This window comes from Eleutherodactylus coqui, chromosome 2, assembly GCF_035609145.1.
Source record: "Eleutherodactylus coqui strain aEleCoq1 chromosome 2, aEleCoq1.hap1, whole genome shotgun sequence".
In the NCBI taxonomy this organism is placed as follows: Eukaryota; Metazoa; Chordata; class Amphibia; order Anura; family Eleutherodactylidae; genus Eleutherodactylus; species Eleutherodactylus coqui.
In genome coordinates this window covers 89,996,138-90,068,226 of record NC_089838.1, presented here as the reverse complement: position 1 = coordinate 90,068,226, position 72,089 = coordinate 89,996,138, and the positions used below count along the sequence as shown (strand labels likewise).

The 72,089-nt window shown below is 45.2% G+C and overlaps 1 protein-coding gene across 1 annotated transcript; it reads left to right on the top strand.

Annotated features, from left to right (window-relative positions):
* Positions 1-37,522: 37,522 nt before the first annotated feature.
* LOC136611527 (uncharacterized) lies at positions 37,523-66,933 on the top strand. Its single transcript, XM_066591199.1, has 10 exons — positions 37,523-37,618; positions 40,319-40,368; positions 50,314-50,379; positions 53,304-53,369; positions 55,472-55,525; positions 56,973-57,005; positions 57,426-57,500; positions 60,495-60,560; positions 64,631-64,789; positions 66,773-66,933. Exons 1-9 carry the CDS (start codon positions 37,570-37,572, stop codon positions 64,781-64,783), a joined length of 612 nt encoding a protein of 203 aa, XP_066447296.1. The 5' UTR covers positions 37,523-37,569; the 3' UTR covers positions 64,784-64,789; positions 66,773-66,933.
* Positions 66,934-72,089: the final 5,156 nt, after the last annotated feature.

Genomic DNA, 72,089 nt, shown 5'->3' with positions numbered 1-72,089 from the left:
ATGGGGAGATGAAACTTTAATTTTTTAAACTTATTTTTTTTTTCCTTTTTAACTTTGTATGATTACCGTTATCCGATGGATAACGGTGATCATGTGATTGGGAACCGCATACAGCAGTCCCATGTCATATCTCTCTGAATTTGGCTCTCTGTGACAGCCCGCTGCAAGGAGGTTTTTTAATTTGCTGGGCTCACCGACCTTCTGCGCATGTGCGCCACATCAGTGCATGCGCAGAAGCCAGCGGTGGGTCCCGAGAGCGGCAGGAGGACATGGAGGAAGGGAGGTGAGTATTTTCACCTTCTCTCATGGATCCAATTCTTGAGGAAAGGTGGAACTTTGACTTTTTGAAAACTGTTTTTCACTTTTCTGCGATCCCCGTTAATCGCGGTACCAGGGACCGCTCTCCACAGTCCCCGCTGACATCTACTGCCCAGCTACCTACTGGAGCCGGGAGACAAGAATTTTTTAAATTTCCCATGGCACTGGGCCTTCTGCACATGTGGCTGATGTAGTGCCGCCTGCCGCGCATGCACGGAAGGCCGACTTTAGGGCCCAGAGAACCAGGACAGCGGGAAGCAGTGCGGCAGACGGGGTGAGTAATCTCAGCTGCCCCCTTGCATCTGATCCATGAGGCAGCTGAATCTTTAACTTTTTAAAAACTTTTTTGAACTTTTATGCGATCGGCACAATCCATTGGATAGCGCCGATCGCATTGCCAGGGGGGACTGCCCCGGATGACAGCTCCATGCTGTTGGCTACCTGCAGGCACCAACAGCATGGAGCTGTCATGTTCAGAGCCCACATGGTATTAATCCCTGCAGGACACATGTTTTTATGTCCTCATGGATTTAGGCCCACTTAGGCAGGACATAAAAACACTATGGGCTGGTCACTAAGATGTTAATAAAGGGACTTGAACTAGCAATCATTTGATTGCTTATATAATCCACTGCAACACCTCACTATTGCAGAACATTGTATTTTGATGAGTGTTATATTAGCAGAGACAGTCCTTAACCCCTTAGTGATGGCCCCTTTGCCTTTTTTACATCCTAGCTAAGCGGGCTTTAATCCTAGAGGACGTAAAAACCTGCATCCTTTTAGGATTAAAGCCTTGTTGGCTGAGGATGTGACAGCTTCATGCTATCGGTTCTCGGAGGTAGACGACAGCCTGGAGTTGTCATCCAGGGCTGCAGGAAACCCCTTCCCCCAGCAATGCGATCAGCGCTATCCAACGCGCTGGACACAGTAAAGTGAATAAAAAGTTTTAAAGAAGTTAAAAAATTCAGCTTCCCTGATAGATCGATTCGATGGGGACAGCTGAGATTACTCACCCACCTTCTCTGTAGTGTCCAGCAGTAAACTGGTCCTCCAGGACCCATTTCCTCTGTTCAGCGCGTGCGTGTCAGGCGTGTGAAGTCACGTGCACGCGCAGAAGGCTGAAGGTAGCCAGGAGATGTCACATGGGACTGCAGTGACCAGTCCCATGGCAGGTGATCACCGCTATTCAATGGATAGCGGCAATCACGAAAAAGTTTAAAAAAGTAAAAAAGTTAAAGTTTAACTTCCCATCATGGATCAGATCCATAAGGGGAGGTGAAAATATTCACCCCGGATCCTCCGCGATGTCCCGGTCTCCTGGGACCTGAAGTACCCTTCTGTGCATGAATGAAATCAGGCGCATGCACAGAGGAGCTCGAGCTCCGGGAAAATTTAAATACCTCTGCTCCTCCCATGTGTAGCCAGGAGCAGAGAGATGTCACCAGGGACTGCTGTATGCAGTTCCAATGGATAACAGTGATCATGTAAAGTAAAGAAATTAAAGTTATGGGATCAGATCAGTGAGGGAGGATAAAATTACGTATCTAAGGCCCCCGGATTTATCCGCGGACCTTATCCCAGCTTCTGCACACATGCCTGTTGCCAAGATGGCAGACACATGTGCAAAAGCCGTGGATTGCAAGGGTAATTTAAAATTTCCCTGCTCCTGGCTACAAAACTTAGCTGAGAGCCTGGAGAAGTCATGGGAGCTGTGATGAGCAGTTTCTGGTCACGTGATCGCTGTTATCCAATGGATAATGGTGACCAAGTAAAAGTAAAAAATAGTTGGTTTCATCTCTCTTCCCCCTTCCGATCGGTGAGAGGAGATGAAACTTTTTACTGGAGGCCTCCGTATTTGAACCCCGACTCAATCATCCTGTGCATGACTGCCTGTGTGAGTAGGCAGTTATGTGCAGTACATTACGCAGCCATAGAGCAGCGGCACAGCCAGGCTTACAGCTGGGATCCACTGCGGGCCTCCACAAGCGGATTTCACATCTGGCCATGTGAGCCCGGCGTTATTCAGATCACTCCCTGTAATACGTAATTTACAAGAAGCCCCAGGAACGTTCTTTTTGCTGTTCCAGGAGCAGCTTGTTGAGCGCCTTCTGTATGAGACCGCTGTGCCGGAGCAAGCTTATGAGCGCCACTTTTTACACTCCATCCCTGCCACTGAGGTAAAAAAATACCCCCAAAAAAGCACGAGAGGACGGGGGATACCCGATTTTATTGCCCTATGTACCCATCCCAACCAGCCCCCGTGATTATCCCTGTCTTCGGTAATATCACACAGTTTACATTATTAATTTTATCTAAGATTTGAGGAATACCAAAAAGGGGGCAGCACTGTCACTCTCCCTGCGAGGAGTAAAGAATCCCCTGCCACAGCTGTGGCAGAGGATCATGATGTTCCCCCATTGCATTCAATGAGGCCACCGCTGCTGAATTCACAGAATGGCCAAGTGCTTCCTGAGTGCTGTGACCAATCACAGGCAGCGCTCAGCTGTCATTCAATGAATGGCTGAGCACTGCCTATGATTGGCTGAGCACTCAGCCAATCAGATACGGCCTATTCAGCAGGCGGGGATTTTAAAGAACTTCACTATACTGCCGGGGACCAAGCAAAGAAGACGTGTCTGAGCCCCAACAGCAGCGGAGGTAAATATATGTTTTTTTTATTATTTTTTACACAAACCAGGAATGATTTTTCAGGGATCAGCTTATATTTAAAGCCCTTCCATGAAAATCACTGCATGGGTTGCGGGTCACTTATTGCTTTCAATGGTGCCACTGGCAGCAGCGGCGGCCCATTTCAGGCAATGTGCATGGGCCTTTGTTCACATGTGTTTTTGCACGTACGTGGGTGCACGGTTTTGTGTGCACCTAAGTAAGCACATAAACACGCTTGTGAGAACGAGGCCTTACCAACAGGTAGAAGACTTATCCTTTCATTTACTCTACATAGTGAACTCCATTACTGCAAATTATAATTTAATAAAATCTCAGTTCTGTAGCTAAAGAATTGCAGATTGCTTGAACTTTATAACAGACATCTTACTGGCTGCCGGACAAAAACATTTCTCAGAAGAATTACGTGGAACATCAGATATTTACTTATTTCATCAGGAGGTCTCATTGTACAGCCAAAACAGACAAGGAAATCTTCCTCTTCTATGCACCTGTAGCCTTCAGGCAGAAACGGCTATGAAGTTCTGATGCTGATGCAAGAGGCATTCAGCAACGCCTAGCAGAATGCTAGATTACTGGGTTATACTATCACTGAGCAAAACAAATGAGGTTTCTGAAGACACATCAGTCCAATGTAGATTAGCTAAAAATGTATTCTTTAAAAAAATGCCAGAAAATTACAATTTGTTCAGTTGATGATGACTAGTCTTCTGAAACACAATAAGAAGTGTCTTATATGTAAGTCCATCATTGTGAGTGATAAGTTCAGCAACAACTAGTAGAAAACATGCTACTTGTTGCATGTTACTCCAAAAGGAATCTGTTAACCTGCTAATTCATGAATGGATGAGAGCTGCCTCTGATTGGCTGAGAGCAAGGACCAATCAGAGGCAGCTCTCAGTTATCATTCAATAGCTGAGAGCTGCCTCTGATTGGTCACAGGGCTCAGCCAATCAGAGGCAGCCCATTCAGCAGGTGGGGATTTTAAATCCCCGCTTGCTAAATACTCCTCTGAGCAGTGCAGGAGAAGAGCCAGCTGGAGCTTTTTATATGTAAAGCTCTTCCCTGAAAAACAATTCAGGGGTGCCGGCAGACCATTGTCTTCAATGGAGCCGCCGACAGCAGCTGTGGCTCTATTGAAGACAATGCGTGCATTCCCTATGGTGCACGCATATTTTATCTTTACAGGCACGCACCTGTAAAACACAGATATGTGAGCACACCATAAGACATGCAACGTTTCTAATAGAAGCATGTTTTTGTGCATGCGTATGCACGCACAAACACACGCTTGTGTGAAGCCACCCTTAGTGCTGAGGTAAAATGAAACCTGTTTCTATGGGCACCAAAAAGTGTTTTTTTTCTGTTTGTTGATTTACTGTTAGACAGTTTTGATAAATGAGGGCCGATTTTCATAAATTTGCTTCATGTATTCCTCTCTGGGGACAAACTGTTATCCACACGGACATCCAAGGCAGATTTAGGAAAGACAAAATGGGCAAATGATTGGTGGTCTCCACCACGATTAGGGCGGAAGTGTTGCAGAAATTGATAGTATGCCTCCTGGATACAGTGATGAGCCCCTGGTTATGTGATCCCCGACTTTACCCACACAGGTGATGACATAATGGTGGCATCATTACAGGTTCTGGTAGTTTCTGTTGGCTTATTCATAGTATGCATAATAACAATTTCTGTAACAGCTCAGCCTAACAACCAATCAGGTTGATTCAGCCAACCCAAGAACCCAATCAGATTGCTGGAATTGTGAATCAGAACCAATGAGGTTGCTGGGATTGCTGAATACGGCTGAGCTGTTACAGAAATTGCTAATATGCATCCAGTGTAAAGTACTATCAAACTCCAGAATGGCTCCTAGCACAGCAGTGACGTCACCACAAGTCCTTCAGCCTTCCAGATCTCTGTGGTGGCATCTCCTGACAGGACTGCTGAATTGTGTCATAATAATAGCTTAGTTGTATTCTCATTGTGTTAGGACCAGATATGACGGTGGGGGTGGCGCAACTATGATGGAACCAGTGGCGGAGCTATGACATAAACAGGGGCAGAAATATTACATCATCAGGAGGAGCTATGATGTCACCAAGGGGTGGGGCTATGACATCACATGGGACAGAGAATGAGAATCTCTGACTCACATACATACATGCTAATGGACTAGTGGTTGTTAGCAGTTTGATAATACAGTAACACACAAAAAACTTGTCATATATCATGAATAGAGATGAGCGAACGTACTCGTCCGAGCTTGATACTCGTTCGAGTATTAGCGTGTTCGAGATGCTCGTTACTCGTAACGAGTACCATGCGATGTTCGGGTTGCTTTCACTTTCCTCTCTCAGACGTTAGCGCGCTTTTCTGGCCAATTGAAAGACAGGGAAGGCATTACAACTTCCCCCTGCGACGTTCAAGCCCTATACCACCCCCCTGCAGTGAGTGGCTGGGGAGATCAGGTGTCACCCGAGTATAAAAATCGACCCCTCCCACGGCTCGCCTCAGATGCGTTGTGAGATAGCTGAGGGACAGTGGTATCGTGTTGGGGCTGCTGTAGGGAGAGTGTTAGGAGTTAGTGTAGGCTTCAAGAACCCCAACGGTCCTTCTTAGGGCCACATCTAACCGTGTGCAGTACTGTGCAGGCTGCTTTTAGCAGTGTTGCATTTTTTTTTTTTTTTTTTTGCCATATCGGCCGTGCAGAGCATTGCGCCCTGTAGTAATACTCCAGGGATAGAATTGTGTAGGCAGGGCCAGAAGACATATATATAGATTGAATATACGCAGGGGTCCTTTTGAAAAAAATATTTGAAAAAAATCTATTTGACCTGCCTGTCACTCTGCTCAGTGTTCTGGGTCCGTGTCTGCTGGGGGTAGTATTTCTCCAAATAAATACGCAGCCAGCTAAGTGTTACAGCAGGCGTGCGCCAAATTATTTCCTGGCTCTGAAATCACCGGTCTGTTGCAGTTAATAACAGTACAACACTGCAGTTCCGTGACACACACATCAGGGACAGAATTGTGTAGGCAGGGCCAGAAGACATATTATAGATTGAATATACGCAGTGATCTTTTTGAAAAAAATAATTGGAAAAAATCCATTTGGCCTGCCTGTCACTCTGCTCAGTGTTCTGGGTCCGTGTCTGCTGGGGGTAGTAGTTCTCCAAATAAATACGCAGCCAGCTAAGTGTTACAGCAGGCTTGCGCCAAATTATTTCCTGGCGTTCCGTAAGCGAACTCAGCCTCCAACCACAGGCCAATAAGCGGCACATTTAATTACAGTGTTGTGTTTCTGCATTCCTGGTAATACAGCATGCTGAGGGGTAGGGGTAGGCCTAGAGGACGTGGGCGCGGCCGAGGACGCGGAGGCCCTAGTCCGGGTGTGGGCACAGGCCGAGCTCCTGATCCAGGTGTATCGCAGCCGACTGCTGCGGGATTAGGAGAGAGGCACGTTTCTGGCGTCCCCACATTCATCGCACAATTAATGGGTCCACGCGGTAGACCTTTATTAGAAAATGAGCAGTGTGAGCAGGTCCTGTCGTGGATGGCAGAAAGTGTTTCCAGCAACCTATCGTCCACCCACAGTTCTGCGCCGTCCACTGCTGCAACTCAGAATCCTCTGGCTGCTGCTCCTCCTTCCTCCCAGCCTCCTCACTCCATGAAAATGAGACATTCTGAGGAGCGGGCAGACTCCCAGGAACTGTTTTCGGGCCCCTGCTCAGATTGGGCAGCAGTGGTTCCTCTCCCACCAGAGGAGTTTATCGTGACTGATGCCCAACCATTGCAAAGTTCCCGGGGTCCGGGGGATGAGGCTGGGGACTTCCAGCAACTGTCTCAAGACCTTTCAGTGGGTGAGGAGGACGATGACGATGAGACACAGTTGTCTATCAGTGAGGTAGTAGTAAGGGCATTAAGTCCGAGGGAGGAGCGCACCGAGGATTCTGAGGAAGAGCAGCAGGACAATGAGGTGACTGACCCCACCTGGTTTGCTACGCCTACTGAGGACAGGTTTTCAGAGGGGGAGGCAAGGGCAGCAGCAGGGCAGGTTGGAAGAGGCAGTGCGGTGGCCAGGGGTAGAGGCAGGGCCAGACCGAATAATCCACCAACTGTTTCCCAAAGCGCCCCCTCGCGCCATGCCACCCAGCAGAGGCCGAGGTGCTCAAAAGGTCTGGCAGTTTTTCACTGAGAGTGCAGACGATCGACGAACAGTGGTGTGCAAACTTTGTCGCTCCAAGATGAGCCGGGGAGCCACCACCAACAGCCTCACCACCACCAGCATGCGCAGACATATGATGGCCAAGCACCCCACAAGGTGGGACGAAGGCCGTTCACCGCCTCCGGTTTGCACCGCTGCCTCTCCCCCTGTGCCCCAACCTGAGATCCAACCCCCCTCTGAGGACACAGGCACTACCGTCTCCTGGCCTGCACCCACACCCTCACCTCCGCTGTCCTCGGCCCCATCCAGCAATGTCTGTCAGCGCAGCGTCCAGCCGTCGCTAGCGCAAGTGTTTGAGCGCAAGCGCAAGTACGCCGCCATGCACCCGCACGCTCAAGCGTTAAATGTGCACGTAGCCAAATTTATCAGCCGGGAGATGCTGCCGTATAGGGTTGTGGAAACGGAGTCCTTCAAAAGTATGATGGCGGCGGCGGCCCCGCGCTACTCAGTTCCCAGTCGCCACTAATTTTCCCGATGTGCCGTCCCAGCCCTGCACGACCATGTCTCCCGCAACATTGTACGCTCCCTCACCAACGCGGTTACTGCCAAGGTCCAGTTAACAACGGACACGTGGACAAGCACAAGCGGCCAGGGCCACTATATCTCCCTGACTGCACATTGGGTGAATTTAGTGGAGGCTGGGACAGAGTCAGAGCCTGGGACCGCTCACGTCCTACCCACCCCCAGAATTGCGGGCCACAGCTCGGTGGTGGTATCTGCGGCGGTGTATGCTTCCTCCACTAAACCACCCTCCTCCTCCTCCTCCTCCAACGCAACCTCTGTCTCGCAATCAAGATGTGTCAGCAGCAGCAGCACGTCGGCAGCAGTCGGTGTCGGGCGTCGTGGCAGCACCGCGGTGGGCAAGCGTCAGCAGGCCGTGCTGAAACTACTCAGCTTAGGAGATAGGAGGCACACGGCCCACGAACTGCTGCAAGGTCTGACAGAGCAGACCGACCGCTGGCTGGCGCCGCTGAGCCTCCAACCTGGCATGGTCGTGTGTGACAACGACCGTAACCTGGTGGTGGCTCTGCAGCTCGGCAGCCTCACGCACTTGCCATGCCTGGCCCACGTCTTTAATTTGGTGGTTCAGCGCTTTCTGAAAAGCTACCCACGCTTGTCAGACCTGCTCGGAAAGGTGCGCCGGCTCTGCGCACATTTCCGCAAGTCCCACACGGACGCTGCCACCCTGCGCACCCTGCAACATCGGTTTAATCTGCCAGTGCACCGACTGCTGTGCGACATGCCCACACGGTGGAACTCTACGCTCCACATGTTGGCCAGGCTCTATGAGCAGCGTAGAGCTATAGTGGAATACCAACTCCAACATGGGCGGCGCAGTGGGAGTCAGCCTCCTCAATTATTTTCAGAAGAGTGGGCCTGGTTGGCAGACATCTGCCAGGTCCTTCGAAACTTTGAGGAGTCTACCCAGGTGGTGAGCGGCGATGCTGAATGAATGAATCATTAGCGTCACCATTCCGCTGCTATGCCTCTTGAGAAGTTCCCTGCAAAGTATAAAGGCAGACGCTTTGCGCTCGGAAACAAAGGCGGGGGAAGACAGTATGTCGCTGGATAGTCAGAGCACCCTCCTGTCTATATCTCAGCACGGTGAGGAGGAGGAGGAGGAAGATGAGGAGGAGGGGGAAGACACAGCTTAGCCCACTGGTGAGGGTACACATGCTGCTGGCCTGTCATCCTTTCAGCGTGTATGGCCTGAGGAGGAGGAGGAGGAGGAGGAGGAGGAGGATCCTAAAAGTGATCTTCCTAGTGAGGACAGCCAAGTGTTGCGTACAGGTACCCTGGCACACATGGCTGACTTCATGTTAGGATGCCTTTCTCGTGACCCTCGCGTTACACGCATTCTGGCCACTACGGATTACTGGGTGTACACACTGCTCGACCCACAGTATAAGGAGAACCTTTCCACTCTCAATCCCAAAGAGGAAAGGGGTTCGAGAGTGATGCTATACCACAGGACCCTGGCGGACAAGCTGATGGTAAAATTCCCATCCGACAGCGCTAGTGGCAGAAGGCGCAGTTCCGAGGGCCAGATAGCAGGGGAGGCGCGGAGATCAGGCAGCATGTACAGCACAGGCAGGCCAACACTCTTTAAGGCCCTTGACAGCTTTATGGCTCCCCACCAAGACTGTGTCACCGCTCCCCAGTCACGGCTAAGTCGGCGGGAGCACTGTAAAAGGATGGTGAGGGAGTACGTAGCCGATCGCACGACCGTCCTCCGTGACGCCTCTGCCCCCTACAACTACTGGGTGTCGAAGCTGGACACGTGGCCTGAACTCGCGCTGTATGCCCTGGAGGTGCTTGTTTGTCCTGCGGCTAGCGTCTTGTCAGAGAGGGTGTTTAGTGCGGCTGGGAGAATCATCACAGATAAGCGTACCCGCCTGTCAACCGACAGTGCCGACAGGCTAACACTCATCAAGATGAACAAAGCCTGGATTTCCCCAGACTTCTCTTCTCCACCAGCGGACAGCAGCGATACCTAAGTAATAGGTAGGCTGCACCCGCGGATGGAAGCATCGTTCTGTATCCCCATCAAAAACGGGGACCTTTTCGCTTCATCAATCTGTGTAGAATATTCCTCCTCCTCCTCCTGCTCCTCCTCCTGAAACCTCACATAATCACGCCGAACGGGCAATTTTTCTTAGGCCCACAAGGCTCAGTCATATAATTTTTCTAAACAATTTTTATACGTTTCAATGCTCATTAAAGCGTTGAAACTTTCACCTCCACCAATTTTTATTTTAACTGGGCTGCCTCCTGGCCTAGTTACCAATTAAGCCACATTAACCAAAGCGATTAATGGGTTTCACCTGCCCTCTTGGTTGGCCATAGCCAATTTTTCTGATGTACATTAGTACTGTTGATACAGCAATTTTTGTGGGCCCTCGCCTACAGTGTAATCAAATTAATTTTTAGCCCACCTGCATTACAGCTGACGTTACATCCGCTGTGTTGGGCAATGCAATGGGATATTTTTATGTAGGGAGCCACCCATGCTGTGGGTCCACAGGGAGTTGTAAATGCATCTGTTTCCACTTCTAAAGAACCCCAGTCTGACTGGGGCATGCAGTGTGGGCCGAAGCCCACCTGCATTAAACATGACATTACTACCTCAGCTGAGATGGGCAATGCAATGGGATATATTTATGTACCGCTGGTGGCTTCCTGGCACCCACCCATGCTGTGGGTCCACAGGGAGTTGTAAATGCATCTGTTTCCACTTCTAAAGAACCCCAGTCTGACTGGGGCATGCAGTGTAGGCCGAAGCCCACCTGCATTAAACATGACATTACTACCTCAGCTGTGATGGGCAATGCAATGGGATATTTTTATGTACCGCCGGTGGGTTCCAGGGAGCCACCCATGCTGTGGGTGCACACGGAATTCCCATTGCTGAGTTGTACCTGCCTGTGACTATATATAAAAAACCGCGGTCTGACTGGGGCATGCAGACACCTTGACAGAATGAATAGTGTGTGGCACATAGGTTCCCCATTGCTATGTCCACGTGTGCAGCTCCAGATGGAGGTGGCACAGGATTGGATTTCTCATTGCTTCTGTACAGCATTGTGGGCTATCGCCCCGCCCCATTTAAAGAGGGTCGCTGCCTAGCCGTGCCAACCCTCTGCAGTGTGTGCCTGCTTTTCCTGTGGCAGACGCACTTATAAATAGACATGAGGGTGACGTGGCATGAGGGCAGCTGAAGGCTGGGCAGGGACAATTTGGTGTGCGCTGTGGACAATGATGTCATTGAATGGCTGTGATTGGCTGAAGGCACGTGTGTTTCAGAAGGCGGGGATTTCAACCACTGCGTCCAGAAAGCAATGCTCTGCCGGGAACCAGGAGGGAGCGAAAGCCTGCAACATCGGCGCAGAACAGCAGGAGAAGTGAGTAATGATTTTTATTCTTTGCTCCACTGTATTCCCGGCGTATAAGGTGACAGTTGGGGGGTCATCTTATACGCCCCGTCTCCTTATACGCCGATAAATATTTTTATTGTAACACATTTCTGGATGAATTGCAGGGAAGGGCTTATATATGTAAGCCCTTCCCGACAATTCATCCTGCGATCGCCGGCAGCCCATTGCTTTCAGTGGAACCTGCTGTATTGCCGGCTCCATTGAATTCAATGGGCAAACATCGTTCTTCTCTGCCACAGCTGTTACAGCTGTGGCAGAGAAGAATGATTTGTCTTCTATATGTTCTCAATGGGGTCGGCGCTGCTGCCGCTGGCCCCATTGAGCGCATATAGAGAAGAGAACAGAAATCGCAGCTCGCACATAGGTGCGATCTGCGATTTCTATGGCCTAAGAAGGACCGTTGGGGTTCTTGAAGCCTAAAATCACTCCTAACACTCTCCCTATAGCAGCTCTGGCATCAACAACACTTTCCCTAAACTATGTCAGAACGCATCTGTGGCGAGCCGCGGGAGGGGCAGATTTTAATACTCGGGTGACACCTAATCTCGCCAGCCACTCACTGCAGGGGGGTGGTATAGGGCTTGAACATTGCAGCGGGAAGTTGTAATGCCTTCCCTGTCTTTCTATTGGCCAGAAAAGCGCGCAAATTTGTCAGGGAAGAAAATGAAAGTAACCCGAACACCGCGTGGTACTCGTTACGAGTAACGAGCATCTCGAACACCCTAATACTCGAACGAGTATCAAGCTCGGACGAGTATGCTCGCTCATCTCTAGACAGAATGTCTGCCATTTGCAAAGCTTGTGCATTTATGACATGGCTATGGGCCTCAAATGATGAATATATTTTATCCTGAGACTCCTCAACCGAACTCAAGCAGTTGCCCACATGCTTAAAGGGGTTGTCCCGCGCCGAAACGGGGGGTTTTTTTTTTCAACACACAACCCCCCCCCCCCCCCCCCCCCCGTTCGGCGCGAGACAACCCCGATGCAGGGACTTAAAAGAAAAACAGCACAGCGCTTACCTGAATCCCCGCGCTCCGGTGACTTCTATACTTACCGGTGAAGCTGGCCGCCGGGATCTTCTTCCTCCGTGGATCGCAGCTCTTCTGTGCGGTCCATTGCCGATTCCAGCCTCCTGATTGGCTGGAATCGGCACGTGACGGGGCGGAGCTACACGGAGCCGGCATCCTGCACGAGAGGCTCCATTGAAGAAAGCAGAAGACCCGGACTGCGCAAGCGCGGCTAATTTGGCCATCGGAGGCCGAAAATTAGTCGGCACCATGGAGACGAGGACGCCAGCAACGGAGCAGGTAAGTATAAAACTTTTGATAACTTCTGTATGGCTCATAATTAATGCACAATGTACATTACAAAGTGCATTAATATGGCCATACAGAAGTGTATAGACCCACTTGCTGCCGCGGGACAACCCCTTTAAGCTACTATAGTAAAAGGGACAGTACTTCCTTACGAGACGTTTATAGCTGCTGAAAGTCCATTTTTGTCAAGAGAGCTTTCAAATGCTCCTTCCAGTCTCACTTGTCATCAGTAGATGGGGGGACTGTTACTTGCATTATTTGGGGTGGTGTGGCCCCTGAGGGCCTTAGAGAACTTATCTGTCCCTTGCCGCTTGGTGTTCATGTGTCTCCTTCTCCATTCTTCTACCCTCCACTGCTACTGTATGTGCCAGGTGCTTGTGGTTCACACCATCTTGGGTGCAGGAGTCGTCTGTCCACGGGCTTGTTTAATTTTTTTTTTCACCACCTCCTGGATCTTCTCTGTGCCTCTCTTCTTCTTTAATCAGCAGGTGCCCTCTGTGTGCTAATGAGCAGGCTTAAAGTGGTAGGTGCACGACATCCGCAAGCTTCGCCTCTCTTTTTGATAATTTTCAATACAATTATTTTCTTGGAAATGGGGTGACCAAAATACTGTAATTTTGGCATTGTCAATTTTATTTTGCTCATAGGGTTCATTGTGTAGGGAAATAATATATTCATAGTATCATAGTATATACAGTGATCCCTCGCTACATTGCGGTTCCATGATTGCGGATTCAGTGCATCGTGTATTTTAGATAGACCATATATAATTCTGTTTACGTGGAGTTTTTCGTTATATCACATAATTTTGCAGTATATACAGGAAATACAGTATACCACTAGCGCTTGCCAATGCAAAATTGTACACAGCACACTATTGGCTGATAGAATGTGTTCTGTATCCTGGGCGCTGATTGGCTCTCTGATCGTAACATCGATCTGTTTGTTCTCCTGCACTATGCCCGTACATGCCCATAAGAGAAAAGTTTGTGCAAGTTTGCATTTATAGTACATCTTGTATTTCAAGCCCTGCAATGCCACCCAAACATTCTGCGCTTTCTAAGGCTTCTGGCAGTGAATTCAAGTGGCAGAAGAAAATGCTTACCATCAAAGAAAAGGTAGAACTTCTTAACACGGTAAAGGAAGGCAAACGTTATGTGGCAGTAGGCTGCCATTATGGTATAAACGAATCTACAGTTTGGTGCATAAAGAAAGATGAGAAGAATATTAGCCCTTTCCAATCCAATGTCGGGCCTGCCCCGACATTATCATATTCCTTCACAGCTATGATGTCGGGACAGGCCCGACACTGCAGTGCAGGAGTGCATCTGCACCCGATCATCAGACACATTGTGTGCAGATGCACTCTTGCACTGGTCTTCATCGCCAAAGGCGTACTGGCGTGACTACAATATTGCATTGTGTCTCCTAACTATTCAGAAGTCCATAAGCGAGATGAAGAGTGAAACTGTAAGTGCAAGCTAGACAAAGTTTTTTTTCCTGATGAAGTCCAACACTCTGCGGTAGCAAAAGCCATAAAGCTAGCAAAACTGCTGGGAGGAGATGGCTTTGATGATATGATTCCTGATGACCTAATTGAAGTCTACTCACAACCATTGACACATGAAGACCTGATGGAGTTGACAAAATCAGCAAGTGAAGAAGAGGCCGAGGAACAAGACGAACTACAGGTTGGAGAAGAGGAGGAGGTTGGCCTAACACTCGATTGTCTTGCAAGCATGGTCAGAATGTCCAAAGAACTTTAGCAAGTGGCCGAAGAATGGGACCCCCAGATGCTTCGTTCGTTGCACTTTGTAAATGCAATCAAGGGTGCCATATCAGTTTATAAAACCTTCTCACTCAAAAGAAAAAGCAACGCTGGCAATTCCACATAACTATGTTCATCACTCTGGCAAACAGATCAGTTATGCCTACGTGTTTAGTGGACGTAGAAGTTACGGGCCAGGGAGAAGATACAGTACCACCTGATGAACTGCCTGATGAAGTGGTGCCTTCAGAAGAGCTGTGATGCTCTTCTTGGCTGTGCAGTACAACATTCATCTCATCATCATCACCTCCATCAGTACTGCACAGATACGTAATTCATGATCTTCATCATTCAAGATTTACATACTTCACTGGTGAGTACAGTACCCATATTATATGTTGTTAAAATTACGTAGGTTTAAGAGTGTAGAATGTGTTTAAGAGCATATGAAGTGTTAATAAGACTGTAGGAAAGGTTTATAGGAGAGTGGGAGGGGGTTTAAAAGTCTTAAACTAGGTTTACACTAATCAATCTGTCAAACTACTGCTGTTCATTTGTTCATTGTAAACTGCTGTCCCTATAAAGCGCATTATTTGTCCACTTTTGCGATTATTTGGCAGTTCACCTGCTACCTTCAGGAGCCGGGAGCCAGGAGATTTTGAATCTGCCGGGGCGCCCGACCTTCTGCGCATGCGCGTGACGTCATACATCTGGCGCGCATGCACGGAAGAGCGGCGCTGGGTCCTGGAGGACCCATTCACCGCGGCAGGCTTCACGCAAGGTGGGTAAGTAATTTCAGCTGCCCTGAGGGATACGATCCATCAGGATGGCTGAATATCTAACTTTTTCACTTCTTTTGTTACTTTATTGTGATCGGCGCTATCCATTGGATAGCGACGATCGCAATGCCGCGGGGGACTGCCCGCAGCCCAGAATGACAGCTCCATGCTGTCGGCTACCTGCAGGCACAGACAGCATGGAGCTGTCACGTCCTCAGCTAACAGGGCTTTAATCCTAAGAGGATGCATGATTCTACGTCCTCTAGGATTAAAGCTGACTTAGTGAGGATGTAGAATCCCGATGGGGCCGTCACTAAGGGGTTAAAAAGAAGGGGGCAAAAAACTGACCCCTGTAATGCCCCATTAGTAGCGGTCACCCAATCAGACTATGTACTATTTTAACCACTGTCTGCTTCTTATTTTATATACCAACCTTTTATGCCGCACAATATCAAATGCCTTAAAAAGTCCAGATACACAAGATCCATGGTCCAGTCTAGAACTTACCTCCTTGTAGAAGCTGATTAGATAGGTGTGACAGGAGTGGTCTCTCATAAACCCATGCTGATACAGACTTATACAGATATGTTCCTTGAGGTATTTCAAGATAGCATCTCTTAGAAGCCCTTTCAACATTTTACCCACTATGGAAGTAAGACTTACCGGCCTGTAGTTTCCAGGTTTGCTTTTTGACCCCTTTTTGAAAATCGGTAAATCATTGGCTACGTGCCAATCCTGTGAAACATACTTTGTCACTATAGATTGGTGTATCAAATTTTTTAATTCCCTTAAAATCCAGGGGTGTATGCCACCGGCACCTGGCAATTTGTCTATGTAGGACAGATCTGCACTGCTTCCTGGGTTAGACTCATGACATTTAGTGGAGAGTTTACATTATAACGCTGCATCTCATCTGACGTTTCATTTTCCCCTGTGAATACACTGGAGAAAAAACTATTTAACCCCTTCCCGCTCCAGGACGTACCGGTACGTCCTGGGAGCCTGGTACTTTCCGCAACAGGATGTACCGGTACGTCCTGGGGATAGCGCGAGATCACATAAGATCCCACGCTATTCCGCAGCGGGAGCCGGCTATCAGTCACAGCCGAAGTCCCGCTGCAACAGCGGGGAGGCATCGGAGATGCGCCCCCCGCTGTTAACCCCTTCTAAGTAGATCGCGGCAGGGAAAGAGTTCACAGAGGGAGCGCGCTCCCTCTGTGTCTCCGGCCGGCTCTCGTGATGTCATCGCGAGAGCCCAGCCTGTCACCATGGCAACAGGACGCCAGACACTGGCGTCCTGTATTGCCTATGCCTATGATCGCTGTATAAGCGATAAGGCATGGCAGAGCAGTAGCTCTGCCATGTCTTATCACAGCGATCATAGGCACAATGCTGGAAGTCCCTCAGAGGGACTCGAATAGTGTAAAAAAATGAAAATAAAAACGTAAAAAAAAGAAAAATGTAAAAAAAATGTAAAAAAACCCCCATTTTTATGCTTTTTCTAATATTAGCATAAAAAAAGATTTAAAAAAATTTAAACCCCACATATTGGGTATTGGCACGTCCATAATGATGTGTACAAAAAGTTGAACATGCTTTTTATTTTGTACGACAAAAAGCGTAAATGCAATGGAATAGCATCCTGGACTTCTGCTACAGCGGGGATGAAGGAAACTCCTGCCACAGCTGTGGCAGAAATCCGTGGTATTCTCCCTATGTTTTCAATGGGGCTAGCGCTCCTGCTGCTGGCCTCACTGCGGACCCTGAGAGATATCGCAGATTTCTTCTCTGCAATGCGAATCTCCGCTGAAACATGCAAATGAGTATGAAACTATTGAAAATCATAATCATCACTAATGCATCGCAGGGAGAAAAATCGCAAGTGGGTGTGAGCCCTAAATGCAATAAATTCAAGACACTTTTTATCCCACACAAAAGTACTATAAAAAAATATAAAAAATAAAAATTCCAACATGTTTTTTGCTTATTTCATGGCTCATAAAATACACTAAGGGCTCCTGCACACTTGCATTTTTCTTGCACAAATTTTTCACGCGATGTTGTAGCGGTTTTATTACACGATTGTCAATGGGACTTTCTAATGGTAAAAATGCATCGCAAGTTGGTGCTTTGCAATTTTTGTGTCATGTAGTATTAACATTAGAAAGTTCCATTGACAATCGCATGAAAAAGAACGCGCAAGAAACACGCAAGAGCCCTAAGGGCTCAGTCACATGGGCGTTTTTATGCGCAAATTTTTTTGCACATAATGCATGCATTCGAAAATTTGGGGGACCGAAGCGGGCGGCACGCAGGAAAAACCGGACCTGGATGAGTTTTTCCACTCAAAAAGTACGCTGCCCGCTATCCCCGGCTGCAGCTGTGACAGCTGCAGCAGAGGATTCTTTGGATGTGAAACCCCTGGATGCTGTCACATTCAGGGCTTTCACTTTTGGTCAATGGGGCCAGTGGCAGCAGCGCCAGCCCCATTGGCATACAGAGAACACCGCAATCCTCTGCTACAGCTGTGGCAGTGGATTTCTTCATGCACAGCATTCTCACAGTGTCCAGTGACAATGGGACTTCCCATGGAGATAACGAAATCCTCTGCCACAGCTGTCACAGCTATGGCAGAGGAGCGCAATATTCTCCCGTAGAATTCAATGGAGCCATTGCTACAGCCAGGTCCATTTAAAGCAGTGTGCTGCCGGCAAGCCCTGCAGTGATTTTCAGGGAAGGGCTTTACATATAAGCCCTTCTCTGAAAATGATCCCTAAAATGTGTGAAAAATAAAAAAATATATATGCTCACCTCATAGCAGCTGCTAGGGCTCAGGTGCGTCCAGCCGAGTCTTCTCCTACACTGCTGTGAAGTGATTTCAGCAGGCGGGGATTTTAAGTCCCTGCCCACTGAAAGGGCTCCCTCTGATTGGCTGAGCACTGTGACAAATCAGAGGCAGCTCTCAGCTATTGAATGACAGCTGAGAGCTGTCTGTGATTGGCTCCTGCACTCAGCCAATCAGAGGCAGCACTCACCCATTCGTAAATTCATATATTTAAAGCCTTTCCCCGAAAATCACTGCAGGGCTTGCCGGCAGCCCATTGCTTTCAATGGAGCCAGCTGTAGCGCCGGCTCCATTGAATTTATTGGGAGAACATCACGCTCCTCTGCTACAGCTGTGCCAGAGGTTCGCAATTTTCACTATATGTTCTCAATGGGGTCGGCGCTGCTGTTGCCGGCCCATTGAGCACAAGGTGAAACCCTGAATGCGACAGCATCCAGGGATTTCACAATCAAAAAATACAGATGCCGCAGTTACCTGTGATTTCAAAAGCGGTGTCCTATAATTTACGCCGCAGACGTTTTTCCGTATGTAAAATTCGAACATGTGAGTGCTGCCATTGAAAAGCATATATGGTGCAATCTTTTTCACCTGCGAAAAAACGCATGTTAAAACGCCTGTGTGACTGAGCCCTCATGGTAATCAAAAAGGTTTTATGTACATCAAACTGCTATCAATGAAAACTATAGCTTATCATGTAAAACCAAGCACTAGGTCATTTCTGTCGATAAAAAAATGAAACATTTATGGGCCTTTCAATACAACAATGCCAAAAACAAATAATTTAGCAAAAACAATAATTTTGTCATTGTTGCAACCTCACAGGCAGCCAGAAGAGTTATTCTTTCATTTACTCTACACAGTAAACTCCATTACTATAAGTTATAATTTAATAAAATCTCAGTTCTGCAGCTAAGCAATTACAGATTTCCGTGTTGAACTTCATAACAGAAAACTTACTGGCTGACGTACAAAATCATTTCTCAGAAGAGCCACGTGGAACATCAGATATTTACTTATTTCATCAGCAGTTCTCATTGCACAGCCAAAACAGACAAGGAAATCTTCCTCTTCTATAATTGCACCTGTAGTCTGCAGCCAGATAGAGCTATGATGTGCTTGTGCTGATGCAAGAGGCATTCAGCAACTCCTAATAGAATGCTAGATTACTGGGTTATACTTTCACTGGGCAAAGCATATCAGGTTTTTGAAGATACATCAGTCCAATGCAGATTAGCAGAAAATGTATTCTTATAAAAATGCCAGAAAATTACAGTTTGTTAAGTTGATGATCACTAGTCTTCTGAAAAAAAATAAGTAGTGTACTATATGCAAGTCCATCATTGTGTACTGAGTGATGGTATTAGTGCAGTATGTCTCCACCAGAAGTATGGGTAGAGCAATGGGTTGGCAGGGGTGGAACACCCACAGCTGCTGATTGGCTGCCGGACACATACCTTCACAGAGCAATGCCCACACCAGCTCCTCTGGTTGGAGACATACTACAGGGACAACACACCTGCCATCATCACCACCCGGGAGCCGACATGGGATAAACACATCCACAGCAGCAGCTGCTGGCTCAGCTCTCCCTCCTTTCAGGCGATAGCAGGGCAGTTATCCAGCCGGCGGACTGCATAGGCATTCAGATGGAAGGAGAGAGCTGCCCCAATGCCTGAGTCACAGGGACTGCCTACAGCATTCTGACCGCTAGGTGGCGGCGGCTGTCAGAAAGGAAGACAAGTAGCTACTGTCTGCCAGCATCCGCTTCTCCATTGGCTGAGAGTGGCATCCTCTGGCGGAGTATAAGGAGTGCTGGGAACACACACACTCCTAGGTCAATGGCTCACGGAGCTTCGGGGGGCCCGGCACAGCGAGCTGCTGCTGACGCTGGGATGAGGAAGGGTGATGACTGTAGCAGATGGCCCTGAGTACACTCTCAATGTGGGTGACATGTCCTCCTCCTCACAAGGCTCCTCACGGGAGTAAGTATGCAGGGATCTGAGGTAGTAGAGCAGTCAGGATGCTGCAGACTCGTGAAGGTTTGTGTCCGGCCAGCCAAGCAGCAGCTTTGCGTGTTTCCTATAACTCACCCCTGCCAAACCATGTCTCCATCTATACTTCCAGTGGAGACATACAGCACTAATACCCTGAGTGATAAGTTCAGCAACTACTAGTATGAAACATGTCTCATCAATATAGTTTTATTGGAGTCCTACAAGAGCATACACATAGAAAAATGTGAGAAGGCAATGATAAAACCATAACATGCCACTTCCAATATAACAATAATATTCTCACAGATAGCTGGGTATTATCCAGAAAATAGAAAGGGAGGGAAATAATGAGAAGAATGATAAAGGAACATCAATAAGCAAGCTGTCCGTGGAATATACAGACAACACATGACCCCAATACACGGCCATTTGAATCGGCTTTAAAAGGTGTCTGGCACATACTTTTAGCCCTATAAAATAAGATTATCGCTTGAAAGCAGGTGAAGCTCGAGTCTGGGGATGTACTTTTTATACTTACCTTCCTTATCTTTCATCTGGTGTAAATGCTGAAAGGTGTCGATGAATACTTTGAGTGGAGCTACTAAGTAGTTCGCCAATTATAAAATTAGAATGGGTGGACTATTTAGCAGCGCTACATAAAGCATTCAGTGGTGGCTTTCAGCACTCACAGAGTAAAACTTACATTCTAGCACTCCAGGTGTTACATACCTTCAGCCCATAAGCTTAATTGGTGGCAGATTACCTTTGCTAGCATAGGTGCAACGACCATTAGTCTGCTTCAGAGACCAATAAACAGTAGGGGGACAGGATGATAAAAACCACAGAGCTGGGACAGGAAGGCAATAAACAAACACACCCATGAGGGTAAGAGGCAGTGGGACTGACAACTAGGACAGGATCTGAACAAAGACTGGGAGGCAGCAAACAAACAAATACAGCTTTGAATCCAGAAAATGCACAAAGTAGTGGGAGAAAGGACCTATGCTGGGTGTCTGAGGCAAATACATAGCAACACTGAGGCAATGAGAGACAGACTCCTGGGGTGCTGTGCCAGTCAAAATCTCAGGGGGATGGCCCATCACCAGTTACTACTTCACTGGCTGCTCTGCTAGTAGGATTCACAGGCACGGCCAACGCAAACAAAGCAGGCAGAGGATACTACCTACATGCAATAGTCATTCTACCTCACCTCCTGTCTGACCCAGCTCACAATCTCTGATCCCAATATTAGACTGTGCCATACAACTATTCAAGGCTATAGCCAGCATTAGGAAGGTGCTGGGCTAGCCACCAAGTCCAACGCTCCACCTCTCGTAGACTCTCAGGTTGTCTTACCTGAATGCCAGGCCAACTCTTCAATAAGGATGTACTGCAATGTTGAAGAGCTAACCAGTATTCTGGGAACGGCACCTAAGGGTGTGTAACTTCACATGGGCACGCATTTGTCCCACTATGTGGCTATGATGATCAAGGCCGCATAACGGGATAAAACATAACAATTGATTTAATAAGCGGTATTCTCACCGATTATTAGTACAGGCCAGAAAACATAGGACCCTAGTAAAAAATGAAAAAAGCACATACAGAATGGGAGGAACTGACCTAAGCATCAGTAAATGTGAAAAAGACTTGGGGATACTAATAGATTACTAAATGTCTTTTAAATCACGGCATGGGTGTGTCCCGTCTGATCTAAGCGGTCCCTCGCAGCACAAAAAGTACAGTAAAATGTGCAGAAGAGGGGCTATAATGTGATATCCACAGAGCAAACAGTCGCGCTATCATGACACACAAATATGAACCCCATTCTTTTGAATGAGGTCATACACATGAGTGATATTTTCGCACATGGCAACGCGAAACCAATGAAATTCTGGGGCGGAGTTTGAACTACCAGCTAAGAAAAAGAAATCTCCGTCGTTCAGACGCAGCTCCCCTTCATATTCCCGAGTGTAGTTGTGCCTGCAGCAGTGTAAATAAGACCTCACAAGCATAATATCGGGCAAAGTTTATCAGGCTGATACCGCGCTCGCCTGTGTTAATGTAGCCTTATTATGTGTAAAGGTGACCTCTGTTTTACAAGGTTTCAATCCCTATTAGGGCTCCTGCAGACGAGCGTAAGCGCAGATATGGTCACTCCTTCACAACGTATTTGCACAGTGAATGGGTTTTTCTTTAAGGTGTAGCAGCATGTATATCTTCTTTTTTCTTTCTTAATAGCTGCGCTGTTGTGTGAACATAAAAACACGCTAGCAATACGTCATGTTATCATCATTGACTCCCCCTGTAATCACCCAAAATATTCAATGAATGGCTGAGTGCTGCCTCCGATTGGACACAGCGCTCACTCAATCAGCCCCAGCACTTTCTGGAGGTGGGGATTTTTAATTCTCCGTCCAGGAGAACATACTTCAGAAGACTGCCAGGGAGCCAGGGAGAAGACTCGCCAGAGTGGACAGCGCCGGAGAGGTGTTGTATATATTTTTACATTTTTTTCAAGCAGCTTAGGCTTATTTTCAGGGAAGGGCTTATATTTTAAGCCCTTCCCCGAAAATCACTGTGGGGGTTGCCTGCATCCCATTGCTACTAATGAGGCGGCAGCAGCACTGGCCCCATTGATAGCAATGGGAGGACATGGTGGCTGTGGCAGAGGATCACAATCTTCTATGTATGTTTTCTATAGGGCCAACGCTGCTGGCACCGACTCCATTGAAAGCCACGGGCACGGAGCTGCGGTCAGGCGCATTTTGCACATCCGTGCAGCGCAGTTTTTTTGCGCACATAGCTGCGCAGAAAAACCTGCTTATCTGACTGAGCCCTAAGGGCGAAAGCACAGCTATGGAGCATAGCTGCACATGAATGAGGGGGGAGGAGTGTTCCGTTCTTGAACTTTTTAAACACAGTGCTAGTGTACACGACAGTGTGTGGGAAAGATTGGGTGAGAAAAGATTCGTCTTGCCCATAGTATTAATGGATGAGGATATTGCTAATGAAAACAAATCCATTGAAATCAATGATTTTGCTTCATTCTGTTATGTGACCAAGATTGTCACCTCCACATAATGTGACTGAAACACACCCATGTGAAGAAGACCTAAGGGTCTGTTCAGCTTCCCCCACTCATAGGCTTCAGCAGCGATGAAAGAATCACCACTGAAGCCTGCTGCCGTTTCTTCTGGGTTCTATAATGTGGGCATTGGGGTTGCAGTGCTGGGTGAGGAGCTACCGGGATATGTCAGTATTCAATGTTATTTTAATTCTATTATTGTCCCGGAAGACCCCTTTCAGGCAGTGTATTGCTGCAAAGAGCAAGACTGAAAAGTTCAGATTGCACTTTAAGGCTGCATTCAGACGAACGTATATCGGCTCGGTTTTCACGCCGAGCCGATATATGCTGTCCTCGTGTGCAGGGGGGGGGGGGGGGGGGGGCGGGGGAGGATGGAAGAGCCAGGAGCAGGAACTGAGCTCCCACCCCCTCTGTGCCTCCTCTCCGCCCCTCTGCACTATTTGCAATGGGGAGAGGCGGGGTGGGGGCGGGGCTAATTCTCAGAACGAGAGGAGGCAGAGAGGGGGCGGGAGCTCAGTTCCTGCTCCTGGCTCTTCCATCCTCCCCCCCCCCCCTGCACACGAGGACAACGTATATCGGCTCGGCGTGAAAACCGAGCCGATATACGTTCGTCTGAATGCAGCCTAAAGAGAGTACGACAATATGGAAAGTTTAACAATGATAATTTATTCAAATGAAGTGATAATTGAGCATTGTGGGGAATAATTATCCTTTTGTAATTTATTATATCTATATACAAAGGATAAAGGTTGCAAACATCACATCACAAAGTATACAAAATGCAAATTAGATTGTTAGCTAAGTATGAGGGTTACATCTTATAATGTCACATGATTAGCTTATTGCCCATTTTTATGGCACGATTATCGTTCTGAGTTGTTAAATTCCAGGACTCTCATGGGAATTTGAACGATAGTCACCCCATGTAAATGCATGCAGTGACTGAATGAGAACTGTTCAGTCATTTGGTTTCTGCATGGAGAAAACTGAATGACTAGCCACTAGAGATGATCGAACGTGTCCGTTACGGACACTTACGCACCCGGACACCGGCTTTCCCGAACACTTCAGTGTTCGGGCGTAAATGTTCGGGGGCTGCCGGGGGGCGGGGGTCGCCGTGGCAGCGCGGGCGGCAGCAGCGGGGAACAGGGGGGAGCCCTCTCTCTCTCCCTCTCCCCCCCACTCCCCGCCGCACCCCCCCGCGCTGCCACGGCGACCGCCGAACATTTTTCGCCCGAACACGGAAGTACTCGCAAAGTTCGGTGTTCGGGCGAAAAGGGGCGGGGCCGAACATGTTCGATCATCTCTACTAGCCACTCAGTGTAAATAGAGATCATTCACTTCTGAACAACTGTATGCTTACAGTGAATGGAGGCAGGTGGGCGAGAACGCTCTATGGCCCGCTGGCCATGTTGTAAGCGATCCCTGTGATATTCACTCCTGTGTAACAGCACAGGAGCGAGCATCACTAGGACATGCTGTCAGGCATCATTTGCCTGACACTTCGTCCTGTGTAAATGGCGCTTCAGAGGTTTACAGTTGACATGTTACCAGGAACATAACTGGGAAGTTGACTCATCTGAACCAGCAACTAGGGGAGTCGAGCAGTGCTAAAACAGAGTATGTTCTTCAGTAGACCGATAGGCATGACACATCCTCATCCTGTCACCAAAGGTTTTCCTCACTTCTAGGGGTTTGGCAGATACGACATGCCCTTATTCCGCTCCAAAGCTTCCAATTTGACTCGAGAAAATGGGACCTTTTATTTTATTGTAATACAGGTGACCACATGTCTGCATTCCAAAGGCTTCTAGACAGAAAGCTGCTAACATATCTCTGTTTGAAATGGAGATCAAACAAACAGGGCCTTTTATATGGGACAATTACCACTCAAAATTCTTTCAAATTTGTTGGAATTCCGTCCAGTCAGATAATGGAATAGATTAGATTAGATGAGGCTCTATGAAGCGGAAAAATTCCCACTTGTATTGTATGCCTGTCCCCTCAGGTGGAAGAATCCACAATAAATAGCCAGGGTGGTCTGTCCAAGATGAAGGACTAGGTCACTACAAATAGACTTGGTGATTTCTATCCTGGCCATTAGATACCAAGAGAGTCAAATACTAAAAAGTGGAGCAAAATCCTGAATGTTAAGTGGTGCTACCCCTATCCCTATGCTACTGCCTAATAAGAAAGGTCAGCCTAAGTAGCAACAATTGAAAAGTTGTGGTGAGGTACACCAAAATAACAAAGCAGCAGACAAAGCCTCATAGACTCCAGTCTTGATGAACCAATTTCTTCTGTAAGAGCAATGTATTGAAAGCTATCAAAACATCACTGTGAACTATCCAGTGCTGACTAGTAGGTGGGGACACTGTTGTCGTGCTTCACCTAATCTAATCTATTCCATTATCTGACTGGACTGAATTGATTCTATTGAGGGCACACTGGGAGGCCGAATCCATACTGGTACCCTTTTCATGCCACTCTTGAACAATCCCTTGGTTCAAACACCACATCTGGGTTCTCTTCTCCCGGATCGGATAAGGGAGTAGTGATTGTTTTATGCAATTGTTTCTGCATATTGAGTCTTCCATTTTTAAATTTATATTATTATTAAAAGCTAAGTTTTGAAGGGAATTACGCATTGAAGGTATTTCTAGTCCTTAAAATTCCTCTGTCGCAGTGAAAGACCATGGGATGATTATCGTTCAGAATTGTTCAAAATCATAGTCATCCCATGTAAATGCACTGTATGAGAATTGTTCAGTTTCTGTACTAGATGATGCGCCATTTAGTGTAAGCAACAGTCATTCAGTAATGACCAACTGTCTGTGAATGGAGGCGTGCGGGGTGAGAACGCTCCCCGGCCACTCCACCTCCATGTCAACAGCGCTTTCAGTGATACTCGCTCCTGTGTGACAGCCCGAGAGCAAGCATTACTGCGATGCGATGTCGGGCATTGTTTGTTCGACAGCTTGTTCAGTCTAAATGGAGCATCAGACACAAACCTATTTGCTTGCCTTTTTTTTCAGAACAATGATGGTTCAGTATATTTCATTCAAAGACTCAAAATTGTAATCAAATTGGCTGAAAAAAAATCTAAAAAACATATATTCAGTATTTTCCTGACAGGCATGCTGTTCAAGAGTCATAAATAGGTGCAAAGCTTTTCTTTTGGCATAAAGACAAACAAACAAGGTTTTCAATGAGTTATTGCGTGCACAAAATATACGCACAGAATACGCAGAGAATGGGACCCATTGATATCAATGGATTAGTTCACATTAACCATTTTCTGCGTGCATTATGTGCAGACATAAGCGTATCATGAGGTGAAGCAGGGGTTGCCGCTCTGCGGGGGCCCAGAAGCCCCGCCATATTCAAAATGCACAATTGTGCATTCTGTAGAAGGCGGAGCAGTGCGACTGGCATTACACTGGCAGTCGCGTGATTGGTGCGGTTGGGGTGTGTGGCTGCTGGAGAGGAGAGGGGGGGGCGAGGCAAGGCTGACATACCCAGGCAGAGAACACTGCAGCTGTGGCTCCTCCCGGGTTACTTCTCTTCCACTAGCAGCGTGTCGGCAGCCACCAGTGGAACGTCCCGGGAACCAAGAGGCTGCTATCTGCTTCCAGAAACCTTCTTTGCTCTAGTAAACTCCTGATTGGCTCCTCCCACATGCTGGTCACATGACTGGCCACATGAGTGTGACATCATTAGAGGTCCTTGACCAACAGCACCCACCGGCACCCGACTCAGGTAGTTAACCATGTGCTGCCGGCTCCCGGGAGGAGGACCCCTCTGTCTGCTGGGAGTCTCACAAACTAGTGGAGTTACAGAGGTGAGGAGATTTACATGGAGTTCATGCAATAACCCTCCATCTATAACCTCATTGACCAGCAGTGAATGCCTGCCGTTAACTCCTTCATGACTGGCCTGTTTTAAGCACTAATGAGCAACCAATTTTTAAGTCTTTATTTTTGCGCATTCCTTGGGTCAGAACTTTTTTTTTCTTGTTGACATGCTTGTTTTGAGGATTTGCTTTTGCGTGACAAGTTGCTTATTTAACCCCTTCCCTCCCCATGACATAAGGGCACATCCTGACAGCGGGGTACTTCCCACAAAATGACGCACCCTTGCGTCATAGGGATAGGGCAAGATCATAGCAGATCTTGCACTCTCCCGCAGCGGGAGTCGGCTGCAACAGCCTGGCGCGATCGCAGAGAGCCCAACTGGTTGCCATGGCAACAGGATGTCAGATACCGGCGTCCTGTATAGCCATTGCCTAAAGATCGCTGTAATAAGAGATAAGGCATAGCAGGAGAGAAGTCATGCCATGCCTTATCGTAGCGATCTTCAGTACTACAGTCAAAGTCCCTCAGAGGGACATAGATGGTGTAAAAAAATATAATGTGCAAAAAATAAAAATGTAAAAATGTTGAACCCCTTTATGCTTTTTCTCATATTAGCATAAAAAAAAATCCGACATATTTGGTATCGTCGTGTCCGTAAAGACATGTACAATAAATAAAACATGCTTTTTATCCTGCACGGCAAAAAGGGTTAAAAAAAACGCTAAAAAACTGAGGCAAAATGCTAATTTTTAGCATTTTGCCTCCCAAAAAAACGCAATAAAAGTGATTAAAAAAAAGTATGTACCCCAAAATGGTACCAATACAAACTTTTTTTTTCACCTCAATTTTGAGCAGCATTTTTGAATGCATGGTAAAGCAGTTTTAATGCACCCCGTTATTGTGATGGGTGGGGAGGTGCGTTAGAAAACACAAAAACAGGACAGCTAGCTCTCGAAAATCACTGCTTCCGAGCTCACGTCTGAGTAATCACATTCAAATCAATGGGAGCAGTGTACCGCAATAAAAAGCGGTGTGTGTGTGTGGGAGAGTGGCCTGAGGGGCTACAAACAAATTTTCATGTAGTGCAGGAAACGCGTTAATGGGGCTAATTCATGTATGGAAATTCGTTTTGCAGATTTAGGTATGGGCATGTGGTGAGAAGGAGGGGGGGGGGGGGCGAGCTGAACTTTTGCACCCGGGCCCCTGAGCCTTTAGGTACGCCCCTGCGTGCACACATTAAAAAAATTGAATATGCTCTATTTTCCTGAGTATTTGCGCACCAAAGGGTCCCATAGAAGTCAATTGGGATGCATAAATATGCACGCAATATGAAAGGACATACGTGAAAACCAGTGTAATGGTGTAGCCACCTGTATGGATGCTACAAAGTCTTCTGGAAATTGTATGGCAGCCACAAAAGATATTTTGAGTGGGTGTTCAGCTTTTTTTCCCTACCAAAAAGGTCAAGAGGAGTCGCTATGGAGATCCTGATCTCCATGGTGGAGAAGAGGCCAGCGCTGTGGGATACCATCTGCACCGATTAAAAGGACACCGGTGGCAGGAGGTGGCGCAAAGCGAGTTTAGCAACTCTTGAGGACTTTGTACCCTTTCCTCCAGCAGAGGTACAAGCTTGCATTTCTGGCAGGTGAAGTTTGTCTTTTCCTCTGGTAGGTCTGTAAACATATAGCATACGTTGCTGCTCACCATATGGCTCTTCTTCTCTCCCATGTTGTCAGTTGGTGTCCACCTTGAAGATATATAATGTATAAGAAGTTATTAAGTGTACAGCTAACGTTGCACGGTCTGACGATGTCCTCCCAGCAGCTAGAGTTGGCTAAACTCAGCAATCTTCCCGCTCACAGCGACTCTTCCCAATAAGCACATGGGATATGTAAATTAGCTTCCTAAAGCTCCAATCCCTCTTTTTATTTCAAACTCCCATTAAGTGACCCCCCATTCTTATGGACTTCCTAATAGTCTGACATCCATACATGTGTTCTACAGCAGTGTTAGTAGGCGATACTGTAGTTGTTGCATGATGCAATGATCCGTATAACAGCGCCAACTCATGGTAAGTGTCATTTGCCTTCAAGACAGCATTTTGCGCAGTTGTGAGGAAATCATGGCAGAGCTGACAGAAATCCAACACAATCAATTGTTGGGACCCGTGTAGTGAGTGCTTCTATAACAAAGGTAGCGGAAGATTTGCTGTATCATGAGGCACGATATCCAGGATTATGACAGGGCAGAGCTAAATCACTGTGTGGATCTACTGCAGAAACCACGGCAGAATAGCTGCAAATTTTTGATGGAGTCTTAAAGCATAAAATGATGAGCGAATGAGCAAGTAGGCTCGTCGCTATGGAACGTAGATGCACATGAACCGTGGTTATTCTTTTTGAAAAGCGATAAGCCGCCAGCTTCTTCACACAACTTCTTTCTTTATTGAAAATTCATACCTAGAACAGAAGACACAAGATAAAATAAGCCCCCAACAGCCCTTGAAGCAAACATATACCTTGCCCTTTGCGCTATCATCCAGGTGGATCCCATCTCCATCCTTCTCCATGTGGGCCGCTACCGCAACTCCCTCCATTGGTGCACCTCCCACCCCGGTGGAAGAGCTTCCACCAGGGATGCTCTCCCTGCTAGACCACCCACTAGCCAGCAGGTTCAATGCCGTAACCGACACTGGGGTGGGCCAGATGTAGATGACACCCACCGCCTGCTATACCCCAGTCCCTCCAGCCAAGCTTCTTCATCTCCCCTCCAATGCCTGACACACCTGTGAGCACCTTCTCTCCCCTGTAAGTGCCCCCTAATCTACCTCCTGCAGGCGCCAACTGACTAAGCACATTAGACATAGCAAACATAGATTGTATCTCACCTGGCTGCGCAGGGGCTGTAAGCCCACCAGCCACCGATCCGTCTTCCAGACGATCCATCCAGTCCTCATCGCCACCATTCCCCTGCGCTGACCTGCTTCTCCCTGGCTGCGACCAGAACCTAGCCACCACTGTAGCTGCTATCTGCCATCTGCCGACCTCTCCTCCACTCCTGCCTCCACTGCTATCTCCCGCTGTGCGGTGGCTGCTAGCTCCTGCCTGATCAGGGACCCGGCAGGGGGGCCTCTTTACCCCTGGAACTCCCAGGGGGCCACTCCCCACACCATCTCTTTTCTCTGTTGACTGTCTGGTGCTAGGCCCTGCCCCCCTGGCAGCACGGGGCTTAGTACCAGACGCAGTGCTACAACGCCAGGTGGAATTTCTCCCAGGCCTGCCGCCCCGCTCGTTGGACTTGTAGGAGAGTGCCTAAATGGGGGCCTGAGATGGACTCTTGATGCGGTGCCTGCGTGAAGGCACGTGCTCGGATCTTTGCCACGCCGGCACACTTGCCCTCCTCTCTCTCACTGCTCCTGCTGTGGGCACTGCCTCCACCACTTCCAACACATCTCCTGACATTCTCTGCAGCCACTCCAGACCATGTTCCTCCGCTGCCACCTGGATCCTTGCCAAGACTGCCTCCATCTTGGGTCAGTAACCGCCATCCTCTTCAGGCTCTTCCTTCTGTCTTCCTAAGAAATAGGGGTCACGGAGGGCGCCAGACACTTTATATATAGGCTACCAATGATAGACGTGTGATCACTCACCTGGTGCAGGGCATATCACCCCGAGGTGATTATGCCCGCACCCAACATCCTGGTATGCTTATAGCGATTACTTTATCCAGGAAGTAACAGAATCCAATGACACAAATATCCAAATTACTGGAGAGCTGCAGGTCACAAAAACTCCGTGCCTCATCAGAGGTCGGATAAAAATAAAACAGAACTACAAGAAAAAGCTGTGGACCTGCGCTACTTTCATATATAAAAAAACAATATTGAATGTCTCAATAGCCAATATTTGGATAGAGACAAAAACAGATTTTTATTTCATACACATAAAAGAGTGAGGTCTCAACCTCATACAATCGTATAAAAATACTTGCGGGATCCTATGCAACGCGTTTCGGCGTAATACACGCCTTTCTCAAGCATACAAATACATCCATAAACAGTGGTATAAATAGAACGAAATAAATTACCTACCTATTACCAAACCTCCTTGATCATGAGTGAGTGGCGATGCGTGGTGTTGTCTGGGGCGGGAGCGGATGACGTGTTAACCGTCATCGTGCGCTGTACGGCGCCCCGGATGCGGCGTATGTAGCCAACATCGGGGACATCCCCTGTATCTTGAAGCCACGCCTCCCTGAGCGTGGCGGTGCGTTCCATTGAACCCAGCACCTGTCTAACTGACGGCAACAAACGTGATGACGTGGCTCGAGATACGAAGTCACGTCTCGCTGAAGTAAATATGGAACGCAGCGCTGCGCTCCAAAGGTCACGTCTCGCTGAAGTGAATATGGAACGCAGCGCTGCGCTCCAAGGGACGTCAGAGCGGCACGTCACATAAGTTATAGTGGCACTACACGCTCTTCATATAGAGGGCTAATAAATAGACAATAACTTTTTAAATTAAACGCTTGATGCTTTATCAATAAAAAACTCTATTCATAATGATGTTATATTCTTATGTATATCTCAAATCGTTTGTGTGGACGCTAAAAGATAGCTAATACTTAATATATTGAGGTCAGAGCTCTTATGATAATAATAATATTAATAAATATATGTCAGATGTATATATATAAAATATTTACATATCGATTATTATGATCAGGGACCCGGCAGGGGGGCCTCTTTACCCCTGGAACTCCCAGGGGGCCACTCCCCACACCATCTCTTCTCTCTGTTGACTGTCTGGTGCTAGGCCCTGCCCCCCTGGCAGCACGGGGCTTAGTACCAGACGCAGTGCTACAACGCCAGGTGGAATTTCTCCCAGGCCTACCGCCCCGCTCGTTGGACTTGTAGGAGAGTGCCTAAATGGGGGCCTGAGATGGACTCTTGATGCGGTGCCTGCGTGAAGGCACGTGCTCGGATCTTTGCCACGCCGGCACACTTGCCCTCCTCTCTCTCACCGCTCCTGCTGTGGGCACTGCCTCCACCACTTCCAACACATCTCCTGACATTCTCTGCAGCCACTCCAGACCATGTTCCTCCGCTGCCACCTGGATCCTTGCCAAGACTGCCTCCATCTTGGGTCAGTAACCGCCATCCTCTTCAGGCTCTTCCTTCTGTCTTCCTGAACTTCTATTGCCACACCGCAGACACCGGCTTTCAGTCCTGGGACTTCTCTTGCAGCTGTGCATTTTTTCTTCCCTCTTCTGTCCACAGTCTTTAATTTCTCTTTTCACTCTTCTTTCCAACTCTGGTCTTCTTGTTTTTTCTTCTGCTCCCGGTCTGGCTCCTCCTCTCTTTTTCTCGTTCTTTCCACTGACTAATTCCCCCACTTTTTCCCCCTCTGCTCCCAGCATTCCCTGTACTAATTCACTCCTTCATTCCCTGTTAACCCCATAATGTTTGCTTTTATTTAATGCCCTCCGGGATCAGCTCCGGTGTTTCTATACAATCAAAAAGATTAATGACCTCGCCAGATACCTGTGCAAGAGGTTAGCATGTACTAGAATTGTGCAATATGCAGGGGTGTCTATACGATGCGAAAATGAGCATTTTTCCTCAGGTATTGGCAGCTGGCAGGAAGAAAAGAAGGTATTGTTGACAGAAGAAGTGAAGACTTGCCTCAATATGTTGATGGTAACTGCCTCAGGTCCTATAATGATGTCAGAATGGGGTGGAGCTCAGCAGTGGAGACTTGTATGCGGGACAGGGAGTTTGAGGGTTCTGTGCAGAATTTTGGCTGTTCATAGTATTACACTCTGCTGGATAGTGTACTTGGATGTGGTTCCTGGGATTTGCTGGTTAATTCCCCAGCTTAGGAGTTACAGCCTTAAAGAACTCCTACCACCACTGGGACTAAATTGGCTTTCACTTTCCACATCACTTTACTTATTTCAGACCTTTGTACTTCTTCAACTTCTCATACTTCTTCCTGTTGTTGCTGTCACTTACTATAGCTACATCTATTGCTACTGCTGTCTTCTGCTCCTTGCTAATTACTGCAAAGTCTGGTTGATCGGCCAATACCTGTCGGTCCATCTGGAAGTCCCCCAGGATCTTAGCCCTGTTACTGTCATTCTTCACAAATAATGATGCCAATATTGTGTTTATAGTTAATATAGATTAGGAATAATAGCAATTATAATGAAACAGGTACATAACTATATATTGCACTGAGATAGCGAAGGTCACAAGAGATCAGTATTATAAATACATGGTAAGTGAAGAATGACATTACAGACTTTGCCCTCGGACCCAGGAGCTTCAAATTAAACCTTTGGCCAATGAAAAATACTATTACTACGGGTATTTAATCTTTTTTTTTTTTAGCAGTGAATGCTGGTGGGAGCTTGTGGTTATTCCAGCTTCCAGTGGCCTGAATAATCAGGCAAACATTCTGGCAGGCAGCTATTTGATCAGGAAGAGCACATTATAAGCTTCCTGCCAGATCATTAAGTGGTCAGGGAGGTCTGGCGCAGCCGGGTTTTTTATGACTTTTGACTAAAACATGCAGAGACTTTCTGGCAAGATTCTGTTATTACCATAAAGTGCATTTTATAGTCTGAAAAATATGGTAACTAATTTTATCTTCTTAACTAAATTAGTTTTTTTCTATTTCTTGCAGAAAAATTGGACCTTCTGCAGTTCAAATAAAGAAAACTCAGATCACAGCAAGGTTCTATGGTGACCTGAGATTGGTTCAGCAAAACTGTAAGATTTGATTGCTCTGGGCAGTAATATTGTAGTAGTTACAAAGACAACTAACCCTCTTGATGGATAAGGATAATATCCATTTTAGAGAAGCCCCTACTACTGCCCCTTCTCACCCAGAGGACTGCTCCCCTGGACACCCTCTCCCTTCCAGACTTCTCTTCATAGACAATGCCTCACCTCTCCCTCTAGTACTCTTACCTATGACCCTTCTCTTTCACAGACTGCTCTACATGGCCCTTTTCTCACAGACAGCTTTCACACCCTATTTTGACAACCATAAATGTTCTATGTTTTAATCAAAATAGCTTTGTGTGGCCTTGTTTTTTCCCAGGGTGAGTTATACATAGTTTCTGTTGTTGCCCGTTAGAGTACATATAACTTTTAAATCACTTTTTATTCCCCTTTTTTGGGCAGTAAAGTGATCAAATAACAGCATTTTTGACATTGTGCTTTTTAACCCATTCCCGCTTCAGGGCGTAAGTTTACGTCCTGGGAGCGGGGTACTTCCCGCAACAGGGCGTAAACTTACGTCCTGGGGATAGCGCGAGATCACATATGATACCGTGCTATCCCGCAGCAGGAGCCGGCTGTCAGTCACAGCCGGCATCCCGCTGCAACAGTAAGTAGATCGCGGCAGAAAAAGAGTTCACAGAGGGAGCGAACTCCCTCTGTGTTTTCGACCGGCTCCCGCGATGTCATCGCGTAAGCCCGGCCTTTCGCCATGGCAACAGGACGGCGTCCTTGGTTGCCAGTGCCTGAGATCGCTGTATAAGCGCTAAGAGCTCCGTACATCAAAAAATAAAAAAGTTACAGGACTTTGAATGCAGCGATTTAGAAAAAAAAAGGATTTCCAAAAAAAGGGTTTTTATTGCAGAAAAGTGGAAAAACCTAAAAAAAGTAAGAATTTTGGTATCGTTGTAACCGTACCGGCCCGCAGAAAAAAAGGATTGTGTCATTTATGCTGCATGATTAACGCAGCATAAAAAAATAAATAAATAAATAAATCTATGAATTGATGCATTTTCTCTCCTTGCTATCATAAAAAAAAATAAACGTTTTAAATATAGTCAATGTACCCAAAAAGGACGCCGATAAAAACTACAGTTCGCCACACAAAAAACAAGCCCTTATACGGCCGCGTCGACAGAAAAATAAAAAAGTTATGGCTTTTGATAAATGGAGAAGAAAAATTGTTGTGTCCTTAAGCCCAAAATAGGCCATGTCATTAAGGGGTTAATGGTGTATACTGTGTTGGATAATAATTAGCATGATAATTATTAGAATGTTTTAATAGCTTGGATATTTAAAGGGGTTGTCTCGCGAAAGCAAGTGGGGTTAAGTACTTCTGTATGGCCATATTAATGCACTTTGTAATATACATCGTGCATTAAGTATGAGCCATACAGAAGTTATTCACTTACCTGCTCCGTTGCTGGCGTCCCCGTCTCCATGGCTCCGTCTAATTTTGGTGTCTTCTTGCGTTTTTAAACGCGCTTGCGCAGATGGGTCTTCTCCCTTCGGCTCCGCTCGGCAGCAGCTGCGTTTTGGCTCCGCCCCCTTATACGCGTCATTGCGTAGCTCCGCCCCGTCACATGTGCCGATTCCAGCCAATCAGGAGGCTGGAATCGGCACATGTGACGGGGGCGGAGCTACGCGATAACGCGTACAAGGGGGAGGAGCCAAAACACCGCTGCTGCCGAGCGGAGCCGAAGGGAGAAGACCCATCTGCGCAAGCGCGTTTAAAAACGCAAGAAGACACCAAAATTAGACGGAGCCATGGAGACGGGGACGCCAGCAACGGAGCAGGTAAGTGAATAACTTCTGTATGGCTCATACTTAATGCACGATGTATATTACAAAGTGCATTAATATGGCCATACAGAAGTACTTAACCCCACTTGCTTTCGCGAGACAACCCCTTTAAATATCCAAGCTATTAAAACATTCTAATAATTATCATGCTAATTATTATCCAACACAGTATACACCATTAACCCCTTAATGACATGGCCTATTTGGGGCTTAAGGACACAACAATTTTTCTTCTCCATTTATCAAAAGCCATAACTTTTTTATTTTATTATTCAAGCACCATAAAGAAAATAAAAAGCAAGTTTTTTCCACAATAAGCTGTATTCCTGCAATTGGATTATTTTGCGCAGTGTTTTGATACCCTGCAGTAGTACAGCAGTGGTCCGATCAGCAAACATCGGTGTTATGGTTCCACAGACATTGTCCAGGATTCGATCTGGACCTGATGTGACATCAGAGCATCAGCCACAGACCATGTGATGTGCCTGGTAGCGCAGATGCAGATTCAGTATGTATAAAACATTGTGCTCTGTGGTTGTCTAATAGGCTGGCTGGGATGTTTTGGTGGAGTTACACAGGTGCCAGTTATACTACAAGCTATCCTGGTTCTGTGTAATGCAGATAGGGAGTTGTTCTGGTCAGTGTTTGGTGCTGTGTGGATTCAGTGTCAGTTTGTATTGCTATCCTGTTGTTCTATTCTGCTCCTTCCATGTATTCTCGCTCCATTTATTCCCATTTATTACTATTCCATTGGGGATCCTTTGGGTGCTCTTCTTTAGCGCTTACACCATCTAGTCATGTTTCAGGAAGCCCAAGATTCTTGTTGCCAGGTTGCCCTTTTTAAAGTGGGTGCCACCAGTGGTTAGGCAGGTTTAGTTTTTTTTAGATCAGGGATATATCTTGACCCTCCTTTTTGGTTTCCCAGATATGTATCCTGCCTCTTTGTCCCATCTAGTCATTCTGGTCTCCCATGTTGTCCATGACAAGAGGAAGCCCACTCCTACTCTCTAACCACTCAGATGCCACAGTAGCTGTTGGCCAAAGCAACTGAGGCATTAGGTGGATGGAAGCAGAGTTTCGTCTAATTCTGGCCATTGAAAGCAGGTATTACCTTGCATCCATCACACATGGAGCAGGCTGAGCTGCTGAACTCTAATGACAAGTTACCAAGGGTATCTCATTTTGAAAACACATTTAAATACTTTATAGGGATTTATGAGTTAGAGTGGAGTTCCCCATTCAAGAGGACTACTTCAGGAGACCCACTGATTTTATTGGGGACTGAGTTATGCTCCATTGCCCCCGCACATGATCTGCTTGGAAACTGAACTCTTGCTGTCAGGTTCCTGCACAGATTATAGATGATTGCTGGAGTTTTCCAGAGACAGAACATTCTTAGATAAGCTCATTGTCAAGGGACCTCTCAGAGACAGGAATTGTCCAAAGTGAACATCCAATTTAATAAGAAGCTGGTAGGAATATTGCCCCTGTCATGTTTTGATTTTTGACTTGTGATTTGCTCTAAAAAGAATTTGTACATGAATTTGTAATTGGGATGAAATTAATTAAGCCAACAATGTATTTATAGTTAATACAGAATAGGAAACCAGGCACACAGCTATAAACTGCATAGAAATGGCAAAGGTTAAAAGAGAAAATTGCTATTATAAATGGAACATGGTAGGTGGGGGTGCCATGACAGACTTTGTACTGGGGCCCTGGAGCTTCAAACTAAACCTGGCTAATAAAAAATATATTTTTTACTCTCTCTGTTTTGTATTTTTTCTATTATTGGTGTAATTATTACTAAATAATTATTACATTTAAAACATCTTCCTATTTTAAAAACTTTAGAACTTAAAAATATAATCAATTTAGAATCCTGCGCATTTAATCACTGCAGGTACAATGGGACCCAAAGTGAATATAGAATGTTTAGAAGAAAATACATCTTTTTGATAAATATAGACAGTAAGCACATCCTAGTTATAAAGTTTTGGCATAATGACAACATTTACTACTGTGCCAATCAGCAAATAAGGAAAGATGACAGCATTGCCCTCAAGCATCATCTTGGATCTATATAAAGGGCGCTCGTAACGCTAAGGTTTAAAACCAGCTCTTATTTTCTCTTGAAGTTAAGAGCTTAACTACACCTGCATCATGAAACTTGCAGTCATCTTCCTCTGTCTGAGTGTTGCCAGTTTCATTGGTAAGTTTTACATTAATTGCATTTTATTGGTTAATTAGGTAAATTAATTGTCTTATTATTTTCATGATGCTTATATGAAAATCTCTGTTTAAATATCGACTTAAAAATTAGTTTTGCCGTGTTTGGTGCTCTATGGGTAAGGAAAATTACCTCCTATCTCTCATCAGTCAAAAGTTGTCCCCATATGCAAGTAAGGAAAAACGGTTGAACATAACCAAAACTTTGCCTCTGCAGGTTTGTAAAATGTCACGGTAGAAATTAAATGAAATGCAACAAATTGTTATTATAATTAAAACAGTTTAATGAAAAAAATCATAAGTGAAAGATTATAATTCTTTTCAGTATCTTATATTTTTATGTTCTACTGGATAAAAACATACAGTGATGCCATGTACTATTTCTATCTTCTATCTGTCTCATCTATGCAGTCAGTTTAAATTCTCATCAATGGTTAAAATAAGATTTAATTTCTATTACAAAACATGACGTATAATAATACAAGGTCATTTAACTGTACCTGTAAATGTACCTATAAGATTTGTGTTAATTCCATAGTTATTATTACCTTAGTAGCCACCAAGACTTGTTTGGGCCTTTATGGCAGTCTTTATTTTATTTTGCCTCTCTGAGTTTCAGCAACCATAACTGTATATTTTTTTCATTGACATTGATGTATGACTCTGTTTTAAGAGGATGACATTGTAGCTTTTTATGCACTATTTGGGGATGTAAATAACTCATTGTGTCATTTATAGACTATTTTTGCTTGGCAGATACAAAAAAATGCAATTTTGCCCTCGTGTATAATCATATTTCATAATGCTTGAGGTTCGAGGTCACTTTAAATAACCTTTTTTAACTTCTCCCAGTTTTTATGGTCATGTGGATATAAACAGTTTTTCATGCAGCATATGCGTGACAAATGTTCTTTCATGCTTAGAATGACTTTTTAAATTTTTTTATTCCTTTTAATACAAGTTTTTTTTAAGTTCCATGAAGACATTGCTTTTTAACTCACTTAGAATGTATGGGCATACTTCTTTATGCTAAAACATAATGCTCAAAGACATTATGACGCAAGCTGTGCTGATGCAACATCTAATGTCCTAACAAAGGCTTTGGAAAGACATCTCTAGGATCCTTTCTAGGTTATTTGAATTCTTTGATCATAACCCATTCATATTGACTGAGGAAATGAATGAGTTAAATGATTGGAATCAGCATTTCCTGCTATCCTGAATGATAGAGGAGACAGTAAAGCCTGGTTTAGATACAAGGATTATCGCTCAAAAGATGTCTTTTGAGCGATAATTGTTGTGTGCCTTTACAGTGCAAGGTGATCACTCAACCGATGAGCGATCACTTGGCGCTCCGAGCAGTGGATGCAGAAGACTACTTCTGCATCCAGCTGTTTTCTTCTCGGAGCACCCAGCTGTTATACAGCCAAGCGCTCCAGGCGGGCTATGCAGAGCACAGCTGGACCGCTGTGTTCTTCATGCCACGTCTGTGTTCAGCGAGTGGGACACAGCTGAAATAATAGTATCAGCTGTATCCCGCTGTGAATCCCTGATAAGACAAATCGTTGTCTTTCAGCATGCTGAAAGACAACGATCAGCAACTGCTTAAAGAAAACTGCATGATGTCGGAGCAGTTAGACACGACGATTATCGCTCAAAAGACAGCTTTTGAGCAAATATTGAGCGATAATCATTGTGTCTAAATGGGCCTTAAGCTTTTATTAGATAGCTGAGCACCAGTGTAGGATATATTGAAAATGATTTAAGCCATGATATGGTTGGGTTAGTCAGGGAGGTGAAAAATCTCTAAAACACAATTTACAATAGCAACAAAATGCAATGGATACATTCTATAGTAAATAAGTGGAACCTATGCTGCATGCATGCCCACAGTATGTGATGATTGAGCCAAAGAGGTCTTATAACATAGGAGGACTACTTTAACCCCTTAACGACCACCGATATGGCAAAAACAAACTATATAAGTTTGGTATCGTAGTAATCGTACTAACCCATAGAATAAAGTTATCATGTCATTTTTGTTGCACTTTGTGTGCCGTAGAAAAAAGAAGCACTGAAAATGGCAAAATGTTTTCCAGTACATTAAATATCACCATTGAAAACTACAATTTGTCCCGCAAAAAACAAGCCCTCATACAGTGACGTCGATGGCTAAGTAAAGGAGCTACGATTTGTCATAAGTGGGAAGGAAAAAACGAAAATGAAAAAAAAAAAAGGGCTGCGTCATTAAGGGGTTAATAAACAATATTATTTAAAACAGAATGATGTACAGATGCTGACAGAATCCTATATTAAAACACTGCAATACATAAGACAAACCGATTCAGTGTAGAGCAGGATGATTTACATGGAAGGAGAAAAGAACGTATCAGTGAGACTTGGGTCATCCTGGAACTATATGGTATCTCCATTGCTGGTAAGCTTTGCTATTTTCCATCAAGTGATGTATACATTACTGTATCATAAGTACTTTACAAAGTTATGTAAGAGAAGTGGAAGTTTGCTTTATTGCTTTTTTGTATCCTTTGGTTCCCTTTATATGCTGGATATGGACTACGGGGCAATGATTGTCCTTGGGCTCTCAAATGTTTCTTAACATCAAAGGATAACAAGTTTCTGATTATGCTTACAATGATGTCTCCCCTGTTTTAATTCCTTACAGGCACCAGCAAAGAACAAGTCCCTGATACTGGTTCTACTCAGACTTTGACAGTAAGAGCAATTTTTTAATACTTTTTTATCTTACATAAGATATAGAGATGAGCGAGCACGCTCGGATAATGCAGTTACTCCAGCGAGCATCGCTGTTCTCGAGTAACTGCATTCTCGTGCGAGCAGGTGCGGGGGGGGGGGGGGGAGGGGTGGATAGCGGGGGGGGGGGGGGGATAGTGAGGGATCTCGCTCATCTCTAATAAGATACTATTATCTAATTATCACCACAGATAGTGTACACCAAAGTGTTAATGAAAACACACAAGCTTTTCCAAATCAGATGCAATAGTCATCTTCTATGGATTGTGCTAATAGAAGAGTGGGTCATTCTCTAGATAGATGTGCAATAAAGATAATGATTAGTGTGGTGCTGCTGCAGCTTTGTAAGGATAAATGGATTGTAGAGAGTTGTTGAGTGAGAATCAGGTGGTAGTGTATAAAAAAAACACAGATAGATAGATAGAAATACAGGCAATATATGTGGTTGAGTGACCAGTCATCGTTGCATTGAGAATTGCACAAGATGAGATGCGGTTGGAATGAATGATATGTATATTATATGAGGTTACTATAAAATAAATAGACACGTTCAATGTTATGTTAATAACTAAATTCATTAAACATGTAGACACGCACTATGCACAGTACATGCATGACGTAAGCACCATGTGAGCACCCAGGAAGCAAGACATTTCAGAAGATCTATTTGCTAGTAGCCTGCAATATTGGTTCAGAGGAAAGCAAAAAAATGTTTTGTTCAGCACAAATCTGTCAGTCAGAATAAATATGTGATATTGTGGCACTCAAGAAGACATCCAGGCCCTTCCTAAACTGTTCTAGTGATTTACTCATCACTACATCCTTATTCTGAGGACATTGTCCCAGTCAATAAGGCTAAGGGGATCTGTAAGCTGAGTCAGTTCTGTCTGCATGAAGTTCGGTGTATTTGAGGCTCCCCAACAACAAAACACCCGACTGAAAGACAAGTGGAAATGTATTATATTATGGTCACCATTTCCTTGGTTCCCCCTGAGCTGCACCTTTTACGGTGGCCGCTAAAGCCCCATTTAGATGGGACGAATGTCGGGCAAACAATGCCCAATACTCGTCCCCGCACAGACTTGCCCTGTACTGCTGCAGGGGGGCTAGTGTCGCTGGCTCACAGCGGGGCAGCTGCAGGGGATTTCTCTCCTCAGGCTCCCACGCCCCTCTCTATTTAGTTAACATAGTGGCTATTCAGTACTGAACAGCTACTATTTACACTCATCACTCATAGTTAAAGTTGTCACTCATCATTTATGCAACATTTTTTTTCACGTTTCACTTTTAGTGGGTTATAACGTTGTTTAGGAAGTATTACGCTATTTCATGTGGATAATTGCATTTTATTTTCTTTACATACAAAGAAAACTAACTAAAATTAACCCCATAGTGACCAAGCCTGTTTGCGCCTTAATGACCAGACCAAATTTTGGAAATCTGACATGTGTCACTTTAATATAGAATAACTCTGTAAAGGTTTTGCATATCCAAGTGATTCAGACATTTCAGAACAGAGATTTTACTTGAAGGTGTTTCAGGCCCCATTGCCCACATGTAGAGCCCTTGAGCGGCCAAAAAGATATAGAACCCCCACAAATGACCTCATTTTGAAATTAGACCCCTTAATGAATTCATCTAGGGGTGTACTGCAAATTTTGACCCCATATTTTTGAATGAACCTAAGCAAAGCAGAAGGAAAAAATTACGATTTTAATTTTTTAGGCAATTGTGTAATTTTAAAAACATTTTTTTTGTACAGCACACATATGAATGAAGACTTGTACCCCAAAATGGATACCCCTGTTTGTCCTGTAGTCAGAAACATACCTATTTTGGCCTAATTTTATGTCTGTATGCACAACAGGGCCCAAAATATAAGGAGCAGCCAGTGGCTTTCAGAACAGAGATTTTACTTGAAGGTGTTTCAGGCACCATTGTCCACATGAAGAGCCATTGAGTTGCCAAAACGATAAGGAATCCCCACAAATGACCTCATTTTGAAAACTATACCCCGTAATAAATTCATCTAGGGGTCTACTGCGTATTTTCACCCCACAGTTTTTGAATCAATCTTATAAGGAAATAATTAAAATTTTCATTTTTTAGGCAATTGTGTCAATTTTAAAACAGTTTTCTTTGTACAGCACACCTATAAATGAAGACCTGTACCTCAAAACGGATACCCCTGTTTGTCCACTGTTCAGAAACATACTCAATGTGGTCCTATTCTGCCTACAGGACACATGGCTAAGCCTATAATAGAGGGAACACCTGTTAGATTTCAGGGCACAACTGAATAAATTCCAGGCCCCATTGCCCACTTGTAGAGCCATTGAGCGGCCGAAGCAATGGAGAACCCCCACAAATGACCCCACAGTATTTTGACCTCACAGTTTTTTAATGAAACTAAGAAAAGCAGAGTGAAAAATTAAAACTTTTATTTTTTTTGGCAATTGTGTCATTTTTGTACAGCACGCATATGAATGAAGACTTTCACCCCAAAAGTGATACTCCTGTGTGTCTCGTGTTGAGAAACATATGCATTGTGGCCCTAGTCTACTAAAAGGACACATGGCTACGTGTATAATGGAGGGAACACCCATTGGATTTCAGGGCACAACTGGTTAAAATCTAAGCCCCATTGCACACTCGTGCAGAAAAAAAAATTTACTCCCTAAAATGATCCCCCCCATCCCCATTTTTTGTCATTCCCTAAACTGTATATAAAAGGAATGATGTAAACTGTGTGGTATGTCTGAAGACAGGGGAAATTACAGAGGCTGGTTGGGGATGGGCACATGGGGCAATAAAACTGGGTATCCTACCTCCGCTACTTTTGGTGGGGAGGGGGTTACCTCAGCAGCAGGGATGGGGTGTGAAAAGTGAGCCCGGCCATGGCCCTGCGTACGGCCGTGTACTGCGCATAACTGCGTACTCACACAGACGTTCACCCGCTATACACCGATATTTGTTTACATTTCTTGCACTGCGACTTAGCGATGATGTGGGTACCTGCAGCCCGTACACAATGTAGTTGTGCATGCTCTGCAGGTATATCGACGACCATGGAGCACAATGGGCTCTATGTCACGGACATCCGCGGTTAAATAGAACATATTATGTTCTGCTTTCTGCGAGTAGATTATGTAATTCCGATCTGCTAATGTGAGCGGAATTGTGCAATCCAATGCATTACCGCTGATCAAACGCATGCAGAATCTGCAATTTCTATACGGTCATGTGAGACTGGCCTAAAGGTAGATCGCTACCTTTTTACCATGTAACTGGGGACCGCTCAACAAGGCCACCGGTCACTGCTCCAGGCTCCTGGCTACCGTTGGTCGCCGGAAGCATTTGGTTTAATGCATGTCTATTGACTGCTCCACTCATTAGGAACCTTACTATAATCCGTTCTTCATAGTCAGTTTGTGACCAAACCTCATATAGGTGTAAATCTGTCTATATTGACTAGATCCGATCCGATCAGCTATCTGCAGTCAGTTTGTCACCAGTTCTGAACTGCAGACGGGAGTGCTAATGAAGAATGACAATGCATAAAACTTCTGTAGGTGTGCATCTGTCTATGGTAACTAGATCAGGTCCTAACCCTGTTTAGTACTACCTGGGAGAATAATTCAGTAGCAACTAACTGAAATAGAGCAATGTCTATAGCAGGACCCCACGGTGGTCTTGATCCAATAACCTAGGCTACCTAGAAATGTCCTACAGAGACCAATAAACCTAACTAAAGATTTTAGAACCTTTGACCCGCAGCAACAAAAGAATAAAAAATAAACATGCGGAATCCATCTCTGCTGTGTGCAGGTGGCCTTAGGGTGTAAGTCCTCATTCATAGGTGTGTTGTACAATAAAAGCTGTCGTTACAATGACAAAATTGGCAAAAAAAATGAAAATCACACTTTTTTTCTTCCGTTTTGCTTACATTCATTCAAAAATTATGAGGCCAAGATACACAGTACACCCCTAGATAAATTCATCATGGGGGCTGGTTTTCAAAATGGGATCATTTGTGAGGTTTTCTATTGCTTTGGCAGCTCATGGGCTCTACAAGTATTCAGTGGTGCCTGAAACACTTTTAAGGCGAAATTTATGTTCTGAAAGCCACTGGATATTCCTTTTCTTTTGGGCCCCTTTGTGCATAGAGACATAAGATTACGTTCACAAGGGGGATATTTCTGTACACAGGACAAATAAATTCTGGGATGTGCATTCTCGTTTTCACATGCATTATGCAAAAAAAAAGTCCTTAAAATGACATATTTACAAATATTTTTCTCCTCTGATTTGCATTTACTCCCCAAAAATTAATAGCTCGGTCAAAATACTCATGACACCTATCAACGAATACATATACGGATTCAATTTTTAAAATGGGGTCATTTGTGGGGGCATCTATCATTCTGACTAGAGATGAGCGAGCACGCCCGGTAAGGTCAGTTACTCGCTCATCAGCCTCGCTCATCCCGAGTAACTGCCTTCTCGTCCGAGTGTGCTCGGGGGGCTGGTGAGAGTGAGATCTCTCTCACTCTTCCCCCCCCCCCCCCCCGCTGCCTACCTGAGCACTCTCATACGAGTGACCTTACCGAGCATGCTCGCTCATCTCTAATTCTGACACATATGATCCTTTGCAATCTTGGCTTGGTGTAGGAAAACAAAATATTACTCAAAATAATTAATTTGCACATCTCCTAAATTGCTTAAAAAACAAAAAAGGTTTTCAAATGTGCTTCTAGAATAAAGTAAACAAAAGGAAATACATATGTCCTCAAAATGTGTACAATATGCTTGCACAGATTTGACATACTGCAGTTGCAAATATGGAAAAATGACAATTGTTTTTTAATTTGTCCACAATTTTTGTACTTTTAATAAAAATACACAAATTCTGTGTTAAAGTGAGACATACCAGAGTTCCTAGATGTGGCCTGGTCATTAAAGGGGTTGTCCCGCGCCGAAACGGGCTTTTTTGTTTTTTAACCCCCCCCCCCCCCCCCCGTTCGGCGCGAGACAACCCCGATGCAGGGGTTAAAAAAACAAACCAGAGAGAGTGCTTACCTGAATCCCGGCGGTCCGGCGTCTTCATACTCACCTGCTGAAGATGGCCGCCGGGGTCTGCTCCCTCCGTGGACCGCAGCTCTTCTGTGCGGTCCATCGCCGATTCCAGCCTCCTGATTGGCTGGGATCGGCACGTGGCGGAGCTACACGGAGCCGGCATTCTGCACGAGCGGCCCCATTGAAGACAGCAGAAGACCCGGACTGCGCAAGCGCGGCTAAATTGGCCATCGGAGGCCGAAAATTAGTCGGCACCATGGAGACGAGGACGCCAGCAACGGAGCAGGTAAGTATAAAACTTTTTATAACTTCTGTATGGCTCATAATTAATGCACAATGTACATTACAAAGTGCATTAATATGGCCGTACAGAAGTGTATAGACCCACTTGCTGCCGCGGGACAACCCCTTTAAGGCACAAACATACTTCGTTACTAAGAGGTTAATATTAAGTCCAAAAGAGTCATCCCCCTAGTTGGGTCCTGCACAAGTTGATGATGACAATTATCTTTAATTATTGACATAAACTTGATTCCTTTATGAGATCCTAGCTTTCAGTTACTCAGTTTCCCATAATTTGCTATATTTGGTGGTTTCTATCAAACTACTATTAGGACCGTATTATTATTTTTCGCTCTATATATTTCTATACACAGAGACTTCACCTATATCCTCCCTCACATATCTCTTCCCAGAAAACCTATTTCTGGCTTTTACCATCCCTTCTGAACAAACAGTAACCCTTTACATTAACCATGCAGACACAGCTCTCCTCCAACCATGTCTTGGTCATTTCCACTAGGTCATACTTTTCCCAGAAATTATTACTTCCAGTTTGCCACCTTTATTAGTCACACTAGTCACAGGTCTAGCATGCAGTTTTGATGTTGTTTTTTTTTTGCTTGGTGTGTCTACATTAACTGCTTTAACTGTACCCCTCCTATCATTCCAATCCACATTTTCATCACTTATGCCTGCTTTTGAGCGATAATCGTTTGCATTTACAAGGTGATTGCACAAAATTCGCTCAAGCGGCAGTTTGATCGACAGTTTTGAGCGATCACTTTGCACTCCGAGCAGCGTATACAGAAGACAGCTAAAGCGCTGTCTTCTGTATACTCCTGCTATGTTCACGGACCGCACAGCTGTTATACAGCTGAGTACTCTGAGTGGGGTAGGCAGAACACAGCTGGAGAGCTGTGTTCTTCATACCAGGGGTGTTACTAAAGGCTCAGGGGGCCCAGATGCCAAAGTTCAGGTTGGGTCCCTACCCCCGGGCCTCCACTCCCCCAACCTCACCATAACCGAACCTAGATTGTGCTGCATACAGCTGCAAAACGAATTTCCATGTATGATCTAGCCCCTTGGCATAATCCTTCCAAACATGATTCATTTCCTCTACTACATGAAAATTAGTTTGCAGCCCCCTCTCACACACACACCACTTTTATTAGTATTAGCGAGGCATCCCAAGCACCCTGCTAACAGTGATACAATGTTTCCATTGATTTTAATGGGATTACTCAGACCTGAGCTTGAACGTGTTGTTTCTAGCGATGCAATCTTCGAGAGCTGCCTGTTCTACTTTTGCGTTTTCACAATTTTTAATGCACCTCCTCACCCATCACAATGATGGGGTGCATTAAAAAGCGCTGTCTAATGCTGGACTATGCGTTCAAAAATGAAATTGCGGTAAAAATGCCACGATTTTGAGGTGTTTGTGTGAGAGTGGCCATAGGGTGTATTCATGTTTTTTGTTATACTTTTGAACCACAATGAAGTGCTTTAATTGTGTGTAAGGTGTGCAATTATATATAGCATATACAGGGAGATGTATACCTTATACCAGCCATAGATAGATATGGGAGAGAAAGAAGGATATGAGAGAGATAGATATGATAGAGATAGATATAAAAAGATAGACAGACACACACACAGACATACAGATAGATAGACAGACAGACAAGCAGATAGATAGATACATACCCCGGGGCCTGGACCAGCTGTATACAGTGTCAGCAAGAGGGGAGCAACAGGGAGATGACATCATCATCCCTGCTCCACTCCATGCCATGACTTACTGTACAGTGCATCTGTGTCTGCTTCCCTCACCCTCCTTCTCCTCCCTTCAAGTCCTCTTAAGCTCAGGGGCTGAGTCACCATTGTGACCTCAGCGACTCCTGACAGTAGGCCTATGCTTCATACCCAGCCTGTGGTCAGGGAGCAGGATACAGCTGAGACAATAGTATCAGCAGTATCCAGCTGTGAACTCCTGATAAGGCTGATGGTTCTCTTTCAGCATGCTAAAAGAGAATGATCAGCGATTAGTTAATGAGAACTGCACGATGTCAGTGCAGTTAGACCCAACAATTCTCGCTCAAAAGACGGCTTTGAGACATTTTTGAGCGAGAATCATTTTGTCTAAACCAGCCATTAGTTGTCTTTTTTGTCCTCCACTCTATCTCTGTGGTTGCCACCTCTTGGTAATTAGTTTAAACACTCTTCTAATCATCTAGCTATCATCTCTCAGAGCACAGCTGCACATCCCCCCATTGAGATTCACTTAATCCCTACCACAGAACCTGTAACCAACAGAAAAGTCAGCCCAGTTCTCCAGAAGCCCAACCCCTCCTTCCTAGACCATCTCTTGAGCATGTGGTAAAGGCAAAATTGAAGAAAATACTATTTTGGGGGTCCTTGCTCGAAGCTTACCTTCAAGGTCCCTGAAATAAATTTAAGGATTTTCCACATATCCCTAACTTTGTTATTGAAGCCAAAGTAAGCCATGATTCTAGGTCATCACCAAACCCTTCCAGTAATCAACCCAATCTGCAATGTGCCAAACGTGAGCACTAGAAAGACAACACAGTGTTCAATGATATAAGTTTTTGTAACAGATTGCCCTGCCTGTCCCCTTAATAATATCATCTCCTCTACCAGGACCTGTCTAGCCTGCCCTGCATTCCTATTCCCCTTTTTACCGGAGCAGACATCCGTCTGACGACCCGAAGACATGTCATGCTGCAGCAGTGCTAACCCTGAGGGTGTATTCCCACGAACGTATATCGGCTCGGTTTTCACGCCGAGCCGATGTACGTTGTCCTAGTGTGCAGTGGGGGGGGGGAGTGAGAGAGACAGGAGCAGGAACTGAGCTCCCGCCCCCTCTCTGCCTCCTCCTCTCCACCCCTCTGCACTATTTGCAATGAAAGGAGGTGGGGCGGGGCTAAGTGGCGAGAATTAGCCCCTCCCCACCTCTCCCCATTGCAAATAGTGCAGAGGGGCGGAGAGGAGGCAGAGAGGGGGCGGGAGCTCAGTTCCTGCTCCTGGCTCTACCATCCTCCCCCCTCCTGCACACGAGGACAACGTATATCGGCTCGGCGTGAAAACCGAGCCGATATACCTTCATGGGAATGCACCCTTAAATGGCATTTCCCTCATCCACCAATTTAGCAAAGTGTGCCAGATTAGAACTAGCCTCTTTGGCACTCGTGTCTCCTTGTGTCACCCATCTCGCAGTCTTGTCATCCTCACCTCCATGCTACCATCCACCCCCACATCTGACCCAGCGAGTGTCTGCTCAGTGACAACAAATGCCTTTTCTTGTTGTCAATGGAACTCAGGGTAGCAAGCTGCTTATTTACATCCAAGCTCAGGGATTCTAAATGCGTGATATGAACTCATTTCGTACAAAAGTATGCATGGTATGAGCTGTATGCGGAACAGCATTATCAATCATGGGGCACACTTTAAATAGTAGAAAGGGTACAGATAAAAATACAACTGAAAAATAACAGATAAATGACTAAATTGCAATTCACATAATTAAAGGGGTATTCCGGCGATAGGTTTTTTTCAGTTTTCACCCATCCACTGAATAGGTGTAAAATGATGGCTCAATGGGCCTGGGCAGACAGAGGTAGTTTTACACAGTGCTCAGCTTCTTCTGTCAGACGCACTGAAATGCATGAAGCATCACGGCTCCATTCATTTCAGTTGGGCAGACAGAGATTGCTGAGCAGAACGCTCGGCTGTCTGCGCCGTTGAGAGGAATGGAGCCTCTGCTGCCCATGTGTGACCAGCGGCTCCATCCCCACTGCACTACAGAAATGGGGGAATGGATCTTAAATGTGAAATAGGGGGGGCAGGGGTCCCCATTCTCAGGAACAGCCGTCAGACCCCCTACCGATCTATTAGTTTTCAAACATGCAACAAACTAAAAAATATATCCCATCACCAAAATACCCCAGAGGACACACTACACTTTAGGCCATTATACACAGACATACACAAGCTCCTCACTTGCTTTTTCTGCTTACTTATGAAGCTCATAGCTGTAGCAGCTCCTGCAGAGTAATACTTTGCTTTCTAGAAATTGCTGAACGTGTCTGTCTGTTTTATAGTAACCCTGTATAAACTGTATATAGTTATTGGACATGCTCTCTGCTCCAATAGATGAGGGTGATAAATATAAAGCTCCCCTCTATTAAGTCAGCGGGTCCTAAAAGGGTATTTGAAGAGAAGTTTTCCAGACCTAAAGGCCCCTCTGACGTTTCTGTTCTGTCATTTAAAAGGAGTTCTCAGCACCACAATCCCATTTTTAATGAAAGCCACATGAAAAGCACAGCGACCGACAGATATCACAGAACAAGGTTGCAGCTGTCCCCAAATTCCCCTTGTGGAGACAATTACTAGGAAGATGTAGTATCATATGGAGTTCAATTAAGGGAATGTTGTTGTCTCGTCCTCCAGAAAGGCTCAATAGAACGTAAAAATAATGCTCTCCTTACTGGTATTTACTGATCTGTTTGTTACTTGTCAATTTTATTTCAGAACACGTGTTGTAATGCTTGGGTATACTGGTATGGTCAGGCTTGTTACTACTGGAACTATGCACAGGTAAATGTTAACATAAATGTATAAAACAATATATTAACCCCTTTTCCCTCAGGGATACTGGCTAGGTAAGACGTGGGTTTCCTGCTATATTACAACAGTACATGTACATCACAGGGGTACCGGCTGGGTATGACGTGGGCTTCCTGCTATATTACAACAGTACATGTACATCACAGGTGTACCGGCTGGGTATGAGGTGGGCTTCCTGCTATATTACAGCACAACATGTTCATCACAGGGGTACCGGCTGGGTATGATGTCGGCTTCCTGCTATATTACAGCACAACATGTTCATCACAGGGGTACCGGCTGGGTATGACGTGGGCTTCCTGCTATATTACAGCAGTGCTTGTTCATCACGGGGGTACCGGCTGGGTATGACGTGGGCTTCCTGCTATATTACAACAGTACATGTACATCACGGGGGTACCGGCTGGGTATGACGTGGGTTTCCTGCTATATTACAGCAGTGCTTGTTCATCACGGGGGTACCGGCTGGGTATGACGTGGGCTTCCTGCTATATTACAGCAGTACATGTACATCACAGGGGTACCGGCTGGGTATGACGTGGGTTTCCTGCTATATTACAGCAGTACATGTTCATCACAGGGGTACCGGCTGGGTATGACGTGGGCTTCCTGCTATATTACAACAGTACATGTACATCACAGGGGTACCGACCGGGTATGATGTGGGCTTCCTGCTATATTACAGCACAACATGTTCATCACAGGGGTACTGGCTGGGTATGATGTGGGCTTCCTGCTATATTACAGCACAACATGTTCATCACAGGGGTACTGGCTGGGTATGACGTGGGCTTCCTGCTATATTACAGCAGTACATGTACATCACAGGGGTACCGGCTGGGTATGACGTGGGCTTCCTGCTATATTACAGCAATACATCACAGGGGTACCAGCTGGGTATGATGTGGGCTTCTTGCTATATTACAGCACAGCATGTTCATCACAGGGGTACTGGCTGGGTATGACGTGGGCTTCCTGCTATATTACAGCACAACATGTTCATCACAGGGGTACCGGCTGGGTATGACGTGGGCTTCCTGCTATATTACAGCAGTACATGTACATCATAGGGGTACCGGCTGGGTATGATGTGGGCTTCCTGCTATATTACAGCACAACATGTTCATCACAGGGGTACCGGCTGGGTATGACGTGGGTTTCCTGCTATATTACAGCAGTGCATGTACATCACAGGGGTACCGGCTGGGTATGACGTGGGCTTCCTGCTATTTTACAACAGTACATGTACATCACAGGGGTACTGGCTGGGTATGATGTGGGCTTACTGCTATATTACAACAGTACATGTAGATCACAGGGGTACCGACTGGGTATGACGTGGGCTTCCTGCTATATTACAGCAGTCCATGTACATCACAGGGGTACCGGCTGGATATGACATGGGCTTCCTGCTATATTACAGCAGTACATGTGCTGATGGGCTTTCTAGTGACCCCCCGCCAGTATATAGTCCAGTGCTACATGTGTTATACTGCGGCAGGATCAGCTCCTCATTTACACATCAGTCTGTATTGTTTCGCTGGTACGCTGTGTATATTGTACAGGTCCCTGAAGAAACTCTTGCCCTCCAGACTGAAAGTGATTCCCCGTCTTCCAGAAGCTCTTACTCCCCCTTATATGTAATGACTTGTTTTATTTGTATTAGTAGTTATCCTATTTCTTCTTTAGGCTGTGTTCACACGGGATGGAATTTCCACAGAATTTCAGTGTGGAATGTCCTAATCCCGGGATTAGCCTGCAAAGTGGACTGGATTTTTGCAAAAATCTCGTCCACATGCTGCGGCCAAGCCGCACTGAAACTGACATGCTGCTGGAAAATAAAGATGCGACATGTCAATTCATTTTTTATTACCGCAGCACCCTCTCTCCTCTCTGTAGGGATAGATAGCCGTAGCGGAGATGCAGGTGGCGAAGCCGCTTCAAAACCTGCGACTGGGGTCGCGGGTTTTGAAGCTGCGCTTATCCCGTGGAAATCTCGCAGTCTTTCGTTGCGGCCAAGCAGCGAGATTTTCGTCTTGTGAGAACCCAGCCTAAGAAGGGTTGTCTAGGCTGTTTTTAAATTACTTGTCCTCATCTCAAAACATAATACATGGTCCTATATTCACCCCTCCTGGGTCCCTGCAGCTCCAGCAGCACAGGCCAGGTCTCTCCTATAACACTGGGCTTACAGGCTGCAGTCAGGCTTTATACAGGACATCAGAGGCTGCTGCAGCCAATCACAAACCCTAATGTTAGAACGCTGCGGTCTGTGATTGGCTGCAGCAGTCTGTGATGTCTCATTCAGTGAGAGACACGCGGGGGCTCGGGAAAGTAATTATAGGATAATTTATTATGTATTGACATGCAATGACCTTAGACAACCCCTTGCATCCTTATTTTGTCTTACTGATGTTTAAGGGCTTCATAACCAAGTACTAGTTTTTCATCAATTTATGATCTCAAGTTACAAAGCTTGCATTAGAATAAAATGTTATAACTAGAGTGTAATATGTAATCAGATGTGAACCATAGGACCAGCATGCACTGGGGGCGGGGCCATACCGTACCCTGATAACCATGGGTACCGTTCCCCTGGGATGGACACTGCGCAGCTTACTTACTGGAGATTAGTTAGTGTATAATGATATTCTGGGTCCAGACAAATATCACTGGTGGAGCAGGGAACTGCAACAGAATGTTACTAGAGACTGGATACTGCTGGGTTACAAGGTATCAGATACAACACAGATCATAACACATCACTGTTAGAGGTGGAGGGATTGGTAATATGAGTATAGTGAAGATGTTCGTCTAATCAGCAATAGATTGTCACCATGTCACTCACAATATACCTGGTCAAAAGCAAATCAGCTAAACTTTACTTTACTTTACAGAACTGCCCTGAAAATGAAATACCTAGGTGGCACACAAATGCATGTGAATGCTGTTATCATTGTCTGGTAATTTTATCTTAAACGTGAAATATAGTGTTTTATTAAAGTTTTTCACATTAATATGACATAATAAAATTGAATATAACATTGTAATGGTGGTAAACCATCAGTGCCTTGAAGCAGAGATACCAGACTAAGGGGGCTTTTACACGGGATGACCGGTCGGGCGCAGATGCCCAACAGGTGGTGCCAGCTATAATCCCTCCTGGGCTTTTACACAGGAATGATCATTGCTAGTGAATGGAGGTGCAGGGGGCCGGGGGTCATTCTGGCCCGCCTTCATTCATAGTAAACAGGCAGTTGTTCATAGATGAATGATTGTTTACATGACTGATCCGTCGTTCAGTTTGCATATTTGAAAAAATGGAAAACTAAGCAAATTGTCTAAGCAGAGAACCCCTCAATCACTGCTACAGGCAAATTCCTCCTTTCTTCCCTTCATGGAACCCCCCCATCCCAGCTACAGGGGAAATCCCACCATCTCCCCTGTGGGTGAATCTCTCCTTGTCCGCTGAGATGAAGAGGGTTCCCCGGGGATTCCCTTCATTTCTCTCTCTCTCTCTGCAGTGAAAGAAAGCCCCACAGACATGTAGGGGGTTCTCCCGGGGACTCCATTCATCTCTCTCTTTTCGGAGCAGCAACGCTTTTTTTCAGCAAAACACTGCTCCCGATCGAGTGAGTATGTGATTAAACCCAGGACTTGATAGCAGAAAATCTTCCATTCACCCAATTTTCTGGCGAGTTAGTCACAATTTTTGGGGGTGGCTAACTTCTATGTGATTCGGATGCCCATGTAAACAAGCCTTTAGGCATCATGTCCACTAGCTAAATGGAATTGCGGAATCCGCAGCGGATTTTGCCCATAGGGAATCATTGGCTATCCGCGGTCCATTAAATTGATTTTTGCACCCGCGGATGGCATTTTAAAAGAATTGCGGTTTTCACGCGTGGGAGAAAAAACGTGGCATGCTCCATTCTGCCGTGGATTCCGCGTGGATCGGCAACATTGCTATCACATTGATAGCAATGCGTGCGGATATCTGCATGCAAAAAAAAAAAAAAAACATTTAAAGCAAATCCGCGCGGAATCCGCCGCGGAAATAGGCGGCAGATTCTGCGTGGATTGTATTTTTCTAGTGGACACGAGGCCTTTGGGCTTATACAGATGACCATGATTTGGCCAATTTTTAATGCAATTGTTTCGTTTTCACAGTTGTCTTTCTTATGCAATGTTCCACCACATGAGAAAAAACAGGCTATGCCCTATATAAACTTAGTGTTTCTACGTACAATATAAGATAGGGCAGGACCTATCTTTCATCTACTGTATTTTTTAACTCAAGCAAATATGGGCAAAAATAGGAGGAGATGCTGTGATCTTTTTTTTCACGAGTGTGAAATGCGCAAATGAAAAATGCATGCCTGCATACCCAAATGCAACTCAATGGGGTATAACATCTGTACATAATATGTGCATAATATGGGACAAAAATGTACCTGTGTAATTGAGGCATAATTAGTGTGAGAACAGAAGAAGGAGATCGCATGTCTACATCCCGACTTCAAAATATATTCATAATAAAGGCTATACTAAAGCTACAGATCTATAAATAAGGATTATATAATGACTAGATGTGATAAAATAAGGTTAACACTGATACACTATATGTGCTATATAATAACATAAAATACTTAACTCCTTCAGCAAGTTGATTGCTCACTGCACACTGCAGATTGGAAGGCCTCGATACAAACAGATCTGACTTCAGTTTGGATCTCTACTTCTCAGTGGTAAATAAGCAAATGGGCTGTATTAAGCCAATGGGAAAACCAGACATATGTTTGGGACAGCGACAAAACGGTTAATAGTGTTGTGTGAGAGCATCGAGCAGAATGAACTTATAAATAACAGATCAGAATAAAACAATCACATGTTTCTGTAGGACGAATTCTATAAATGATGACCACGTAATGCGCAAAATATCTGGCTAGAGGTATATCCAACACGGATAGATTTCAGGACAACACTGGTTAATATTCCATCCTTCACAAGTAGTTCCTGCATTATTGAAAAGGCTCACTCTTAATGATTTTTTTTTTCTTTTCAGATATCAATATGTAAAATGTGTAACCAGACGCCTGAGCAAATGCTACGATCCTGGGTAAGACCCGTCCTTGCTATTTTATATTATTGGCTCACTGCTAAACTTTATTTGATTTCAACGGGGTGTTGTATCAAATTATCTAAGACAGTACTTTCACTTGGATGAACCTTTCGATGACCTAGTTTCTTCTTTTATGTTCTGTTCTCACATTCTTGCTTACAAAAAGTGTTGGCGCGATGTCGTAGCATAGGTGGGCTGGTGCTATGAACCGAAGTGATACACATGATCTTATCATCCAGTGGTGCCCCACCTCCCCGGAGGCCAGGCACATGGATGAAGCCTCACAGAGTCGGGGAAGTGGCACCCGCCCACACATGCTGTATAACCCGCTGATTATTTTATATATATACCTCTCTAATAAACATCGTCTGCCATGCAGCTACGCTCTCACCCTTACTCCCACACTCCTGAGGGTATGGAGGTCTAGGCTGGCTGTTTCAACTTTTTTATTTTTTTGCTGTCTTAGTCTGCAATTCTCGCAATATCGGTTGGATAAGATAGATTCACACTGTCACTGAATATGTAAGATAATTTATTCTGGTTGTAAGCGATTACTCATTTCTTGAATAAAAAAGAGATTGTTTTAAAAAAAAAACCTTATTTGATAAAGTTACGGGCTTATTCAGATGGTCGTATATCGGCTGGGCTTTCGTGCCCGACTGATATACGCTGCCCCTCTCTGCAAGGGGAGAAGGCGGTCCGGAAGCTAGTGCATTGAGTTCCCACCCCATCTCTGCCCCTTGCCACTGTTTGTAATGAGAGGGGTAGAAAAGGGCGGAACTAGGCTTCACCCCTGTCCCGCCTCTCCCATTGCAAACAGTGGTGAGGAGCGGAGAGGGGGCGGGAGCTCAATGCACTAGCTTCCTGACCGCCTTCTCCCCTTGCAGAGAGGGGCAGTGTATATCAGTCGTCTGAATAAGCCCTTAATGATTATGCAATGTCATTGACTTCAACGGCTATAAGGGGACTGTTCAGGACTGGAATAAAGGATCTACTGTTTATCCCAGAAACAGCGCCATAACTTTCCATTGGCTGTGTATGGTACTACAAGTCAGCTGCATTCACTTCAGTATGGCTGAGCTTCAATACCTCAAACAGCCAATAAAAAGACTGGAGAAATAGCAGAACCTTAGTTCTAGTCATGGGAAACCCCTTTAATCTGCTTCCATGGAAAGCCAGCTTCATGGAGCACGTGTGAAAAATACAGAAAATCTGCACAAAGAGGCAGAAGATATTTGTTCATTATTAATACAATTGTGGCGGTCACTCGCTTAAAATAAGAAATACATTTTTTCAAATAAACATTTATGCAAAATCTCTTGAAAAGTGCAGTAAAACGTAAAGGTCTGAACTTGGTCTTCTAGTGCTTATAGTAAACACATGTAAGAAAACATTATCTGTCAAATCTAAGAATTCTACATTGTTTTATCTTTATCTTTGTTAGGGATGCACAACTGATCAGGCAAATGCGATGATAGTAAGTATCAACCTGCAATTTAAAGCGGATTTTCACATCAAATAATGGACAGATGCACATCATCAAATCAGAATTCAGTTACATCATAGACAGGAGGTCAAACATATGTATTAAATGAGCAGAGGCATTACTATTACTGTTGTTCGGCTTTCTCATAGCTGCCATTTTAGCAGACATCCCAACAGAATACAGCAAAGTTAGTTGTCAAGCATAAATGAAACATGAATGAAACATCACAGCTTAAGGGATTTAACAGAAAGGTATCGCTGTATATGATGATTGGAGCGTTTCTTCACATTGGCTGCTGTGTAACGGAGCTAGAGGATTGTTTAATGGGTCAATGCATCTTTACATGTAATTGTTACTAATGACAACCGATTACTAAAGGTATGATTAAAAAATTCAACTTTTATATTTCAGGCTGTGAATGTCGATCTCATTGTAAAACACTGCGGTAGCACTGATTATGTTGTCAACATGTGTGGTAGAATACTGGTAAGCTACAGTTTTATTCTGTTCCTCCTCAGACTGGGAACAAGAAAATAGCAGTGAACCACAGAGAAACTATAAGGTTCACAGACATTCTCTGTAGTCACAGCTGAGATATAGACGGAGTATTTACGGCAACCTACGGATAGTCAGATTTGTCTGCTAACTACTGTAACTAGACCTGATGTCCGCGAACATAAAATGTTTAGAAGAATGGTTGTTGTGAATCTCCCCATCTCCCCCCTCTCCATGCTGCTTGTCTCTTCCCCCATCCATACCGCTTGTCTCTCCATGTGTGCTAGGGGTGTCAGTCCCAAAGGGGGCCAGGGCCGTGTGTGTGTGAGCTGGGGTGTTAGTGTCGGGGGTGTCAGTGTCACGTGTGTGTGATCTGAGGGTGTCAGTGCTGCGTGTATGTGAGCTGGCGGTGTCAGTGTTGGGGGGGGTGAGCGAGAGGTGTCAGTGTCACGCGTGTGGGAGCTCGGGGTGTCAGTGCTGGGGGTGTGTGAGCAAGCCGGGGGTGTCAGTGTCGCGTGTGTGTGAGCTGGGGGTGTCAGTGTCGCATGTGTGTGAGCTGGGGGTGTCAGTGCTGGGGGTGTGTGAGCCAGGGGTGTCAGTAACGCATGTGTGTGAGCTGGCAGTGTCAGTGTTGGGGGTGTCAGTGCCACATGTGTGTGAGCCAGTGGGGTCAGTGTCGCGTGTGTGTGAGCTGGCGGTGTCAGTGTTGGGGGTGTCAGAGCCGGGGGTGTGTGAGCCAAGAGTGTCAGTGTCTGGAGTGTCAGTGTCGCATTTGTGTGTGAGAAGTGGGTGTCAGTGCTGCGTGCGTGTGTGTGAGCTAGAGGTGTCAGTGCCACGTGTGTGTGTGTGTGAGCTAGGGGTGTCAGTGCTACGTGTGTGTGAGCTGGGGGTGTCAGTGCCATATGTGTGTGTGAGCTGGGGGTGTCAGTGCTACATGTGTGTTAGCTGGGGGTGTCAGTGCCACATGTGTGTGTGTGTGTGTGTGTGTGTGTGTGGGTTGGGGGTGTCAGTGCCACATGTGTGTGTGGGTTGGGGGTGTCAGTACCACATGTGTGTGTGTGTGAGCTGGGGGTGTCAGTGCTACGTTTGTGTGTGTGTGAGCTGCGTGTGTCAGTGCTACGTTTGTGTGTGTGTGAGCTGCGTGTGTCAGTGCTACGTTTGTGTGTGTGTGAGCTGCGTGTGTCAGTGCTACGTTTGTGTGTGTGTGAGCTGCGCGTGTCAGTGCTATGTGTGTGTGGGACGTTTGTCTTTCAACAACAATTCAGCCAGCAGCGACATTCATAGTCTCAGGGCAGTAAAGGAGAGAGACGCCGCAAAACTATGAATGGCGTTTAGCAACTCTTTAATCTCCCTAATGGCGTTTGCCTATACTTTAACGTGAGGAGCTTTGAGGTAGCCCGACGGGTCACTGAACATACCGACTCAAATTTTGGGATTTTACGGCGGTGGTAAGGGTCTAAGGAATCAAACGTGACAAAAATCATCCTGCAAACTGGTAAAAGACTGGTGAAGGAAAAAGCCTGTATGGTTATTTATATTAGACTAGCTGATATACCCGGCTTCACCCGAGTTAATTTGGTACTGGTGTTTATCTGGTGTTCACACGGAAAATCTTATGAAGTCGTGGTTACTTTAGATATACTGGGAAAAAAATATGTTCACCACTTTGCATGGTTCTTTGCGTTACCCAGGAAACACCATGTTGAGGTAACCATGCGACGTTTCCTTTATATAAAATGACATCGGGAAGTGAGAGAATTAGCTTACGTACGTAAAATTTGGATGCTAATTCTTTGGCGCTTACAATTGAATAATCGAGTTGGGATCCATTAACTTTTCCTATTTATGACACAATCAATGCCCGTGCCAAATTTCAAGTTTCTATGACACGAGAAAGTGAGAGAATTAGATTCCGTACATAAAATTTGGAAGCTAATTCTTTTGCGATTAGAATTGAATAATCGAGCTGGGACCCATTAGCTTTTCCTATTTATGACATAATCAATGCTCCTGCCAAATTTTAAGCTTCTATGACATCAGGAAGTGAGAGAATTAGATTCCGTACGTAAAATTTGGACGCTAATTCTTTTGCGCTAGAATTAAATAATCGAGTTGGGACCCATTAGCTTTTCCTATTTATGACATAATCAATGCTCGTGGCAAATTTCAACTTTCTATTACACCAAAAAGTGAGAGAATTAGATTCCATACGTAAAATTTAGACGCTAGTTCTTTTGCGCTAGAATTGAATAATCGAGTTCGGACCCATTAGCTTTTCCTATTTATGACATAATCAATGCTCGTGCCAAATTTTAAGCTTCTATGACATCAGGAAGTGAGAGAATTAGATTCCGTACGTAAAATTTGGATGCTAATTCTTTTGCGCTAGAATTAAATAACCGAGTTGGGACCCCTTTACTTTTCCTATTTTGGACATAATCTATGCTCTTAGGCCTCATATCTTCTGGGTAATTGGAATTGCGGATTCCACAGCGGATTTTGCCCATAGGGAATCATTGCCATCCGCGGGTCCATTAAATAGATTTTTGCACCTGCGGATAGCATTTTAAAAGAATTGCGTTTTTCATGCGCGGGAGAAAAAACGCGGCATGCTCCATTTGCCGCGGAATCCTCGCGGATCGGCAACATTGCTATCACATTGATAGCAATGTGTGCGGATATCTGCATGCAAAAAAATGCCATTTAAAGCAAATCCGCGCGGATTGTATTTTTTGAGTGGACATGAGGCCTTACCAAATTTAATGTTTCTACGACATCGGGAAGTTGGAGAATTAGTGGCGAGTCAGTCATTGAGTCAGTGAGTGAGTCAGTGAGGGCTTTCGTCTTTATATATATATATAGATTACCGACAATAACATTGTGTAAAATGCACTCAGGTGTTACAATAATGAAAATAACCGTAGTACACAGGAAATTATATACAGGTACTACAAATATGGTTTTATGCTTTTTCATAATCCGCAGCAAGCCTGCTTGGCTCAAGCGAATGTTTGCCTTCAAGTCCACCTGACACCATGTCTAGACATGTTGGTAAGTGCTTCATTTAGCTGTAGGTATACATGTTATTTAGTTATCTGACTACTCACTTGCCAATGGATGACACCTTTCATAAAGAGTCATTTTTTCCTTTGACAATGACCTTAAATCAACCCATTTCTAAACTCTTCCATTTCAATTGCATAGTATATTATCAATGACTGCAGCAACACAGTTTGCAATACAAAAATTATACATTTGATGGAAGTAACTAGTGCGCTGGAGATGGAGAACCCCCACCCCCTAATGACGCGGCCCTTTTTTTTCCTCCTCCCTTTTTTAAAAATCGTAACGTCGCTGTATGAGGGCTTGTTTTTTGTGGGACGAGTTGTATTGTTCAATGGTACTAGTTAATGTACCATATAATGTACTGAAAAACTTTTTAAAAATTCTAAGTGGAGTAAAACGAAATAAAAATGACATTCCGCCATCTTTCAGTGCGTCTCTCCAAACTGCAGCAAAATTGACAGGACAACTTTATTCTATGGGTCAGTACGATTACTACGATACCAGACTTGTAAAGTCTTTTTTGCTGTAGTACTTTTATTTTTTTAATTATTTTCTGCCGCCATATTCTGCGCGCAATAACTTTTTTATTTTTCGATGTAGTTGTGCGAGGGCTCATTTTTTGCAAGACGTCCTGTAGTTTACGTTGGTACTATTTCAGAATATACACGATTGCAGTTATTGCCCGCGGGCGTCAGCTATAATAAACAGCTGATGCCCATGCTGTATGAAGAGAGGTCGCCTCACGATCTCTTTTCATACATAGCCAGCACCTGCATGACGTAAATGTACGTCAAAGCAGGAAGGGATTAAAGGGGTATTTAAGTTTTAACACATAAACGTACAAAATTGTAAAAAAAAATGTACTATTTTATACTTTCTGTATCAATTCCTCCTGATTTTCAAGGCCTCTTCCTGCTGTCATTCAATAGACACTTTCATTAGGAACTCCCAGAAGATACAAATGAGTCCTGGTCATGTGATGGACACCCCGCTGCATGGCTCATTGTTACCCATAATGTATCTGTAACTAGTCCTGCAGCCCTGCGCCCATCACATGACCACAACAGAAGTCTGTTTGATGGAAAGAGGCAATGAAGGTTCCCACTTGAATCTTGAAACCCACGAGGAATTAGAAATCTAAAGGCCCATTTACATGGAACGAATGTCGGGCAAACGATGCCCAACATTCGTCCATGCACATACTCGCTCCCATGCTGCTGCACGAGAGTGAGTATTGTTGGGTCACAGTGGGGCAGCAGCAGGAGATTTCCCTCCTCACTTTACCCCGCCCTTCTCCATTCACTTAACATACCGGCGGTTTAGTACTGAACAGCTGCTACTTACACTGAACGCTAATTGTCCATCTTTTATACAGAAATAGGGGTCACTATTACTACTGGGGCAAATATAGGGGATGCTATTACTACTGAGGCCACCAATATAGGGGATGCTATTACTACTGGGGCCACCAATGTAGGTTGTCACTATTACTACACGGGGCCACCAATATAGGGGGTCACTATTACTACATGGGGCAGATTTTCTGTGGAATTCACAGTAGCTGTAGCAGCAAAGTGGATGAGATTTTAAAAATCTCATCCACACGCTGTGGAAAAAATCTGCACAAAACCCAAGCGGATATTGACATGTGGAGCAGGATTTAATTCCTGGAGCATGTTAATTTTGAATAGAATGTATATCAATAGCCCATCCAGTGTTCCAGGATTCCTCTCAGTTTTTTTAAACAGCCCTGTCCTTTTCATAAGGGTGAAAATATGTTGTGACAAGCCACGCCCCGGACCCATCCCTTGGCCACACCCTCTGTCCTGCTTTGGGGCTACACAAGAAACTTTTGCTTCAAAAAGGGCTCCATGGCTGAAAAGGCTTGGGGACCACAGGCATAAAAGTTTGACATTTTTGGCTTCTTTTTTAAGGAGTGATCCAGCCACTTAAAAATTGTTTGCAATGCTTTAAAATAATAAAATACATAAAATTCAGCTCAAAGGGAATGTGTCATAAGAAAAAGACCTATTTGTATAAATCAATTATCATGTGAAATTTATTTTTTTAGTCTCACAATAATCTTAAAAGCCTGAATTGTTCATGCTGACCACTTTCAGCCTAATAAAGGTGGAGAATACTTTTCAGCAGTCATCTTACTAACATCACAGGCAGCATTATAATGTTGGGTAACACTGTTTCCCCCAAAATAAGACAGTGTCTTATATTAATTTTTGTTCAAAAAGGGTTAACTTTTTTACATGTATAGCTGCCTGGACACTATTGAAAATGACTTTTTTAATTAACTGTTAGCAGGGCCTAATTTTGGATTAGGGCTTATATTTCAAGCATCCTCAAAAAGCCTGAAAAATCATTTTGCATCCTCAAAAATTCTTGAAAATCATGCTATGTCTTATTTTCAGGAAAACAGGGTATATGTAGATAACCAATGCTCATTTTCTCCCCCTCCCTGCACAGACCACAAACCATGGCTATAACAGGCAATGGCTCAAGTCCTGTCAATTGCATGAATGGCCAATATAAAGCATCTTCCTAAAATCTCTGAATGCTGTGAAAAGCAGACCAGGCAAGATGGCCGCCTCCATAGTCACAGACCGACAATAGAATGAAAAAAACTACAATTAGAAAATAAAATCAGATTAGAAAAATGTAGTGTTTCACTATCTGGTCTTAATTAGTTAAGAAATATAACCGATACATTCCCTTTAATAATCTCCTGGCACTTTCATACTAATATTTCTCTGTAGCCTGTGCTCTACCAATGATTGGCTGCAGTGCTCACATGTCCAAATCAACAGGGATCAAACATACAGAGTGGCGGGTGATAGTTAAGATTACTATAACTGTTTTTAGTATTTTACAGCATTCTGAACGTAAAAAAATAAGTGTCCAGACCCTTTATATAAAGACGCCATCTTTCATTTTATACTGTGCACCCAGACTGGTAAGTTAACGGTGTTTGCCAGGTATTATTATCCTCAGGATAAGTTATCAATAGCTTATTGGTTGGGGTCTGCTGCAGATCAGTTGTTCAGGCACCCACTGCATGGAGCAGAAGCACGTCGCTCCAGCCCCTGTGTAATGGCTGGCAGTGATAGTTACAGGCGCAGCTCCCATTAAAATCATTGAGAGCTGCACCTGCAGTTACCAGCTCTGGCCACTACACAGGGGTTGGAACAATGTGCTTCCCCTCCATACCCCTGTGTGTTTTACCGGTGACAGCAGGCGCTGCGGCAGCTGATTGGTCAGGGTACTGAGCAGTGGACCCCAGCCGATCAGCTATTGATCACTTATCCTGACGATAGGTCACCAATAAAAAGCGCCTGGAAAACCCTTTTACCATGAGTCATCTGCAAAGAATTATATCCTGACATGACATAATTGCTGATGTCATAGATGGATTAGTGTAGCGTTGTTGGGGAGTTTAACCTGTTTTGTGCTTTTTGAGATACCTGTATATCCAAATGTACAATAATGTAAGGTACTTGGCCATGCAAGTCCATCCAAACCCTCCCCAGACACCGCTGTGGTGCCAGTAGGAGGAGCTGCAGCAGAGATGGCCGTCTTTGTTCATTTCTGTCAGCTAGGAGTAAAAGTTCTATAAGACAGTCTTCGGCCGAGCAAAGACCCCCAGGGCTGCCCGCTGTAAATGTTGGCTCGGACACAGTATATCTATATCCGTATAGGTGTTGGTTCTTGTTTCTACTGCCAAGGCAATAATACAAGGCAAAGTAATAAAGGCAGACCGGTTACATGTTACCATGGAAACCCCTTATTGTAAAGAGGTTGTGATGAGACACCCCTCCAACATTACAAACATCATTAAATTATCATCATAATAGGGGAGGTCAGATAGTGAGGCCCAATGGGGACGGAAGGAAGTGTTCCCTGTACCGCGCCGCAGATCATGTGTGCGTTATATAAAAATGAGTAAAATATAGAACATACATTTTTAATCCGGGGAATTAGAAGCTATATTTGTATTGTATATTTCCTTGCAAAATCTGCATGTTGACAAATGTTTTTCCTTCCAGGATTGTGGACATTTGATACACGATTTCACTTGGCTGCATTCTAACGTTGGCAATATTCTAGCGGGCATGGCTTTAACAGCTCTTACTGCACTTAGAGATGTTGGTCATAGAATAATTACATTATATGGAGCAGCCTATGGCTGTGGATGTTAAAGTAAGGTAATGAAATGCAGTCCTTTTTATCTGTTTCCGATATTTACATTAGTAATACAATTCATGCTAAATCAGACAAATTAACCCGTTATAAATCCATGTAACTAATTACTATCCTGGGCACTAAATAAATGCTAATTACTTGCTGCTATACTGATTTGCTTCTTTGCGCCATTATCTTTATTATAGAAATTTAAACGGACTCAGCGTGGCTTCCCATTGAATAGCACACTTCATAAACTATGCAGTTTGTGCTGCAGAAGCGTACTACTGTTCCCAGCAATCACATACTTCATTTTAACATGCACAGTTTCTTATAGATGTAGCAAAGTTCACCTTGACTATATTGGTTTTCTATGACCAGTTATCTTATTTTAGGCCAATGAGAAGCGGTTTTCTTAATGCAACAAAGATAATTGAAAAGCTATTGAAATGGCAAATGAACTGCGGTAGAGAACATTATCTTAACATTAAAGAGGTTCTACCGAGATTGCTAGTTATACCCTATACATTAGATTGAGGATAACTTGCTGATCAATGGAGGTCTCGCTGCTGATACTCTGGCCGGTCTTGAGAACAAGGGTACCATATTTCCTGTAGTCCTTACTGCGGGGTAACTGCACCCTTCCCCCCCCTTCAGTGAGGAGTAGACTGAATGGAGCGCTGGTCGTGCAAGTGCAATAGTGCCCCATTTACTTTTAATGGGACTGCCCAGATAGCTGAGTGGTACGTACTCGGGTATTTCTATCACCCCCATTCATGTACACAGAACTGTGTGTGTGTGTGTGTGTGTGGGGGGGGGGGGGGGGATATGGGAGTCCCATTCTTGAGATTAGTCTGCAGCAAGTGATCCCCTATCCTGTGGATAGAGCATAACTTGTAAACTTGTACAACCCCTCTGAACATTTCTACATCTTTAGGTTAAAAAATAACACCTGTCTCTTTAGTTCAACCCTTTTCAGATAATTTTGAGAAAGAACTTTAAAATCCTTAAATACCATTTGTCACTATATAAGTATTTGGTCCTTTCAAGGCTGTCCTAGTAGCTGCTATTACTACTTCTTGTGGTGGGCCTTCCACTGCTTATCTATTCTAACCGTAAAGTACCCTTTCATATACTGATGTCCCATGGTTCCTTGTACAGTTTTGTGAACCGTGTATTTACTTATACAGGTAAATGTGATCATCTGTAAATGGTCTTTTCTCTAACCTGGAAGAGAGCGCACCCCTCTCCTATAATAATCTAGAACCCTCTCCAGTACTCATAGAATCATAAATTGGTAGAGCTGGAAGGGACCTCCAGGGTCATTGGGTCCAACCCCCTGCTCAGTACAGGATTCCCTAAATCATCCCAGACAAATATTTGTCCAGCCGCTGTTTGAACACTTATATTGAAGGAGAACTCCCCACTCCCATGGTAACCTGTTCCACTCATTGATCACCCCCATTGTCTAATATCTAATCTGTGTCTCCTCCCTTTTAGTTTCATACCATTACTTCTAGGCTTTCCTTGCGCAAATGGGAATAGGACTGATCCCTCTGCACTGTGACAGCCCTTTAGATATTTGTAGACGGCTTGTTACATTCGTGTGGACAAATAAGCACCAGGCCCACACGAACGTGACCCGAAAAGATGGGTTTGGAGACAACTGGCCCTATACTGCTGGGAGGATGACATGGCCCTACCTAAGAAACCTTGGCCAACTGAAAGGGAGACACTCACCACCAGGCGGAACTGACAAAATACACAAACTCAGCAAACAAACCTTGCACTCTACAGCAGATGGAAAAACCTTGGGAACCTTCAGAGGTTGACCACTCCCTGCTGCTCACTCCTCTAAATACCATAGCAGGATTTTCCTACTGAAAAGACATGATTGGGCCCTGAGGATACCTGTCCATGTAATAAGGGATACAGTTACACACACAGTACATATATGTGGTATCTTCCATAATCCCCCACTAACCATGGCTTCTTGTGTTTTGCAGGTACCTTACATCACTATGGCACAGGCATGCCACAAGATCTGATTTCTTTCTAATCACCTCTCTATCTATACATTTGGATAATAGAATGAAAACTGTTATCTGAAGAGAAGTAATTGTACCTCTGATTGGTTCTTTTACAATAAATTACTTTCTGAGCATTACATTGAGATTGTCTGTTACATTATTGGAACCCCCAAGATAATGGGGAGAAATAGTCAAATGTTTGATCCCATCATCTTAGACTGAATGTGGCACATTGATGCCAACAGCCTCCAAGTACAAATGTAATATATGTTCTATATACTTACTTCATTAGTTAATAAGATTCCCCAAAGGTTCAGATCTGAGCTGAAACCAAGCAGAAGACATAATTTAAGCTTCTACTCAAAGCCAGGAGGACTTTGACATGCAGTGAGGGAGGGGAATCATAGGCAGCATTTAGCGGGAGAGCGGGCGAGAGAGCCACGGAGGGGGAGAGAATAGCCATGAAGGGGCATACTGTGTGGTGAGGGGTGAACCATGCTAGGGCATCCTGTGTGGAGAGGGGTGAACCATGCTAGGGAATCCTGTGTGGTGAGGGGTGAACCATGCTTGGGCATCCTGTGTGGTGAGGCGTGAACCATGCTAGGGCATCCTGTGTGATGTGAAACATGAACCATACTCGGGCATCCCATCGTGAGGAGTGAACCATTTTAGGGCATCCTGTGTGATGCTGGAGAAAGAGCCATAAGGTCGTGGCAATCAGCGCTGGTGGCACTGAGCACTCGGGTTTGCAGAGGAGAGCGTCCCGCTGACATGTGCCTTGCAGAGGCCACGGAAGTGAATGTCCCAATGGCATCTTCCCTCCCGTGGCCACTGTAATTGCGCCGGCTACAGAGTGCAGCAAGTGCGGCGGCGCTGGTCCTGGCTCCGCTCTGAGTGAAGCCCGCGTCGCCGTGGGACCTGCGCTGTTACTGTGCTGCACGGCGCACTGCCATCTCCCCGTATAAAGTTCCCTAGCGGGGACGCTGTCAGTGTCTCCGGCGTACCTTTTAGGCAGCCTGTGACCAGTGAGCGGAGTCCTGAGGGCCCGCAGCTCAGAGGCCGACAACGGCAGGCAGAACAGAGCGTACTGCTGAGGGGGTGCAGGTGACCGGCCCAAGGACCCACATGATTACTGAACGGAGTGGGGTGCAGCCTGTCACCGATGAGCAAAGTCCTGAGGGCCCGCAGCTCAGAGGCCGACAACGGCAGGCAGAAAGGAGTGGAGTGGTGAGGGGGCGCAGCTGACAGGCCAATACTCACTGCCAGGACCTGTGAGCCCGACGACAGGGAGCGCGGCGTCCAGGGAGATCCCAATAAGGGCTGGAGTATATAGCAGGGGGTGTTGTTGGTACTTATTCCTCTTCTGTGATCGCTTGCTCTCTCCCCTTAGGATTCGGCACCATCACTCTGCTGTAGAGGCCGTCACTCGCCACAGGGTCTGATGGCTCTCCTGTCAGGTTCCTGACCATAATCCCCAGGGCTACATGCTCCTCCGTCATTCCGACAACAGCTCTCTCTGATGACTCTCTCTTCACTATCCAACGACTGCGTCCCTATGACAACTCCTATGGGCACACTCCAGTATGCTGCTATCTTTCCCTAAAACAGACTAGCAGGCTATCACTATCCTATTGTCTCTCTTTCTTGTACTGACACTGCCTTGTTCTCTGCTGTACACAGACTGACAGCTGGCTGTGCTCTCACTAACCCCTTTATCTCATGACTGCGTCCATATGGCAACTCCTATGGGCACGCTTCCCACTGCCATGTTTTTGCTGTATATGGACTGACAGCTGGCTATACTCTCACTAACTTATCTATCTCACTATCCCACAACTGCGTCCCTATAAAAACTCCTACATACACGCTCCACACTGCCTTGCTCTCTGCTGCATACGGATTGACAGCTGGCTATACTCTCACTAATTCATCTATCACCCTATATCACGACTGCATCCCTATGACAACTCCTACGGGCACGCTCCACACTGACTTGTTCTCTGCTGTATACGCACTGACAGCTGGCTATACTCTCATTAACATCTATCTCACAAAAGCATCCCTATGACAACTCCTATGGGCACGCTCCACACTGACTTGTTCTCTACTGTACACAGACTAACAGCTGGCTATACTCTCACTATCACATTTATCTCACTATCTTACGACTGCGTCCCTATGACAACTCCTACAGGCATGCTCCACAATGCATTGTTCTCTGCTGTACACAGACTGACAGCTAGCTGTACTCTCACTAACAGATCTATCTCACTATCTGATGACTGCCTCCCTGTGTCAACCCCTACAGACACGCTCCACACTGCCTTGCTCTATGCTGCATATGGACTGACAGCTGGCTGTACTTTCACTAATTCATCTTTCTCACTATCCCACGACTGCCTCCCTATGACAACTCCTATAGGCACGCTCCACACTGCCTTACTCTCTGCTGCACACAGACTGACAGCTGGCTTTACTCTCACTAACGCATCTATCTCACTATCCCATGACTGCATCCCTATGACAACTCCTACAAGCACGCTCCACACTGCCTTACTCTCTGCTGTATACGGACTGACAGCTGGCTGTACTCTCACTAACCCATCTATGTTACGACTGCGTCTCTATGACAACTCCTACGGGCACGCTCCACACTGACTTGGTCTCTGCTGTACACAGAATAACAGCTGGCTATACTCTCACTAACCCATCTATCCCATGACTGCATCCCTATGACAACTCCTACAGACATGCTCCACAGCGCCTTGTTCTTTGCTGTACACAGACTGACAGTTGGCTATATTCTCACTAACCCATCTATCTCAGGACTGCATCCATATGACAGCTCCTACAGGCACGCTCCTCACCACCTTGCTCTCTGCTATACACAGACTGACAGCTGGCTGTACTCTCACTAACCCATCTATCTCACTATCTGATAACTACCTCCCTGTGACAACTCCTACAGGCACGCTCTACACTGCCTTATTCTCTGCTGTACACAGACTGACAGCTGGCTATACTCTCACTAACCCATCTATCTCACTATCTGATGACTGCTTCCCTGCAATAACTCCTACAGGCACGCTCTACACTGCCTTGTTCTCTGCTGTACACGGACTGGTAGCTGGCTATACTCTCACTAACTGACCTCTCTCACTATCTCTCATTTGATTCTCTCTTCTCCTGCCGGCTCCTACACTCTGCAGTTATTGCACTCTCTAGTACATCAGCTGTACTCCGCTCTGTCTGGCCATCGGCTCACTGACTGACTGACATTAGTTTCTATCTTTCTACAGGGATGGGTGACCCGACTCCTCTCTCTGCTCTACTCTAACTGGACCAACTGTCACCCGCAGCGTACAGACGTTCTTAATCTTTTCTCCCATGCGCTACTCTGGTGTATCCAGTCAGCGGGCCCTCCAATCACAGTCTTCCACTCATTTATCTGCCATTTATCAGAGTCCCTGGCTCATTCTCGCATCTGACCAATCAGAGCTGTGTCTGCCTGTAGCCAAGGAGATAAGGATGGTGGCCGGCCAGACTGTAACTAGCTCCCTGTAACGGCTTATTAACCTGCCGGTTAACCCCTGCTTGCCCGGGATGTTTGGTAAATGCCGCAAAATAGGGCAAACATTTTGGAGAACCGATCTGTGGGCCGCTACAAAAGGACTGATGTGTAATAAGTTCTATCCGGTTTTGCTGGAGAATAATCACTCTGCATACAGTCTTATATTATGTCAGAATCTGCGACAGATACGACCCGAGCCTTAGAGAGTGCCACCATAACAGCGCTGGTTCAGGGACCAGGCATAGTTAGAAGCACACCTTAATGGAAGACATCTGCTGCGACACACTGCACGCAGCACATCATTCTTCCCTCTCGGCGGTGGTTTAGGCGGTGTTCCCACGATGCACAGCCATTGTGGATTCTCGGCAGTGGAAGTTACGGTACAAGCAGTGTAGCTGAGGTTTCGGGAAATCACATCATTAGGGCGGCTTCACACGGACGTGTTTGTGCCGCGCATTGAGCACACGGAATTGGAGCATGTAATACGCTGAGAATAGAACCATTGATGTCAACGCTTTTGTTCTCTTTATCGATTTTTTTTTTGTGCACATTTTGGTGAATTGCAAAAAAAGTGTACCTGCTCTATCTTTCTGCCCCATAGAAGTCTATGGGGGGTGCACAAATGTGCAATACGCTGTCCAATGCCGTGAAAGACAGAACACATCTGTACTTCATTAGGATAAATTGCCTTTTAAATCAGGGCTGGGGGCCTCGCACGAATATGAACACGCCCCGCGTGCGCAAAAAAAGTACAGTTCTTTGAGGCGATACATGTGCAAATCTACCCAAGGCGAGTGTATTTGCACATGTGCCCATCTGAAGTCACCCTACAAGTTTGGAGACATGTACATGTGTTATGTGCAGTGGGTGTATGCCTGGTGAGTGTCTGTAGTGTGACATATGTGCATATAGCTGTCAGATTACATATCTCTAGCATAAGTGACATGTCTGTAGCATGTGTGATGTCTGTAGTGTGACATAAGTGTATATAGCTGTGCAGATTACATGTCTGTAGCATGTGTGATGTGTTTGTAATGTGACGTGTATATAGCTGTGCAGATTACATGGCTGTAGCATGTGTCACATATCTATAGTGTGACATGTGTGTATATAGCTGTGCAGATTACATTTCTGTAGCACGTGTGATGTGTCTGTAGTGTGACATATGTGCATATAGCTGTGCAGATTACATATCTGTAGCATGTGTCACATGTCTATAGTGTGACATGTGTATATAGCTGTGCAGATTACATTTCTGTAGCACGTGTGATGTGTCTGTAGTGTGACATATGTGCATATAGCTGTGCAGATTACATATCTGTAGCATAAGTGGCATGTCTGTAGCATGTGTGATGTCTGTAGTGTGACATATATGTATATAGCTGTGCAGATTACATGTCTGTAGCATGTGTGATGTGTCTGTAGTGTGACATATGTGTATATAGCTGTGCAGATTACATATCTGTAGCATAAGTGACATGTCTGTAGCATGTGTGATGTCTGTAGTGTGACATATATGTATATAGCTGTGCAGATTACATGACTGTAGCATGTGTGATGTGTCTGTAGTGTGACATATGTATATATAGCTGTGCAGATTACATATCTGTAGCATAAGTGACATGTCTGTAGCATGTGTGATGTCTGTAGTGTGACATATATGTATATAGCTGTGCAGATTACATGTCTGTAGCATGTGTGATGTCTGTAGTGTGACATATA

Bases quoted from the DNA above. Each gene is read 5' to 3' on its own strand.
- LOC136611527 (XM_066591199.1), top strand. From the start codon at position 37,570: ATGAAACTTGCAGTCATCTTCCTCTGTCTGAGTGTTGCCAGTTTCATT. The intron at 53,370-55,471 runs GTAATTTTATCT...TTTTCTTTTCAG, and splicing joins AATGCTGTTATCATTGTCTG to ATATCAATATGTAAAATGTG. The intron at 60,561-64,630 runs GTAAGTGCTTCA...TTTTCCTTCCAG, and splicing joins CACCATGTCTAGACATGTTG to GATTGTGGACATTTGATACA.